The following is a 69885-nucleotide window of genomic DNA, read 5'->3' as shown; positions in this document are numbered from 1 at the left end:
CTGGGAAGACAGGTAGCCAGAGACAGTCTGGTTTTCTGCTCCAAAATCAATTAATGTTGAAAAGTGAAGTGAAAGTGTTAGTTGCTCAGTCATGTCTGACTCTTTGCAACCCCAAGGACTATAGCCCACCAGGCTCCTCAGTCCATGGAATTCTCCAGGTAAGAATACTGGAGTGGGTAAGCCATTCCCTTCCTCAGGGGATCTTCCCAACCCAGGGATTGAACCAGGTCTCCTGCATTGCAGGCAGATTCTTTACCGTCTAAGCCACTAGGGGAAAGTCATATGCAAATTAGCTTCATTAGATTAAACCCATAACTAGTTATAAACTAGTTATAGATTTCAAAGTGCTGAGAGTACAGCTGGAGATAATGAGAACCTGGATAAAAAGTAAAAAATCATCAGAATCCAAGGTGTTTCCTTCTTTTTGCCTCTCTATTTCTGTCCCTCTCCCACCACCTGCTTCCTCATCTATTTCTCCCCACCCCTCAGCCTTGCTATAATATCAGCTTCATTCTTTTCATTCTAACCGACTTTCTCTACTATCCCTACACATGACACAAATGTGACCATCTCCAGCTCTGCACAACCCCCTCAACCTGAAATGGTCCTTGGGGGCAATTCCACATTCCCAAGATTGGAAAGTTCTAGGCCCAGTTGGGGTCCCTTGTCCACCCCCAGGCCATCACCTGTGGCCAGGTCAGGGGAGAGGATGGAGAGATCACATCCAATCACTCAGATACTTAAGGCAGGCAGAGTAAAACATTGACCTCAGGATTCTAAACAAAGCCACTGCCTCAACTGTAAATAAGGGTCTACAGGGATAAGGAGCCCCAGGTAACCTAGTCTTGCAAATCCAAACCCAATTAAAAAAAAAACAAAGACAAAACCTGACATGTCCCAAAGAACACAGACCACAAGGAAGGGAAGATCTTTCTGTATAATATCATGCTAGATGATTTTTATGTTCTTATTTTTGGTGATTTTTATTTTAATGAAGATGAAGCTAAAGATAAGGATGGGGTCAGATGCGGCACATATTAATTTTCTCAGAGGAGGGAAAATGCACCTTCTTACCTGTTTTGCAGCACTTGAGCATCATGACGGAGCAGGGAGTTGGAGCCAATGCTGTGCCTGGTGTTACGGCACCAGGAAATGTGTACCTGATCCAGGCCAGGAATCCTGTGGCTCCTGGGAGCAAGGCGCAGCCTGTGGGCATGGCCACTTACTTAACATCCAGAGTGACCGAGAGTGATGCAGGAAGAGCGAACTTACAGACGCCACGCATGGTGATCCAGAATCCAGCGGGAGTGAACGCCACACAGGGTCCGCCCACTGCGCTTCAGCATCCGGCAGCAGTGGCCAGTTTCCAGACCCTACCTGGGGAAATCCAGACCACAGACCTCCAGACCCTGCCTGGGGGCCCTCAGAATCCCCCCACATTTACTCCTGGGCTGATGTATACCTCCAACCAGTCCCAATGGAACATGCCATTTGAATCGTTTTTTACGTTCGATCCCAAGAAATTCATAAAGGAGGAGGTCAGGACGCTAGGGGTGAGTGTGATGTCTCTTTCTCTCCAGTTTGGGTCCCTTCATGAGCCCGGCTGTAGTGAGTGCACTTGGATAAGGAAGGGAATGGATTTAGAGGGCAGAGGACAGAAAGGTAGGTGGCAGCTTCTGGAGGTTGGGTCAGGATGGCTCCACAGAGGCCAGCCTCTCCCTTGTCTTTGTCCAGAAACCATCCTTGAAGACCTAGGAGGGGCTGTTGTAACTACAGTACCTTCTGGTAATTGCCACAGGACATGCATAAATTGTCCTGGTGCTTGAAGAGTACAAACTCACCAGCTCACCTGAGCTGGGGGCAGGAGGATAGGACAGGCTCGCACACACCCCAGCCCACCCCTCCTTGTCAATCCTTCAGGGACAGACAAACCAGTGGACTGTACCAAGACCAAGGGATTGTTTGCCTCCTCCTGCTGCTGCTGATGCTAAGTCGATTCAGTCGTGTCCGACTCTGTGCGACCCCATAGACGGCAGCCCACCAGGCTCCCCTGTCCCTGGGATTCTCCAGGCAAGAACACTGGAGTGGGCTGCCATTTCCTTCTCCAATGCATTAAAGTGAAAAGTGAAAGTGAAGTCGCTCAGTCGTGTCTGACTCTCCTAAACTTACCCAAATCAAATCTTGGATTAACTTCTATAAAACACTGCCAGCAAAAATAACCAGTCTATAATAGGAATAGAAAAAGGTTTTATTTGAGCCAAACTGAGGTGTGTAGCCCAGAAGACAGCCTCTCAGATAACTCTGAGAAACTGCTCTGGAGAAGTAGGGTTGTCAGCCGTTTTATATCTTGTTGGATCAAGTGTACATTTCTTTAAGGTTTAAAAAAAAAAAAAAAGATCAACATGTACACAGGGAGTCAGTGTGGCCTTCGAACCTGGGAGTAAGTGTTAGCCTCTCAGTCATGTCTGACTCTTTACAACCTTACGGACTGTAGACAGCCAGGCTCCTCTGTCCATGGAATCCTCCAGGCAAGAATACTGGTGTGGGTTGTCATTCCTGTCTCTAGCAGATCTTCTGGACCCAGGGATCTAACCCACGTGTCCTGCGTTGACAGGCACATTCTTTACCATCTGAGCCAAACGCACCTGGGAAGGGAGGCTTATCATTGAAGGAGCACCAGCATTGGCATCCCAGGAAGGGAGGCATTTCATCTCTCTTTGTCTTTTTTTTTTTTTTGGCTGTGCCAGGTCACAGTCCATGGGGTCGCTAAGAGTCGGACACCACTGAGCAACTTCACTTTCACTTTTCACTTTCATGCATTGGAGAAGGAAATGGCAACCCACTCCAGTGTTCTTGCCTGGAGAATCCTGGGGATGGGGGAGCCTGGTGGGCTGCTGTCTATGGGGTCGCACAGAGTTGGACACAACTGAAGTGACTTAGCAGCAGCAGGTCTTAGTTGCAGCTTGTGGAATCTTTTTCTTAGTTGTGGCATGTGGTATCTAGTTCCCTGACCAGGGATCAGAGCCTGGGCCCCTTGCATTGGGAGCACAGAGTCTTAGCCACTAGACCACAGTGGAAGTCCAAAAATTTCCCAGGTGAATTTTTTTTAGGGGGGGATCAAGCTGCATAGCTTTCAGGGTCTTAGTCCCTGGCCAGGGATTGAACTCACACCCTCATCAATGAAAGCATAGAGCCCTAACCACTGGACCAGCAGAGAAATTCCTAATAGTTATTTAACATAGACATTCTTTACTTCTGGTCAATATGCCCTTTTCTTTAATGACTAAAGCAAATGTACAATAGAGGTTTGATAGGCCACAAACAGGCTGTTTTAGTTAGCATAACGTGTACAAGCCGGAATGACTTCCCCAAACCTCAGTATGGGAAATTTTCTTTTATCAACAGTATCAGGAATAGAAATCCTGGTCACAGGCAGGAAGTGAGATTATAAACGAGTGTGGAAAACCTTCAATAGGTGAAGCTATTATATGATATTACATAGTAGTTATAATTTCATGTTATTATTACTTTCCTTATTAATTAATACTGGACAAATGCTTGTTAACTTTGGGTTCCAATTACTTTAAAGTCTTTTGAAAGAATTATTTTAAGTTAGAGCAAATGCCTGGGGAACCTGATCAAACACAGAGAATGGCCAAAAACATGGACTCTCTTTAGTGAACTACAGCCCATTTGGGAGAAGCGACGCCTTTATTTTAAGATACAGATAAAGTGGGCACACAGACAAGATCAAGATCAGCTGTTATTTGATGAAGCAGCTGCCATGAAACCCAGATCTGTACCCTAAGCTCTAGACTCATTGAGTGTGAGAGCTGACACATCTGTTCAACCCTGATCACTTGACCCCTGAGCAACCTGAGGCCTGAAGAAGTCAAATGTCACCCCAAGTCCTCAGGTATAGCAAGTGCTGCAGGACCCCCAAATAGGAGGTGTTTTGTCCTGAATGTGGGGGTGTCAGTAAAAGGATGTAGTTGGTCGTTGAAAGAAAGATGGGATTTCAGTAGGATGAGGGTGAAGCCAGTACCTTTCAGACAGAAGAGGAAGAAAAGCAGGTGGGAAAGAGGAACAGCACAGGCTTGCAGGCACTGAGGATCCCACAGCAGGGAACACACAGGGGTGGGGCCTAGGAAAGGTGTGGGTGGAGGGCTTGCAAACACCTCCCAAGTGGCAGGACCTATCTATAAGTTTTATGGGCACTTTAAAAAAAAAAGAAAAAATATTTGGCCATGCCTTGTGACACATGGGATCTTAGTTCCCCAACCAGGGCTTGAACCCATGCCCCCTGCATTGAAAGGCAGAGTCTTAACCACTGTATTGCCAGGGAAGTCTTTACGGGGCCCTCTTTCTAATCTCTGCAACCAGTGGTTCCTAACCTTTTTTGGCACCAGGGACTGGTTTCCTGCAAGACAGTTTTTCCACAGACAGGGTGGGGGGGATGGTTTCAGGATGAGCACTATATTTCAAGAGCATTATGTTTATTGTACTCTTGATTTCTGTTACTGTTACGTCAGCTCCACCTCAAATCATTAGGCATTAGATCCTGGAGGTTGGGGACTCCTGTCTACAGCAACCCCGCAAGCCAGATACAGTCATCCCTATCTTACTGAGAGACACAGGGAGGGTGCTTGCCTGAGGCCACGCAGCTGGAGAGTGCCAGAGCCAGGATTCAAGCCCGTCTGGTTTGCTGCCAAAGCCCCCGCCCAGGCATCTTCTCTGCAAGCCTGCAGGTGCAGAGTCCAAAGTCCTGATCTGTTCTATCCCCCACCCCTCCGCCTTCCCTTTATGCCCATGGCTCCCAATTCTGTGTGTACATTGGCGTCATCTGGAGCTTCAAAACAACACCTTGACATGGACCCCACCCCAAGAGATTTTGGTCCCCACAGAAGTCATACTCAGGGGTTCTGGGGTACAGTCTGGGCTGCCAAGAGCAGGTACAATCCCATAGGCCCCCAGCTCTGCTCTTTCTCACGATGCCTTGTCCTCCCCACAGGCGATCCAGATCCTCATCGGCCTGACTCACATCTTCACTGCCATCAATCCTTCACTGTATGAGAAAAATTCCTATTCCGCGGTGTCAGGGTACCTGATCTGGGGAGGAATATTCGTGAGTACAAGGCCCTGTGGCCTTCTTCTGGGTTCTGAGTTACCAGACTGGGATGGGGAAGTGAAGGAAGAAAGAGCCTGGAATGCACTCCCAATAATAGGGCCCTGGGAGCCCAGAGCCAGCCACCTAAGACTGTAGGTGCAGGACAGGGTTAAGGACACAGCCCAGACCCAGTGCCCCAGCAACTCGCCCCCTGCCTCTAAGGAACTTTCAGCTACTCTCAAGCCAATCGCGTGCTTTAATTATTCCACCCTCTCGGAGATCTCGTTTGATGTAAATGTAAATATGTAAATCATTTATAACCCCACCCTTATTCGCCCCTGCCCTGTTGCTGGGAAAGATTGAAGACAGTTGGAGAAGGGGGCAGCAGAGGATGAGATGGTTAGATAGCATCATTGATTCAATGGATATGGAACTTGAGCAAACTCCAGGAGAGAGTGAAGGACAGGGGAGCCACGTTGCAGTCCATGGGGTCACAAAGAATCAGACACGACTCAGCAACCAAACAACAACTACAGAATCACATGACCCTCTTGTAGATAGAAAGAGCAGGGTTTGTTTGTTCATGCCCATTTGCCAGATGAGAAGACTGGGGCTCAGAGAGGTTAGGCAAGATGACTACAGTCTCACAGCCAGGAAGGGTTGGAAGAAAGTCCTGATGGAGCCCAGGCCCCCTCAGTTCAGGGCTCTCATAATTGGACCAAGTTCTTCCTGCCTCTGGGTTCACACATCTGTCACCTGTCTCGCAGCATCCAGGGCCAGTTAGGACCCCCAGGCTGGGGCAGCAACTTGCCTAGGGTCACAGCAAGGTGAGTTAGAAGCAAGAGTGGAGCAGAAGCCTAGGTCTCCCATCTCCCAGCCCCAAAGCTCTGCTCACCTTGCTACCCTGTCCCTGCTTTTCCAAGATCACAGTTGAGAATAGGGCGGCGTGAGGCCAGATGATCCATGAGTTTGGGTGATGCCTGTGCCCAGGCTGTGGGCCCAATGGGGATCAGACACAAAGATGAGATGTCTAACATCCTGAAACAAAATTTAGGCTTTTAGGGGAAAAGATTTTAACCTAGACACAGAAGAGTTTGGGTACTGTGGCATCTAACCATTGGGATAGTGAAAATGTTGAGAGGAGGTAAACAGACCTGCCCATCTTAAGAAACAAGGTATGTAGGCCTTAAAGACTGAGAGCTACACCTCTGAGTGGACTGTGGTCTTTTCAACACACTGTACAACAGCTCTTACTCCTTTTTGTCTGCGTAGTTTATCATCTCTGGCTCTCTCTCAGTGGAGGCTGAAAAGAACCGCAGTTCTTGCATGGTGAGTTGTAATTCCATCTTTCATCATCCTTCAATGTTAGAATGTGACTCTCCAGGGGGAAGGGGCCTCCCAGTAGCCTCCCAGAGCAGCCTGGTCCCAGCCGCAGGGTTCAGCGCTCTTACATACCTTATTTCATTCAGTCCCCACAGGTCTACAAAGTTCTGTGATCCTCATTCTACAGAAGAGGAAACTGAGTCACAGAAAGGTCGGGTGACTAGACTTAAGATCACACAGCAGGAAAGTGGCTGATCCGGGGTTTAAACCCAGAGCCCTCTGATCTCAGCACTGTACCTTCACCTATTGCATTTAACTACTCAGACACTTGGCATTTTGGCAAATGGCCAAGTAGTCACAGCACCATGACCTTGGGGTGCTCTAGAATTAAGCAGAAGGTCAGGTAGAGGCCAAGGGGAAATGTGTGTACTTTTCAGCCACCTCTTTAAGGCACTTACTGCTCTCCCCTTTGGCTAGACCTAGAAAAATGAGTGGAGTGTGTGCCTTGCACAGCTCAGAGTTCCAATCACAGGACGCAGGACCCAGAATCCCTTGCACCATCAGAATGTCATCCTCTGTCTCGACAGCCAGCGATACACCTGTGCATGTTTTGATTTTTGTTGTGGCCTCTAAGAAGCTTAGGGATAAATGTAGAACTTCTAAGGGCCCTCCTCTTATCCCTGGCTCCAAGTCCTTCCTCCCCCTCTCCATGCTCTCCAAAGGGCTTCTTGTCTCTTCTACCTGTTCAATGGGGAAGCCATGGGTTAGTTAGGGGGCTGGGTTGTCCCACGGAGGGTTTCCAATGACCAGTCCTTTGTCTGCAAGGCAAATGTCTGCTGCCCCTCAGTCTGCCTTACTCCATCACCTTCAATGGGATTAAGACCCCCTTCCCCACGCCCCCCAACATGAGCTGAGCTCACAGTGCTCCTTAATCACCTAACAAAAGTGGATCGAACTCTTGTCCCACATCTTCTGCGAAATCCAATAACCTCTCCAAGATGCCTACCAATTCCTGGGGGGCTCCCAGTCCCCCCGGTTCTGATGATTGACTTCCAGCTGAAGTGTCTACTTCTATCTCTACTCTGCTTGCCAGCCTTCCCAGCCTCAGCCCACAGGTGGACACAGTACTTCCCTCCCCATCTCCAACCCCATGAACCACCCCCCAGGGGAGGCAGTTGAGCAGGGGACATCGTGAGTGATTGGAGGATTTCAGCATCCCGATACTAGACAGCAGATCCTTTAAAATGGAGTACTAGACCTTCTGGTTCTGAAAACTTTCCCCAGCCAATCCTGCCAGCCCAGACTCCAGCTCCCTCCAGCAGGACCAGAACTTTCCTCTCCCTTCTCTCAAGGCAATCCTCGAATCCCAACTCATGCCCCCTGCCACCATCACCCGCATCCCTGCTCATTTCTTCCAAAGAGCAGTTCAGCATCCTTGCCGCCTCTCCTCCCAATCTGGCTTTTGAATCTCATTTCCTGCACCATCAGCTGCTTATGGAGTTATTTTCCCAAACAAAGACAGCCCCTGCCCTAGGTGGACTCTGCCTATTGAATAAAGAATAATCTTCTCACCTCAGTGAGCTTAGGATAAGCTGGCCTCTCCACACCCACCTCCTTCCTGCCCAGGCTCCCCTTTCCTCCTGCTCCCCACAGGCCTGGCTTCAGACTCACCTGTGCCTCTCTCCCTGCCCCTTCCAGGTTCACGGCAGCATCGGCATGAACGTGGTCAGTGCTATCATTTCCCTGGCTGGGGTCTTGCTTCTCATCATGGATTTGTGCTTTACCCCGCCGGTGAGCATCCAGACTACCAGCACCCCAGGCTTCCGAAAGACTGGGGAGGCTTGTTTATGAGGTTGTTCCAGAGCAGGAAGGAATCACAGCCAAATTCCATCCTAGTATGACAGCCCTAGGTCCTAAAATGTGTTATTTGTTGTTGTTCAGTCGCTCAGACATGTCTGACTCTTTGCAAACCCATGGACTGCAGCACGCCAGGCTTTCCCATCCTTCACTATCTCCTGGAGCTTGCTTAAACTCATGTCCATGGAGTTGGTGATGCCATCCAACCATCTCACCCTCTGTCGTCCCCTACTCCTCCTGCCCTCAATCCTTTGAAACATCATGGTCTTTTCCAATGAGTCAGCTCTTTGCATCAGGTGGCTAAAGTATTGGAGCTTCAGCTTCAGCATCAGTCCTTCCAATGAATATTCAAGGTTGACTTCCTTTAGGATTAACAGGTTTGATCTCCATGCTGCCCAAGGGACTCTCAAGAGTCTTCTCTAGCACCACAGTTCAAAAGCATCCTAAAATGTATAACCCTCACCAAAACCCCTGACTTCTGAGGCAGGTGAGATAGACCCCATTTTATAGATGAGGACACTGAGACTCAGAGAGCTGGAGCCAGGTGGCCGCTCCTTGTTCCTGTTCTGATCCTGCTTGGAGGCAGCAAACGCCAAGGCAAGCAGATGGGGCAGTAGCCACACTCAGACCTCAAGGCCACCCGCCCCCAGGAAGCTGTTGAGGGAGGGACAGCTGGTGGCAAGAACAGGAGGTGCTGACCCCAGGGTCTCATCTTATCTGGGGCCCCCAGAAGCAGATGCTGGAACAGGGATTCAGGAGCAAGTCATTTATTTTAGAGGTTTCCCCTAGGAAATACCAGTGGGGGAGAGAATAAGATGAACAAGGAAAGCAAGGCACGGATAAAGGGTGTCACCAAGCAAGTCACTGCCGGAGCTTAGTCCTGCTGGGACTCTAGCCCACAGAGAGGACACTGCCTCAGAGTTACATTCTGTCGTGGGTGAGGGGCCTGGGGTACTCACCCACCAATTCCCACCATCGCTCATTGAAAACTACTCCTGGGGGCATCGAATGCCATGGACTCCAGTCTGCCACACATGTGCCAGTGTGCCTGTGAGGTGGGTCTCGTTTTGGGTTCCTCCCATAGCTGACTTTTTTCTTTTTCGGCTGCACTGGGTCTCATTGCTATGTACAGGTTTTCTCTAATTGCAGCCAGCAGGGGCTACTCTCTAGTTGCAGAGCTTGGACTTCTCATTGCAGTGGCTTCTCTTGCTGCAGAGCCCAGGTTCTAGGGCTTGAGGGCTTCGATAGTGGTGGCGTGTGGGCTCTAGAGGGCAAGCTCAGTAGTTGTGGCACATGGGCTTCGTTACCCCAAAGCACGTGGAATTTTCCCAGACCAGGGATCAAACCCATGTCCCCCTGCATTGGCAGGCAGATTCTTCACCACTGGAACACCAGGGAAGTCCCAAAACTGACTTTGAGACAAGTAGCTTATTTGGGAGAGGAAGCCAGCAGGGTGATGAGAAATGAGGTGGGGAAGAGAAGGGACCAGTAAAGATGTGATGTAATCCAGCCACCTATCCTGAGTGTTGGTTCCTAAACCAGTCCCCACACCTGGAGGGCAGGGGGAGGCAGCCATGCCAGACTGGCAGGTGGCAGGTCTAATAAGCCAAGGAACTGATGTATGAGGCTTGTCTTGGGCCTCTGCAAGATGAGTTGACCTCTGCACTGCCCATCAGAATCCTACAAACTTAATTGCATCCAGTTCAGGTGGTCTCAACACCTCCTACTCTCAAGGCTGCATCCTCGAAAATGACTCCCACTGCAGAAGTGCATTCCAAGGACAGGGGAGGGGTGAAGACCTCCAATTGCCTGGGTCCAGCTATCAGAGGACTTCCCCTAGGTGACCTTATCCAGCACTGAGAACTCACCTGGGAAGGCAGTGCAGACCCATGCTTCAGTCACGCCCTCCCAGCCCAGGGTTGAGAACCGAGGGTATTTATCCACTAGCCCCTGTCAGTCACTGATAGACTGCTGATTTGAAATCTCCCTGGAATTTTGGACCTGTTGTATGAAGAGCAAAGTGGGCTCCAAGGGCCAGAGAAAGCTCCAAGGCAAAGAAACGCAGGTGCCAGCAGTTGGAAGTCTGGCTGTCATGCCCTCAAAGGTGCCATGGGGGCATGTGAGAGGGGCACCCACAGCAACTGCTCACGGAGCACGTGCCAGACGGTCTGGGGCTCTCCAGCTGAGGCATGTGGTGCTTGCCTAAGATGAGCCCTACAGGTGTGGACGGTCACAGGACAGTCACCTCTGTGACAAAACCCTTCCCATTCCTCTCTGCCCCTAGATTAACGTGAAGACAATTTCCGGTGGTCTCCTCCCCTTCGCCCTGCTGGAGTTCTGCCTCACCTGTGTGGTCTCGCATTTTGGGTGCCAGGCTACGTGCTGGAACCAGTTTGTGGTGAGTGTTGGGCCTTGCTCCAGAAATCAGAGAGTGCTCCGGGGGTAGCAGAGGTGACAAGACATTGGGAGAAGTGGGGCCTGAGAGGACGTCTTAGTTGGTTCAGGATGTTATAACAAATATACCACAGGCTGCATGGCTTGTAATCATTTCTCAGAGTCTAGGAGTCTCAGATCGGGGTGCCCGGATGGTCCGGTTGTGGTGAGAACTCTCTTCCTGGTTTTCGGATGGCTGTCTTCGTATTATAGTTTCCCTATCTTACAGAAAGATAGGGAGAGCTCTCTGGCATCTCTCTCTCTAAGGTCACTAAACCCATTCATGAGCGCTCACCCCTCATGACCTGCGAGCATGCTAAGTCACTTCAGTTGTGTCCGACTCTTTGCAATCCCATGGACAGTAACTCGCCAAGCTCCTCTGTCCATGGGATTCTCCAGGCAAGAAAACTGAAGTGGGTTGCCATGCCCTCCTCCAGGGGATCTTCCAGACCCAGGGATTGAACCCATGTCTCCTGTGTCTACTGCCTTGGCTGGTGGGTTCTTTACCACCAGTTCCACCTGGGAAGCCCCCTCATGACCTAATTACCTCCCAAAGGCCCCACCTTCTGATACCATCAGATTGGGGGTTAAGATTCCAACATACAAATATTCAGTCCATCACAAAGAGGGTGTATCTGTGTGTTTCTTTTGCTGCAAAAGAAACTGCTGGAAAACTCAGAAGCTTAAAACAGCAAACATTTCTTTAGCTCATAATTCTGAGTCTCAGGGTAACCAGTGGGTCTTCTGTTGGCCTCAGATGGACCCACTTGATACCAAAAGCTTAGCTTCTCTATACACTGGTGCTGAATTGAATCTCAGAGACAGAGTTGTGGGTGAAGTAGAAAAGAATAGCTTTATTACTCTGCCAGACAAAGGTGGTGGGGTGGAGGAAGTGTCACAGTGGCCTAATGCCCTCATCAAAACTGTTGTGTCTCAACTTGGGGAAGATAGTGGGAAGTTTTATTGTAATTGTTCAAAGAGGGTGTGATCAGCTTGTGGATGTTCTTCTTGTGGATGGGTTGGTGGTAAGGTAGGTAGAAGCCAGCATCATCAACTTTCAGGTCCAACTGGTCTGGGGTCTACATACTTGTGGACAGTACATTATTATTAATCATTAACTTCTCTCACCTGGTGGGGGTTTCAGTATCTGAGAAATAGCTCAAAGATATTGTGTGTATTCACTGATAGGGAAATAGGACCCTGCCCAAGACTGGTCTTGACTGTTTTATTTCTCCCTTGTCTCACATCCCCTCCCATCCCTAATTAACAACCGCTTGAACCTGCCCATTGGAACTCAGGAAAGGTCAGGGGACCTGTATGAAGGATGATTCCTATAATCAAAGAGATGAGGGATACAGAAAGGCCTCATGCTCAGGAGCCCCATAGAGCCCTGCACAGTATCACATTCAGACAGGTGTAGCAGCTGCCAGCTTGGCACCAGCTGACCAACCAGAATCTTCAAGGAAAAGTTCATTTCTGCTCCAAGTGGTATCACTTCCTCCAGGAGGCTGGCCTGAGCTTCTTCAAAGGTAGCTGGATTCCAAGAGCAGTGAGTCACAGCCAGCCCCACAGGCACAGACTTTAAGTCCCTGCTCATGCCACATTCTTTAATGCCTCTTTGGCCAAAGTAAGTCACCTGGCCAACCCCGGATTCAAGGGGATGGAAACTGCAATGTGCCCTCCTGTTTGATAAGAGGAAGACAGGGCAGTCAAGGCTTATGTCAAGTTTATGATTCTCTGGGTCTGCTGGGTAGTTCTGGTTTGGGCGAGCTCAGTTGACCTCTGCTGGATTCGCCATGAATCTACAGTCGGTTGGTGAGTTGCCTGCTAACTGGATCGTCTCGGATGCTCTCAATTGTATGTCTGGCAGTTCGCATGCCACCTACCAATAGGGCCAACTGGCCTACTTTTCTCTCATCACCCAGTGGACCAGCCCAGTCTTCTTTACATGGCAGCCTCAGCATTTAGAAAAGCAGTGAGAGAGCAAGCGTGGATTTGCAGACATTTCTCAGATCTCTGATGCTTTCACATTTTCACTGTTGGTCCATTGACCCAGGGAAGTTCCATGACTAAGACCAGCATCAGTGAGGGAGGGTCTACCCAAAGGCATGGCAGCAGGAAGGGGAAGAATTTGTAGCCGTTTTTTTTCAGTTGACCACAGGGGAAGTTGATGGCCTCATATCCTTTGTCTTTCAGAACAGGACAGAGGTTCCGACCGTAGTCATTGCCAACCCAGCCAACACTCCCACCAGCTCTTTCAACACTACCGACGATACCACTGGCCATGCCAACGTTACCACCAGCCCTACCAACCCCACCTCCCCCACTAACGCTGCAGTGATGGTGCCCCCTGTACCCTCCTATGAAGATGTAGCTGGTTTTGCCCAGAAATAGTCTGTTTCAGTGACAAGGAGGAGCCATTTCAGTTAAATCTTTCCTTCTCCCAGAAACTTATGCTGGTCCAAAATGAACAATCACTTTCTCCCCTCTTTACTCCTCGGTTTCATTTATTGATGTCTTGTTTTTTTTAATTCATAAATCATTTCCTGGGACACGGCATCCTTTAACCTTGTTGAAGTGCAGGGTGCACTTTTACTGTCGCTCCTGGTGGAGGCGCACTGTTCAGGGTTAGCCACTCAGTCGTGTCCGACTCTGTGACCCCACGGACTGTAGCCCACCAGGTTCCTCTGTCCATGGGATTCTCCAGGCAAGAATATTGCAGTGGGTTGCGATTTCTTCTCCAGGGGATCTTCCCGACCCAGGGATTGATCCCTGGTCTCCCATTCCAAATTGGTGCCTCAGTCATGGAACTCTTGGAGGTCCAGCTCTGGCCCCTTCCCCAAAGCTCTGACCCTGACACAGTTGCCCCAAGCAGCAAGAGGAGCAGTGGAGAGTGTGGACGCTGCAGTTGCAGTGTAGACACCTCAGCACTCATGGGTGAATGAGCAGAAGAGTGTATGGAGCCACATGTTGCTGTCTGGGGTTCTGGAAACGTGCCTCACCCCATCCCAGAGAGAGAACTAGTCAGGCGGCTCAGTGGGATATACACACTAACTTAAAACACCTTATCTTGATGAAGAGGTACCTTCCCCATTTGCACAAAGTGCTCTATGGACTAGTAGTATCCTAGCACGTGCCTCCAGCCCACGGAGAGTCAGCTATGGGCAGTCCCCTCATCTCGTTCCCCCCTCCAGAGTCCTGACTTCAGCTTGACAGCAGACCCCAAAGTGGGACTTCCCTGAGGGTCCAATGGCTAGGACTCTGAGCTCCTGATACATGGGGCCCAGGTTCAATCCTTAGTCTGGATCCCACACGCCACAGCTAAAAGACCCAGAGTGCTGCAATGAAAAGATCCTGCATGCCATGACAAAGACCCGGCACAGCCAAATCAATACATAAAACATTTAATTAATTAAGTTTTAAAAAATGATGGAAACCACATTCCTGGTGCCATGCAAGAAGGTGGCAGAGGCCCCTTACAGACCTCCACGTTGCTTCCACTTGAAGTGTTGACAAGGCACCGACCAACCTCTTTCGTGCTAATGTGACAGCTGCCCCTAGCATCACTGCAGTAAGTGATTCTGCTCAAGCATCTCCTTTTCTACCAGGAGGAAGGAAGAGGGGGCAAAAAAAAAAAAAAATGAGTGAAGGCTGCGAAACCCCCATCTCATCATACCTGATGGCCTGAATCATCCCAGTCACAAGCCCTGGGTGACACATTTATGTCACTGATCATCAGAAGGGCCCTGTGACCACTGTGTAGCCCTTAAAGGGTGGTTCCGGAGGCCATTCTAATATAAAAAGTCAGAGGGTGGGAGGGGGAGCTGGGAGGGTAAGGGGCAGGGCCATCGGTAACATGTATACAGCAGCTGTGTTTCACGAAACACAAATATTTCATCTTCAACAATAATACAGGTAGATATGTGAAGCCCATTTTACAGATGAGGAAACTGAGACTCAGAAACTGTCCCACAAGGCGCATCTCAGAAGGACACAGAGCCAGTTTGAAGGTGATCCCACTGGCTTAAAAAGGAACAATTTGAACTTCAAGAATAATAACAATTGCAAAAATAGTAATAACAACAATGACAATGCCTGTGATGGGTTGGACCATGAGCCTTCATAGGGATACTAAAAATATATCTTTTATCACCTGTGGAGGCAGTTAGGGCACTCCCATTATTCTGAAAATGGTAAATGACAGGAAAGAATCAAGCATTTCCAGGAGGAAAGAACAAGGAGTCACTCAGCTAGAGAGGATGGCTGCCCACAGTGCCCAAATCATGAAGGAAAACGGGTCACCAACTGTGGGAATTGACTGGATGGGGCTTAGTGCTGGGCTTAGAGTCTGGACAGTTCCATTTTTCCGGCTGCTCCCGGTTCTTGAAGGGTCAGCAGCGATTCTTTGGTCCCTGGCCTACGGAGTTGCTGATGTAAGAGATGAGGAGGCCGCCACGGGAGAACAGACTTCTTCATTCACCTATCGCCAGAGAAGGACCACAAGACAACCATGGAACCTCCATGGCATTCCTCCATAAGCGTTTATTCTTGCTCACCAGTCACTGGGTTGTCTGGGCAGGCCTCCTGCTCTGATCTAGGCTCACCCATGTGTTTGTTTTCAGCTCAGGGTCAGCCAGAGGGCCCTGCTGACCTTGGCCATGCTCTCCCACACTCTGGGGCCTCTGCGGGCACAGCTGGGCTGGCTTGGCTCTCGTCCTCCAGCAGGCTGGCCGGGACATGCTGCATGGCAGGTGCTGGTTTCCTGAAGAGGACAGAAGCAGGTGACACCTCCTGAGGCCTCAGGTCAGAGCTGGCACCGGCCACTTCTGCTGCACCCAAGGCAGCCTGGATCCAAGGGTTTGGGGAACTAGACTCCTACTGTAGCTGCAGGAGGTGTGGATATGGAGGGAAAGAGAACCAGGCCCATTTCTGCAATCAGACTGTTCTATACCTGGTTGAGCTGAGAGCCAGCCGGGGCCATGCCCTTCCAGTCCACCCCCAAACCATCTCCCTGACTGTGCCCAGAGATCACAGGGGCTATTTTGATGAGAACTTGAATCTAGAAACTGGTGCACAAATTCTCTATGCCTGTACCACTCAAACACCACTCTGTGGGCATGCACACTCACAGTCACACATGCTAACACATTCCAATACCCTCACATAAGTTCACACCCCCACATACTCGCACACCACAGTCACACCTGCACACATGGTCACATGCTCACAGACACTCACATACACCCACACTTACACACCTACACTCATGCATGCCTACACATGTTCACATGCATGCACTCCACACACACACACGCTTTCACAAGCTCAGGTACACTCACACACATGTTCTCTCACACGCATGTCCACACCCTCACACACATGTACTCACACCTGCTCACACTCACTCCTACAATCACACACTCTGTGCTCTGCCATGGGAAAGCGGGGGACTGACTACCCGATGTCAGACAGGTTCAGCTGGAAGAAGTCAGGCCGCTTCCTCCGGGTGACTCTCAGGCTTCCCCCATCCTGAGCAGCAAGAGGGTGGAGGCTGACGGGGACCCCTGTGGACCAGGTCCCGGCTCTGACACTCACAGTGGGACCCCAGAAGGCCACTAGCTCCTCCAGGCCTAGTCTCCCCTCTGAATGTCGAGGGAAGGAGCTGATGCCCGCAGGGGCCCTGCTCCCAGGAGCCCATGGTCCCAGCAGCAGCTTTCTGGGCCCCTGGGTGGGTCAGGCCGGATGGGTGAGGCCGCAGAGCCGGGAGGGACTTGAGAACTTCCCAGAGGCGGCAGCTCACAGCAGAGAATTTCCAAGCCCCACACGAATAGCAAGGCTTTCACAGGAGCATGTGTGAACTCAGGAGGGGCAGCCGAAGAGCAGTGGCAGCGGGGAACAGGCGGCAGTGGGCACGGCAGCGGTGACAGCTGGGTGAGTACGCCTGGCCTTCCAGAAGCAGGGCCCAGGCCTGGGGCGGGATGGGGGGGCGTGGGGCACAGGGGGCATGAGGCGAGACAGGGGATGTAGGACAAGACAGGGGACCAGGAAGGAGACAGGGGACCTGGGACAAGACAGGGACCTGGGGCAAGACAGGGGACCTGGAAGAAGACAGGGGACCTGGGGGAGACAGGAGACATGAGGTGTGACAGAGGATCCGGGGCAGAGGCACGTCAGATGCCAGGCAAGTAGAGACGAGGAGACCACTGGGCAGAGACGGTGATGACCCCGGGTCCTTCCCCACCCAGCACTAAGTGGGCAGGACAGCTCCCCGGTCTCTGAATTCCTGGCCTCCCTCTGATGGGGACCCTCAGCTCAGGACCACGGCCAGGTGTTGGCCTAGAGAAAGGGCATGGGTCTTCTCTCCTCAAAGCCAGTCACTGAGAAGCCTCGGGTATCCCCTGAGACCCTGGGCCACCAACCGTCCTCTCAGGGAAACTGAATCCTCCTCTCAGCTTCCCCGACCCTCCCCCTCCTTACCCTACACCCCACCCCTCCCCTCAGGCAGGCCGAAAGGTGATTCCAATCCTGTCCCTCCCTTCTCCAAGGAAAGAAAAGGACCTGGCAGATTCTAAGCTGGCGAGGGGCTTAGGGACAAATATTATCTCACCTCTCTTTTCTCTCCCATGGACGGAGAAGCCTGGTAGGCTGCAATCCATGGGGTCGCAACGAGTCGGACACAACTGACCGACTTCACTTTTCACTTTTCTCTTTTATAGATGAGGAATCAGAGGCCCAGCAAGGGGAAGCGACTGTCCCCCAGGCCCTCAATGCAGAGTGGGCAGCAGAGCATAGTGGAAACCTTCAGAGGGGCCAGGCAGTAGGGGTGGGGGGAGGCCTGTCCTCCTCCAACATGTGTGTGCATCTGACAGCATCATTTCCAGGACAGCAAAGCAGGTCTGACCCGTCCTGAACGGGCTGGGATTGGAGAAGCCTAGTAGCTTTCTGCCAGCCTGACACCGCAGGCTCAGACTTAGAGAGAAGGGACCAATTCCTGCCCATCGACACAGAGGTGGGGCCGGGAGGCGGGGGGGGGGGGGGGGGGGAGGGGAGTAGATGGGGCATCCTCAGAAGACTCGAGCACCTCACCTCCCACCAACATCATAGTCGCCCACTTGACTGATGGGGACACTGAGACTCAAGGAGGTTAGGCAACTTGCCCCAGGGCCTGCAGCTGATAGAGCAGAGGGGTAGGCTGGATTCTTCCCAGGCTAACCCCTGGGGCCTGAGATCTCAGCCACTCGGCAAAGCTGCCCCCTCCAAGATGTGCAGCGCCCACCCCACCCCCCCAGATGTGCTCTTTGCCTTTCATCAAGAGCCTCTCTCCTCCAGCTGGTAACACCTCCCCCTTCCCAGCTGCTGTGACTGTGAATGAACAAAACTGCTTCTGGTGCCTCGTGAGTAAAGTTGATGCTTAGAGATGCTCACAAGACAAGTCCAGGCAGCTGAGAGGTGCAGTTGGCCCAGCCAGAGGCGGTGGGTCCATGAATCAGTGTAGGACCAGGGCACCTTGGCTCCGGGGAGGGCAGCCAGTGGACTCAGTGTCCTGGGGCTCTCTGTGCAGCTCTGTGTCCCGACAGTGTGGCCCCCACATCAGAGGGGCCTCAGAGAACTGGGAAAGAGCCGAAGGTGGAGTGAGAAGACCTAGGTTTGCATCCCAGCTCCATCCCTTACCCTGACCATGTGACCCTGGGCAGGTCACCTTGCTTATGTTCAAAACAACAGGTAATAAGCCCTCTCTCCTGAGCCACCCGTGTCTCTGCCTGCCCATGAAGGTCCTGGAGAGAAGCCCCCAGGGAAAGGACAGTTCACCTCACCCCAGGTTCCACAGGAGCAGGGCTTGAGCGCCAGAAGGGATTTTTAGGACCCATTTTACAGATGGGGAAACTGAGGCTCACAAAGAATCGAATAAGTCACTGGACAGAGACCATACACATCACTTAATGTCTCTGAGCTCAATTTCTTCATCAGCAAAACGGAGATAGCACTTACTTCATAAGGATGTCACTAGCAACAGAGGCTAGAAGCATTGGTTGCTCCCTACTTGCCAGGCACTGTGCTGGACTCGAGGCGGGCAGTTTCTTTTAAAACTCACAGCGACTATGTGAGATCGAAACTGGGATGGTCACTACACTCTTCTGGCTGCTCTCACATGAGGCAAACACCCCCGATTTGGTCACAGGAGGGTCCGATATCCTGTTAGGTCACAAGGAGTTTAGCGCACAGGCTCCTCAGCCCAGCATACGGCAGGTAAGAAGAGGACCTGGAGGACCTCTCCCCGGCTTTCCCAACTTCCCCTCCCCCTAGCTGGTTGACTGCAGTTTCTCCAGGGCTGCAGAAGGAGGAGAGATGGAAGAGATGAAGGGACAGGGGAACTAACTGCTGCTCTTGCAAGCACCCACCACCCTCCTTTGAGGCTGGCAGTGTTCAAGCCAGTTTCTCTGCAGAGGTGTTTTACCAGGTCTCTGGATGCGCCCCCTCATCACTGGGAGGGGTCTCTCTCCCATGTACCTTCCCCCAAAACCCCTCCCTCAACTCAGAATCATGGGAGGCCCAAAATGCAGGAGTGCATGTCAATTTCTCCAACTGTCCTTAAAGCCAGCCCCTCCCTTTTGCCTCAAGGTGAACAGGAAACCTTTCCTTCCCCTGTATTTAAATTCAGATCACGCTAAATAGTCTCTCCAAAATCCGCTCTCAGTTTCCACTCCCAGCCATGTGGGTGAAGGTGGCAAAGTCACCTAATAGGTTCACAACCGCCTGCTTTTGGCAAGTTCTACCAGGTAGTCTGTGGCAAAGTTCATTCCAGTATCTGAAGTCAGCTGAAACTTTTGTTTTAACATCTCTGACAATTATGTCCAATTTCAGGGCCTATGGCCTGGGCCACTCGACCACACTACAATATCTGACCCTCAGTTTGGTGGTGGTTTAGTCACTAAGTTGTGTCTGACTCTTGTGACCCCATAGACTGTAGCCCACCAGGCTCCTCTGTCCATGGGATTCTTCAGGCAAGAATACTGGAGTGAGTTGCCATGCTCTCCTCCAGGGGATCTTCCAAATAAAGGAATCAGACCTGGGTCTCCTGCATTGCAGGTGGATTCTTTACTGACTGAGCCACCAGAGAAGCCCTGACCCTCAGTTTACTGGTCTGCAAAATGGACTGATTAACCCTGACCTCAGGGGCTGTTATAAGGTTCCATGGTTCCCATACACATAAGGACTCCACAAACTGCAGAAGGCTGTGCAGCTCTCATATCACACCTTGTTGATGTCTGGGTACCCGTTCCCCTGGTGGGTATCTGGTAAGCTCCTGGATGCAGGGGATCATGACTTTGCCCCTTTTCCACCTGCCTGTCCCTGACACACGTCGATCAGGGCTTACAGTGAGCTGGCTGATTCATTCGCAAGGAAAACAGAGTCTCTTTCTGGGTGGCACATAGCTAGGGGCATGGGCCACGTGGCCTCTGGAACCCGACAGAATGGTGGTCCCTGGCCTGATGGTGTGGCGATGCTGATGGGAGCTTCAGAGGGGTGAGTAGAGAATTTCAAGTCTCAGGAGCTCTGTGACACTTTCATTGCCTCTTAACCCGCGACATCAGCTGAGAGCCTATTTTTGTAGGTGTTTTCTTTTCATCTAAAGGGGAGTGAGGTCTCAGTTTTAGCAAGTTTCTCACCACCCACCTGGGAGAGATGCTGTTAATTATGCCTGTGCTCCCTTCTGAGGCCCCTCTGGCCCCCTCAGAGAGCCCAGGAACGGTGTAGGTCATGGTGCTGCTTCTTGGGCCCCCAGAGAGTGTTCACAGATGCGCTCCAAATCACCATGGGTCCAGACATAGTTTTCACCTGTGTTGAAAGTGTTAGTCACTCAGTTGTGTCTGACTCTTTGCAACCCCATGGACTGTAGCCCGCCAGGCTCCTCTGTCCATGGAATTCTCCAGGCAAGAATACTTGAGTGGGTTGCCCATCCCTTCTCCAGGGGATCTTCCTGAGTCAGGGGCCAAACCCAGGTCTCCCGTGTTGCAGGCAGGTTCTTTACCATCTGAGCCACCAGTGAACCTTGTCCCTGATGAAATGACAACTCTACAGGCAAAGCAGCACCAAGTTAAATGTGTTCCACCTAAAGATTTTGTCCTTTTTTTCTAAAATTATGCCCTTCCTCCCTCTCTGGTGCTAAATATCCTTTTCAGGTGATGGTGAGAATGTGGGTGGTTTCTTTAAATGAACTTGCATGAGGAAGTCGTGTCCAACTCTTTGAGACCCATTGGACTGTAGCCCACCAGGATCCCCTGGCCATGGGATTTTTCAAGCAAGGATACTGGAGTAGTTGCCATTTCCTTCTCCAGGAGATCTTCCCCACACAGGATTGAACCCATGTCCCCTGTGTTTCCTGTATTGCAGGCAGATTCTTTATCTGCTGAGCCATCAGGGAAGCATCTCTAAGCAGAGCTAACAATCCATGCCTTCTCTCCCTTAGAATGAGATGAGGACTTAAACGCTCATTATTCACACCTCAAGAAGCGAGGACTCCTGGGGCAGGAGGGGTTCTCCTCAATCCAGACCCTCCGTCTCCCAGCATCTCACTCTGGTCCCATGTGCTTGGACTACCAGACCAGGGACTCTTTCACAACATCCTCAGCTGTCGCCTACTCTTCTCAAATACGTCTGGTGAAGAAAGAAAAGGGCAATAGGCTGGGAAAGAAAAAGATGGACGACGAGAGAAAGAGAAAAGGGAAGGAACGTGGGTGGGGAGGTGAGAGCAGAGAATAGCCGCCTCTGAGGACCCGAGTTTCAGGTCTGCGTCCTCCCTGAAGACGCGACTGAGCTCACAACCAATGAGGTGGAATCAGTTCCCACCTCCACCAGCACCCTGGCCTAGCAGAGCCCTGCTCTACCTTGCCAGAGTCTGAGGACAGGACATTCTTTCTTTTTTTTTTTAACTTTCTATTCTGTATTGGGGTATAGGTGATTAATTAGCAATATTGTGATAGTTTCGGGTGCACGGCAAAGGGACTCAGCCATACATATACATGTATCCATCTCCCCCAAACTCCCTTCCCATCCGAGCTGCCACACAATGCTGAGCAGAGTTCTCTGTGCTATATAGTAGGTCCTTGTTGGTTATCCATTTTAAATATAGCCGTGTGCACCTGTCCATCCCAAGGGATATGCCTTGTTAATTCTTCTTCCTACTCCCAACCCCGAGCTTGGTGCTCAGTCAATGCTGTCATCATCTGCTGGGCTGAATTACAAGCTTCTCTTGCTCCTCCCACCAGACACGAGGCTCCTTGAGGGCATGGACCCTGTGCCTGACTCCTAGTTGTGGCTAGACTCTGAAGGATGGCTTTTCTCAAGGTTGTGTGTTATTTTAGTTCACACCAAACCCTATGAGATTATCTCTCAGTGTTCTTATCCCCACTGAACAGATAAGGAAACTGAGGCTGGGGCAGGTGGCCACCTTGCCCCCAGGTCTCCTGATACCCAGAGGGGCCAGGATTCAAGTCCCAGCTTCTATCTGCAGAGTCGTGTGCTGAACCAATTAACGTCAATGAGAAAGATGCCTGTTCTTCATTTCATTGTGTAATCTGGCAGGTTCATCCCTCTGCTGGTCCTCGTAAGCCCATCTCCTGACAGTTGGGTGGTTTTCCCCAAAGCATTTGCTTAGGCCACCTACGCATAAAGTTTCCATACTCCATGCATGGCTTGTCTACTATAATGGTGATTGCTTGGGTGGCCAAGAGGAAGGCTCCCACGGGAGGAAATCGCCCAGGGGGATTATTTATTCAAGCTCATTAGCCCTGGGCTAAGGGACAGGAAGTGGTGGGTGAGCTCCAGTCCCCTGTGAAGCTATGCTCAGCTCTGGCTCATACTAGCTGTGTGTCCTTGAGTAAGTCACTTGTCCTCTCTGGGCAAAGGAGGCAATTTAAATGCATGTTCCTCCTAAAGGGCCTTTCCATGTGATAATAACAGAGATGGAGAATGTGATTTCTAGGGTCAGAAAGACTGGACTCAAGTCTTGGCCTTGCCTCACCTTGACCTCTGACGTCCCTTTACTTCCCTGAGGGAAGCTTCCCTTCTTCACTTGAGCAGAGATTTTGGTGCCAGCCTCTGGGGACCGCAGTGAACAGGGGTAGGTAGGCAGGCAGGTTGTTGATAAACTGACAGTCTCTTGTGCAGATGCGTAACCATCATCACTGTCATTATTACTTCCGGAGCCTCTGTCTCCCAGGCTTTCTGAGCACGATGTCCACGGCTCCCTCCAGCAACGGCGTGTTTGTCGTCATCCCACCCAGCAACGCCAGCGGCCTCCGCCCGCCCCCAGCCATCCTGCCCACCTCCCTGTGCCCGCCTCCAGGGATCATGCAGTACGAGGAGCCGCCGCTGGGGGTGCAGACACCACGGGTCACCCAGCCGCCAGACCTGCGGCCCGGGGAGACATTCCTGACGGGAGAGCCCAAGGCTTTGGGGGTAAGAACAGTCTCTCCAGCCACCTGGGGCATAGGTGCTGGGCAAGGAGGGGGCACTCATGCACCTTGGAGATATGTGCTATGCTTAGTTGCGCAGCCGTATCTTTGCAACCCTATTGCCTGCAGCTCGCCAGGCTCCTCTGTCCATGGCGATTCTCCAGTCAAGAAGACTGGAGTGGGTTGCCATGCCCTCCTCCAGGGGATCCTCCCAATCCAGGGATCAAACTCAGGTCTCCTGCACTGCAGGTGGATTCTTTACTATCTGAGCCACCAGGGTAGCAATTGGTAGGTGCTTAGTGAGGACTTGAGGAGAAGGCAATGGCACCCCACTCCAGTACTCTTGCCTGGAAAATCCCATGGACGGAGGAGCCTGGTAGGCTGCAGTCCGTGGGGTCGCGAAGAGTCAGACATGACTGAGCGACTTCACTTTCACTTTTCACTTTTATGCATTGGAGAAGGAAATGGCAACCCACTCCAGTGTTCTTGCCTGGATGGCAGGCAAGAACACTCCAGTGTTCTCCCAGGGATGGAGTCGCACAGAGTCAGACACGACTGAAGTGACTTAGCAGTAGCAGCAGCAGTGAGGACTTGGGGATGCAGCCATGCACCAGGCAGACAAGGACCATTCTGCAGAGCTCACAGAGAGTAAACCAATGAAAAAATGACTGAGACAACTCCAAATGAGGCAGTGAGGTAAAAAATGATCATGGGGGAGGGGCAACACTAGCAAAGATGGACAGAGAGGTCTGTCTGGGGAGATGACATTGTAGCTAATAATCTAAATGCTGGGCTGAAGCCAGCCAAGTGAGGGGACAGAGACTGGCTCATCAGGTAGAGGAAACAGCAAGTGCAGAGGCCCTGAGGTGGCTTGTTCAAGGACAAAATAGAAGGTGGACATGGCTAGAAGGCGATGAGCAGAGGAAGGAGGGAGATGAGATGAAGCTGAAGTGGTAGCAAGGCCAGCTCTTGGCTCCTGAAGGGCTGACAGTCCAACCTCAGATAGCCTTGAGATATTGATCTCTTGGAGGGAGATCAGTAGATAGACAGACAGATAGATACACATATTTATCTATATATTACATGCGGAGTGTCTTCAGCTTGTCCCTCAGCCTCAGTTTGTCCTAGTGGAAGATGAAAACATAGTTTAATTGATGATGATGGTGGTGATGACCACAGTGATGACAACTCTCATTTACTGAGAGCCCCCCGAGAGGTGCGCACGCTGGGCCAAGGAATTTGCACGCATAGTCTCCTTAGAGTCTCAACACCACTTGTGAGACAGGGGTTATAGTTCCCACTGGACAGATTAGGGAGCTTAGGTTCATCAAAGCCAGTCGCTGGCCCAAGGCTCGGGCTTGAATATGCTGGAACTTAGGAGCCTAAAGGCTGCACCAACTCCACTGGGGCAGGAATGAACTAGAAGCAATGGACAAAGATAGTGGATCCATTGCTGGAGACTGGAAATCTCAGATCAGACTCTGGGAAACAATGACCCCCAAAGGGCTTTGCTGAGACAAATGAAAATTGCTGAAAAATGTAAAAAGGAGAAACTATAGATAGGTTCTAGGGAGTGTCAGCCAGGGAGAATACTGGCTTTAGATTAGTTGGCCTGCCACTTCCTAGCTGGGAGACCTCGCACAAATTACTGAATATCTCTGAACCTCATTTTCCTCAATTTCCTCATTTCTGAAATCAAGATAATAATTTTAGGATACCTACCTCATCACATTAGGGTTAAAAGAGATAATGTCTTTAAAACACCCAGCACATCACTTAGTGTAGACAGGCATTTGGTAAGTGGCAGCCAGTGTCTTACGAGGAGTAACTGGAATAGCAGTGTTGATCCAGTAGCAGGGGAAGGACCCGAGGAGGAGAGTGGCCTTGGCAGCTGGGACGTGATGCCCCATAAGGGCACAGAAAAGATGGAAGACATGTGACCGAAGAGAGAAGGAAAGAGAGGATTCAAAGGGTCATGCCTTTAAATGTACAAATGCTTGGCTGTCATGTTAGGAAGACATATATATAGCACATGATCCTAAGATATGATTCTACAGCCTGAACTGCCCATAAATGGACCACAGTGAGCACCTCATCACTAAGGGAGTCCATTTAGAAGTCAGGAGATGGACAGGGCTCCTGGATTAGGATCTTCCCTAGTAGCTCCGTCAGTAAAGAATCGGCCTGCAATGCAGGAGACCCAGGTTCGATTCCAGGGTCGGAAAGATCCCCTGGAGGAGGAAATGGCAACCCACTCCAGTAGTCTTGCCTGGAGAATCCCATCGACAGAGGAGCCTGGCAGACTATAGTCCATGGGGTCGCAAGAGTTGGACACGACTTAGTGACTAAACCACCACCACCACCTGGATTAGACAGAGGATGAGTTCAGGGGCCATCAATGTCCCTTTCCATACAGTTCTAGATTCAGTTGTTACCAAAACCATTTGGAAAACAGGGAGTTCCCTGGTGGTCCAGTGGTTAAGAATCTGCCTTGCAAGGCAGGTGGATGAGGGATCAATTCCTGGTAGGGGAAGTAAGATCCCACAACCTGCCTGCTGCAACTACTGAGGCTTGGGCACTTTGCAGCCTGCATGTTCCAACTAGAGAATCCATGCTGCATGATGAAGGATCCTGTATGCCTCAACCAAGACCCAAAGCAGCCAAATAAATAGATACTTTAAAACAAACGAACAAAACAAAAAGAAAAAAAAAAACCCACTTAGAAAGAAATGTGGTATCATGAATCAGAAGCCAACATTGTTCTCATCCTTGGGAAAACCATCCCGCTTCTGAGAATGGATCAGTGAGGTGCTGGGAAACTACTCCTTTAATTAATTGATTAACTAATCAATATAAAACCTAAGTCCAGATTCCAGGTGGTAGGCGGCAGCTCCTGCACGTGACTGGGATGCATCAACGACACTCCAATGAGAAAAACACTCAAGGAGATATCTGTGCAGGCTGCAGGGGCACAAGGAAGGAAGCGGTGAGGCAGTCAGCGCAGGGAATGCTGAGCCATTGACATGAGGGCTAAGAAACCAAGCAGCAACACAGGATGCTTGAGACCTGGTCAGAGCAAAAGGCAAACCCGTGGAGACATGGAAACAGAAGGGTGGGTCCTGAAAGCTGTGGGGAACTGGCTTTCCATCTTAAAATACCGTGTCTTTTACAGTTGTTATAATGATGTCTCCTTAAAAGAAGGGAATCTGAGTTTATTTCGGAGTCGCTGAGGGTTCAAAGCGGGACTGCAGGGCCTTGCCACGCTCTCCTCTGCGGCCGGCAGGGGGCGGTGTGGAGCCCGCCGCGCCCGCCTGGCTGAGCCGCCGTCTGCTCCCCGCAGACCGTCCAGATTCTCATCGGCCTTATCCACCTGGGCTTCGGCGGCGTCCTGCTCATGGTCCGCCGCGGCCACTTGGGGATGCTCTTCATCGAAGGCGGCGTCCCCTTCTGGGGAGGAGCCTGCGTGAGTGCCGGGGCCATCTGGGCGGGGGGCTCACCCTCCACCTCATTCTCCTAGGCACAGCGGCTCCTGGGTGGGGGCCTGAGCCTAAATCTAACTCCCAGCCACAAACCCTAATCATTACCTGACCCAGACCCCACTCCTGTGTGTGAAAAGCTCCCAGCATAGAGCTTAGCCTGCTCCCCGCCTAAAGGATGGAATGAAGGGGATGAAGGCAAGGGATAAGGACGTGAAACACCTGTAGTTACCCAGCCTCCATCCTTCAAACTTCTAAGCATTCTTCATTGTTTATTTGCTAAGTGTCCATCTTCCCAAATTAGAATAGAAGCCTCATAAGGGCAGAGATCTTGTCTGTCTTATTCAACTCTGCTAGGATCTTGCCACATGCCTGCTGCTCAGGAAATGTCTGATGAGTGAATGTCTGAAGGAGCAATGCCTTCCCTACCAATGATACAATGTCAGCGAAAACATTCATCTTTCAAGCCATGGCCCTAGTTCCCTGGACAGGGGCCCATAGTAACCATGGGATACCCTCACAGAGCGATCTCAACTGCCTGGCCGGGAGGCCAAGAAGGTGGCATCCAGGAGGCTGCTGGCCTTTCCCTGATACCCATGGCCTTGATAGTGCCAGGAATGGTGTGCCCTGCCCAGTGTCCCTGCTGAAGCCTCACTAGGATACCTGCTTCCCCACACAGTTCATCATCTCGGGGTCCCTCTCAGTGGCAGCTGAGAAGAACCACACCAGTTGCCTGGTAAGTCTGAGTGGGAGACCCAGGGGTGAGAGTGGGGCTGCAGCCAGCTCCACTCTGCCCTGCCTCCAAAGACTCCCTCACCAAGCACTCCATAGGGAGCTGCTGGAGGCCAGGCATGGGGTAACACCCAGACAGCCAGACACAGTCCCTGCCCTGCCTGTCTTGGTTTCTTCTCACCTAGAAGAAACCAAGACGCACTTTCAAAATACCATAAGAGGCAGAAAGCGAGGGCCTGTAGATGAAGTGCTCATGGCCCAGAGAAAAGGACAAGGCAAAAAGCCCTCCTTAACAGGATATGGCTGATCTGGGCCTTGGTGGACATGTAGGAATCCTGAAGGAAGATCATGAGGATGCAAGGAGGGAGTATGGGCAGGGTCACCGTGGAAACTATGTGTGACTCCATTTGACTGGGGCAAAAGTCTTGGAAGGGAAGTGCAGAGAAGTTAGAGATGCACTGGGTCGACATCTCAGACAGCTCCATGCCTTCTGCAGGTGATTGGGGGGGAGGGCAGGGGGCAATGGAAGCTTTGGATGGGAGAGTGTTGAGCATCGCACCAGAGTCAAGTCCCTGTCCTCATGGAGCTTATTCTAATGTCTGGTAAGACACCCCCAACCCCCGCCTAAAAATGCACACACACACACACACACACACAGATAAGGTCTTTACAGAGTGAAAAGTGCTGAACAAAGCCCCAGGATAATGTGAGGGGTTCTGCTCAGCTGGGAGAGTCTGCAGTCCTTGAGCAGGTGTTGCTGAGCTCATTGTTCAGAGGGCAGCAGCCATACAGGAGCCTGGAGACCAGTATCCCAGGCTAGAGGGTGGACAAGGGGCCAGGTCTTTGGATTACAGCAAACCAGGGGCTGAGTGAGAGGAACTAAACTGAGAGGGAAAGGTGGGGAGACACTCGTGGGTGGAGTCAAGTTTAAGGGCAGTGGGAGGCCACAGAGGTTGGAGCTGAGGGTGGAGGGGGGGAGAAGTGAAAGTGTTAGTCACTCAGTTGGACTGTAGGCCACAAGGCTCCTCCGTCCATTGAATTCTCCAGGCAAGAATACTGGAGTGGGTTTGCCATTCCCTTCTCCAGCAGATCTACCCCACTTAGGAATTAAACGTGGGTCTCCTGCATTGCAGGCAGATCTTTTACTGTCTGAGCCACCAGGGGGCAGGAGAATCGGTGCTCTATTTACACTCCTGAGAGCTGCTGGGTGGAGAATGGATTGTAATGGGACAGGACTGGACACAGGGAACCCTCAGAATCAAACTTATATCCCACCCACTCCCCGCCCCCCCCAGCTCAGGCTGTAAAGTCTGGATGGGGGCGGGGAGAGAGAGCTGAATTACTCTGCCCCATGCTCACAGCATCCTGGACAGTGCCTGGCAGGCACCAGGTGCTCAACAGAAGTTTGCTGGATTCATTCATCAGTTAATTGGTTACGTGTGAGGCTGCTCTGATCTCAACGACCTCCCCCCTGTCATCCAGAAAAAGAGGAGTCGGGGTCTTTGAACCTGAGCAAATCCTGCAATCCCCAGCCCACCCGTGAGTGGTCCCCACTTTAAGGCTAGGGCTGTTTAACCAGAAGGCTTCAGCTAGTGGGTCAAAAGAGCATCAGGTTCCAGCAGCATGGGGAGGGTGACCCCTGAGCCATCGCCTGGACCACCCAGGGGTCCACTTGTCCCAAGTCCGGAGCCTCCGGATGAGGGCGAGGCCCGGACCTCCAACCCCCGTTTCTCAGGCTCACAGCCCCTGCATCTGTCTCCCCTGCCTGGTGCCTGGCAGGCGTCTGCAGTGCTTGCTCTGCCAGCCACTGCCTGGAACCACGTGGAACTGACCCCAACACCTCTCCCAACCTCAGTGTCCACAGCAGAGGGCTTCCCCCGACCCCTGCCCGTGGGGTAGCTGCACCGTCAGGATGCTCGGCCTGAGAGGTGGAGCATACTAATGGGTGGGCAAGGAGCCTCTGCAGACCCCACCTAGGGAGGCCATGAAGGAGGTCAGGCCCCTTTCCCAGCAGCTTCTAAGAAGACGATTCAAGGTAAGGGCGGGGGGAGTGGTCAGCAGGGCCATTCGCCTGAGGTCCCCGGGGAAGGACAGGAGGAAAGGAGGTCAAGGAGGACGCAGGTACGGGCATGGGTGTGAGGACCCAGGGGGCCGCGGGAGGCCTGTTGTGGGAGGCTCCTGTCCCTCCTCCTCCTCCCGCCTCCCCTCTCCTCTCCTTCCCCTCCATCTCTACCCCTGCAGGTGAGGAGCAGTCTGGGGACCAACATTCTCAGCGCCATGGCGGCCTTTGCAGGGACGGCCATTCTGCTCATGGATTTTGGTGTCACTAACTGGGTGTGTTGTCTGAACGTCCCCAGCAGTGGGAAAACTTGAAGAGTAACAGCCACATCCAGGAGGAGGCGGGGGTGGGGGGGAAGGAGGTTGTAGGGCCCTGGGCGTCAGCAGAGCCTGCCAATCCCAAGAGCCCCCCAAGTGTATATGGACCCCAGGACCCTACCTTAAGGGTGGGCATAGTGGAGGGTGGGGGGCGGGTCGCAGAGAAGCAATCTGGAGTTCAAGGGAGAGTAGGCATCACGCAGCAGGGAGACCTGCTCCAGCTCTGCCACCGGCTGGCTGTGTGACCTGGGGCACGTCATTCTGGCTCGCTCTGGGCCCTCTTTCCTCCTCTGTTCTAGAATTCTTGGCTGGCCTTGACTGTGGGTTTTGGTCACCAGGATGTAGGCAGGGGCTATCTGGCCGTGCTTACCATCTTCACCATACTGGAGTTCTTCATTGCGGTCATTGCCACCCACTTCGGGTGCCAAGCCACTCGCGCCCAAGCCCTCGCGGTGAGTGCCTCACCCCCGCTCCCCCGGCCCTTCAAAGAGCGCCCCACTCGTACATCCGGTACATTTGGGAACTCAAAGGAGTTTCTGCGGGAAGGTTTTCCTCGTGGCCACAGGGGCATGCCAGCATCAAGGGACCCGCTGCTCTGTGCGACTGCTCGCGGAGCCCTGGAGGGTGGGCGCTGGGGACGAGGAGGATCGCTGTCGGGGATGAGTGGGGCCCTCCAGAAGTTCACGGGTCAAGAGACGTGGGCATCAGGAAGGGCAGCACGACTCGGGTGGGCATTGACCTCCGTTTTCCCCAAATTGGAGGACAGTGCAGACAGAGAGGGGATGGAGGAAGGGCCTTCGTGGCAAGGGAACCAGTTGAAAGTCAGCCTTCACGGAAACAAACATGCAGGCCATAGTGTGGGCGGGGACGGGGTGGGGGTCCCGCTTGGGAGGTGGATTTGTGCAAAATGGGGTGTGGAGCTGTTGAAAGTCTGAGCAGAGGCCTGTATGCTCAGAGGAGAGGGTGAGTAGAGTGGGGCTCAGGGAAATCAATCTGGAGGGTTTGCCCACTGCGGGGGCGGGGAGCAGGGCGGAGCGGTAGGGGTTGGAGGCAGGGAAGCCGCCGCGAAGAGGCTACAAGGATGCCGGCGCTGTATCCGGCCTTGAACCAGTGTAGGGCTGTCCAGAGACAAAGAAATCCAGAACCTTAGTTCCTAGAGAAATGAGACTCCTGTCGGTTTCGTTGCTGTACCTCCAATGCCCAGATCATAGGTGACCTCAACAAATACTTCTTGGAAATTTAGTTGAACTGATTCCTGGGGCCAATTCATCCTCGGAGCGTTCACTACTAGGGCGCTGTTCTCACAATACCCACCAGAGGGCACTATTGCAACAGCTCCCCGAAGGCGCCGGAGCCACCAGGATTGCCTGGGTTTGTTTTCTTTTCCTTTGCAGCCTGTGATTTTCCTGCCGAACGCCTTCGGCACAGACTTCAGCATCCCCAGCCCCGCAGCTTCTCCTCCCCCCGCCTACGATAATGTGGCGTATATACCCAAGGAGCCTTCAGAGTAGACGGTCGCTCTGGCGGTTGGAGCCCAGCCTCCCTCACTTTCCCCAGTCCCCCTTCCCGCCTCCCCACGTTCCTCCACCCGCCCCACCCCGCCATCCCGGGCCCAGCCTCTCCCCAGCCTCGCCTTGGTTATCTGGTGGCTGCCCACCGCCCCAGTCCTCTCATGTTGTGGTACCGAGTGGAGTCCCTGGGGATGTCTGTCCCACACATTTCCCGCAGTGGTTTATTTCCTAAAAGAGCTAGTTGATGTCAAGAGTATGTGCCCCTCTGCTCCCTGGGCGCCGCCCTTCATCAGAAAATGCCTCCCGATGCCGCCCTGGATTTCTGTCTACTTATTTTGGAAACCCTGGCCTCACTGGGACACGGGTTCAGGGGCCGCCCTGGCCCTCAGGCCTTGGGACAGTCATTAAGCTCTGAGAACCCAGAATAGGGAGAACTGAGTCCAGCTGCCGAGGTCACAGAGCCAAACCGGTGGGGGGGGGGGTGGGGGGGGGTGTGGCTTGGCCTCGGGTCACCAGGCCCCAGGACCAGCTCTATAATCTGCTGCCATGTCATCAGGCCTCAGTTCTCCTGCCTGGAAAAGAAGGTGTTGAACCAGATGACATTTAAGACACTTCCAGCTCCCCTGGGCTTCCAGAAGTCTGAAGTCTTAAGTCAGGCATGACCCCTGCCCCCAGCTGCCTGCAGAACTGTTTGGAGGCCCTATTGCCTCAGCCCTGCACATCCTCCAGGGCTGGAGAGGTTGCAGGGGAGGCCTGAGGCCAGCCCGTGGCACCCTGGTCAGCATCCACGGGCCGCAGCTGTGGTGGCCGCCTCCCCTGGGAGGCTCGGGACCTCCCCTAGCCTCTGGGTACTCCACTCACCCCGCCCCCCCTCCCCAGCCTAGGGAGAAAGCCATCTCTGAAGGTCTGATGAGTTGGGCTGGGTGTCCAGGCCAAAGGGACAGTTACACCTGGTATTTAGAGGCCCTGGCAGGTGGCTTGTCTCTCATACCACAGAGGGAAATAAACTGTGCTTACAACTTGATCTGGTCTCATGGCAGTGACTGTTTTGTTTTGTTTTTAACTTTGGGGGCTTTAAAGGGTTGTCCCATATTGATCAGGAGACCTGGGGAACTGTTGCACCGTCACAGCAAAAGGGCACCTCTGGATGCTGGGCTCTGTGTGAGGTGATCCTCACCCTTGTTCTGTCCCCACCTGGGCCTAACTAAGCAGGCATTCATGTCCCCACTCTACCACTGAAGACAGGGAACCTTGAAGAGGTTAAGTCATGTGCACGGGGCCACCAAGCTGGTAAAAGGCAGTGCCGGGATCTGAACCCAGCTTCATCTGACCTCAGGGTCTGTGTGCTTACCATACAGCTCCCCACAGTCCAAACCCAAACCCAAGTGCATTCCACCAACTCCTTCCCCTCCCTCCTCCTGTCTCTTCATCCCAGAGACCGGGGTAGGACTGCATGTCTCAGCACCCCGCTTCTTCATTTAACAAACTTCTGCTCCATCTTCAAAACCCTATATTAATGTTGCTCCTTCCATGAGGTCTTCCCAAAGGAAGTAGTCAGCTAGATGGCTAAGTGCTAATCAGTCACAGAGTGGGGACGAAGTTGGGGTCAGAAGGGCCCCCTTTTAAGGAGTCCCTCCATCCTGGGATCATGCATGTGCAGATTTGGGTGGGGATCACAGCAGAATTTGGCTTCACAATCAAGAGCAGGGACTTGAGGACATAGAGCTGAGAGTTGAAGACCCCACACTATAAAGTTGGGAGAAATGTGTTGGTATATTTAAGAATGGTTTTCCTGCCACACATAGAGGAGATTAGAGACTTTTCTGAATTGAGGGGAGACGTTTGGGGAGAGGAAGAAGAGAAAGCTTAGCCCCAGACTGGGATTTTACCATCTCTGTGCCCTGTTAACTAAGTTCCACAGAGATGGGGCCAAAAACCACAGATCAATTAGGAGGAATTAAAGAACTGAAGCTTCTTCAAATCCCACGCTGTAACGTGAGGAGACAGCAAGGCCCCTGGAGATGACCGTGTCCAGACAGCATGGAGCCAGAATGTGGAGTTGAGATGGCCAGGGGCGTGCCTGATTACATGAGACAGAACCCTACACTCCCATGTGGGTATGAGTAAAAGCATCAGAAAGTTTCTGGTGTCCTCCGGGGGAAAGCGCAAGAGGCTAAGAGGGCTGACGTGCAATGTGGCTTGTATGAGACTGAAGCATAACAGTAAATAAGGGTGGAGACAGTGGCCACCATGCAAAACCAGCAAGGAAGATCATGCTTGTGGACTGGAAGTCAGGGGAAGTGACTGAGTTACCATAACTGGCAAAATTAAGTCCTGCCACTAAGAGGAAATGGGAGCTGGAGACATAATTACCAATGAAGCAGAAGAATTCTGAAAATTACTAAAGAGACATTAATGATGATCTAAATAAATGAAGAGCCATACTATGTTCATGGATTGGAAAACTCAAAATTTTTGAAAAACGCCATTTATCTCCAAATTTTCCTGTAGACTTAATACATTCCCATTCAAAATTTCAACAGTTTTGTCTGGGGAGAAATTGACAAGCTAATTCTAAAGTTCATATGGAAATTCTAAAATATTCATAAGGATCTAAAATATTCAAGAAAACCTTAAAGAAAAACAAAGGTGGAGGACTTAAACTGCCAGATTTCAAAACTTACTCTAATGCAATAATAACCAAGACAGCATAGTTTTTAGTGACTAGACAGTTAGATCAATGGAGTTCAGAAACAGATCTTCACCTATACAGTTCACTTGACTTATGACAAAGGCTCCACTGCAACTCAATGGACAAAGATATTCTTTTCAGTAAATTTTGCTGAAGCAATTGGATTTGGTTATAGGGAAAAAAATGAAACACAATTCCTACATCACATACCATACATAAACATTAAGTCAAGATGGGTCATAGACCTAAATTTTGCAACTTAAAAGGAGTTTCTTTAAAAAAAAAAAAGAAAGAAAGAAGAAAATATCTTCAGTACTTTGGGATAAGCAAGGATTTTTTCCTTTCTTTTTTTTTTGCAAGGATTTTTCAAATTGGACACACACACACACAAACTAATCATAAAAGAAAAGATTTAGAAATTAGAGTTTATTAAAATTAAGAAGTTCTATTTATTAAAAAAATAAGCATGAAAGTGCTCTACAGACTGAAAAGAGATTTGAAAACATAATATCTGACAGAGGACTTGAATACAAAATATATAAATAGCTCCTAAAAATAAATAAGAAAAAAGGAGGCAACTTAATTTAAAATGGACAAGGAACCTGCAGAGGCACTCTGCAGAAAAAGATCTCAAAATGACCAATAAGTGTGTTCAACATCTTTAGCCACTGGAATAATACAAAGTAAAAACCACAAAAAGCTACCCCCAACATGCCAAAATGGCTGAAATTTTAAAAGACTGACTACTCAGATGTTGACGAATTTGGGGAGCTCACCTTATAGATTGCTGGTGGGAGTATGTTTTGATACCACCACTTTGGAGGAAAAAAAATGTTTCACAGGATGTGTTAAAGCATGCAATATAACCTAACAATTCTGTTGTCGGATGTACACCCAACAGAAGTGAGTGAATATATCTACCAAACCAGACATGTACACAAGTTTGTTATGACAGCTCTACTCATAAAAGGCAAAAACTTGAAACATCTCAAATGTTCATCCACAACAGAATAGGTTAGCAAATCGTGGTATATTCATTAAAAATCTTCCCTGGATCGAGAAGAACCCCTGGAGAAGGGAATGGCTATCCACTCCAGTATTCTTGCCTGGAGAATTCCATGGATGGAGGGGCCTGGAGGGCTGTAGTCCATGGGGTCACTCCTCTATGCACTGGACTCACCTCTGTGAACTCTACACATCCCCTGGGTGATCTTATCCACTGCTCTCGCTTCATTTCATGGTTTATTCAGTAGGTGCTTATTGGCTGTGGATCCAGGCTCTGAGGATGACAGACATCAGCAAAATCCCTGATCTCATCTATCCCCATCCTGACCATTCTCAAATCCCTGTCTTCTACCCAGAGCTCTCCTCAGAGAGCTTCAGCATCTACTTTCACTGTTCCACTACAGCGAAACTCACGCCATTTATCAATCAATGTTGCTACAGACTTGGCGGCTTCCCAAGACAAAATTTGAGAATCATTCTTAGTTTCGCCTCTGCCTCAGCCCAGGTATAATCGTGCCCCACTGATTCTCTTTGTTCTAGCTTTCTCAACTCAGTCCCCATCCATCTTCCTTCCCAGCACCTGTGAACCACCGTCATCTTTCACCTGATATAATCGTGGCATCAGACTCCTGACCCCTAACCTCTGTCCTCAGACCCAAGCTAGGTCAGCCCATATCTGAACTAGATAACAGCCCGAGAGATTTTAAGTACAAAAGCGTTACTGCTCTGCCTAAAGTCAAGTTAGAGCTCTCCTCACCCTAAGGCTAAAGTCTAGATGCTCTTGGAAGGTTTATAGAACCCAGCCCACTCACTTCTGCAGCCTTGACTCTGCCTACCTTTTCTTACACTTCACGCAGCAGCCATGCTGAACCTCTGTGACACCCCTCTGTTCCCTGTCTGCCGCCCACTCTCCTATTTGTCCCACTTAGCTTCCAACCCTCCTTCAGACCTCAGTGTAGACACCACTTCCTCCAGGAAGCCTTATGGGCTCATCTTGGGCTCTCAGCACACCTGCATATCTAGGGTTCCATCCCCGCCCCTCCAAACTATCACCTGTCTCCCTGGTCATTACCACCACTGCATTATATCAGTTTCCTATCACTGCTGCGACCAATTACTATAGTGGACAGAAAACTGATAGAATGCAATGGTGAAGATGATCAGGGAGACAGATGATAGTCCGGAGGGGCAAGGACAAGACCCCAGATATGCAGGTGTGCTGAGAGCCCAGCACGGAGCCTGTAATGCAGAAGACTCGGGTTTGAATCCTGGGTCCGGAAGATCCTCTAGAGTAGGGAATGGCAACCCACTCCAGTATTCTTGCCTGGAGAATCCTATGGACAGAGGAGCCTGATGGGCTATAGTCCATGGGGTCACAAAGAGTCGGGCACGACTGAGCAACTAATACTTTCCCACTTCCTGGAGGTCAGGAAGTCTGCAGTCTACTGGCAGGGCTGAATTTCTTGGGGAGGCTCTGGAGAATTCATTTCCTCTCATTTTCTAGCCTCCAGGGGCTGACACATTCCTTGGCTTCTGACTCACTCCTCTATCTTCAAAGCCAGCAGTGTAACCCTGCCAATCTTTCTCACTGACCCTGATTCTCTTGCATCCCTCTTCTAAGGACCCTTGGGATTACAAGTTCTTCCCAGATGGTGTTATTGGTAAAGAACCTGCCTCCAGGGTAGGAGACATAAGAGATGCAATTTCGATCCCTGGGTTGGGAAAGATCCCCTTAAGGAGGAAATGGCAACCCATTCCAGTATTCTTGCCTGGATAATCCCCATGGACAGAGGAGCATGGTGGGCTACAGTCCAAAGGATTGCGAAGACTGACAATCAGACACCACTGAAGCGACTTAGCACACACACCTGTGATTACATGGGACCCACCTGACAAGCCAGGATAACCATCCCTTCTCAAGACCCTTAACTTAATCGCTCTGTAAATCCCTTTTCCTGTGGAAGGTGACATATTCACAGGTTCCAGCGATCGTGGTGTGGACATCTTTGGAGCCATTATTCTATGGACCACAACCTCCCAGCTCCTCAAAGTGTCTTGTTCAGCCCTGGCCCCCTAGCACATGGCACAGTGCCTGGCCGGTGGCAAGTGATTGTTAAATGTTTTATAAATGAGTGGGTCAGTTAATGAATAAGGGTGCGAGGTGGTTTGTGTGTGTAGGTATGTGTTATATGTTGTACGTAAGTAAAAGTGGTGAAGCAGAAGCCTCTAGCCCAGTGAAAAGCCACAGGTTCTGGAAAAACTTCAACCCATGAACTAAAGTTGTGCTTGTTGAGTGGGTGCATCTGATCTATAAAAGAACCTGGCATCCAGACCCCGATAAGATGGTTATTTTGAGTCGCTAGCCTGCCATCTTCTCAGACAGTTGGCTTTCCTAATAAAGTTTCTTCCTTGCCTCAACCCCTCATTTCTCAGATTCATTGGCCTGTCATGCGGTGAGCAGAGAGATCTTGGATTCGGTGACAGAAGAGCGATTTGAACTCAGGCAGTCTGGGGCCCAGAGTCAGCTCTGAAGTCAGCAAGTGTAGTGTAGGTGGCTATCCAGGGTGGCCACTTGGTTCTGCATCACTTCCCTGCCCCCACCCCCATTCCCACCTGGCATTAACAGCAGAGAGAGAGAAGTCAGAGGGGAAAAGAGGAGCCTAGTGTGGAAGCTGAGAGTGGTCAGCTAAGGCTTCCCTGGTGGTTCAGGCAGTAAAGAATCTGCCTGCAATAAAGAAGATCCAGGTTCTATCCCTGGCTTGGGAAGATCCTCTGGAGAAGGAAGTGGCAACCCACTCCAGTACCAGTATTCTTGCCTGGGAAATCCCATGGACAGAGGAGCGCAGCAGACTACAGTCCATGGGGTCACAAAGAGTCAGACATGACTGAAGCAACTAACACTAAAAGGTGGGAGCTGAGGGTGGTCAAAGCCCGCCCATACCTCCTTCACCAGAACCGCCTGGTTAAGGGTCTGCTCACCTCCCCGAATGTGGCCGCCGAGCTGGGGGCAGCATGGGGACGGGGTGCCAGGCAGAGTGAGACAGCCCCACCCTCCAGCCTAATGCAACTTATGGGTCTGGATCCTGAGTCAAGCAAATCAAAGGTCACAAGATGTTGATGAGACAGTCAGAGAACTTTGAACACTGAGTAGATATTCAATATGTAGTAAGTAGCAAGAACTGAGAGAAAAAGAGGTTTTCCTGCCTCCCAGTGTTGAACTTTTCCTCTAAGAAGGCTGCCACCCCAGAGCTCTGACTGGCTGCAGGGTAAGTGCATCACCCAGAAACAGGCCCCGTGGAGCAGCAGGTCTTCACCGGTTTTAACTTTTCAGTTGTGACATGTGGTCATACTTATTTTTAGAGTCCTTATCTTTTAAATGGGCTTCCCCAGTGGCTCAGCTGGTAAAGAATCTGCATGTAATGTGGGAGACCTAGGTTCGATCCCTGGATTGGGAAGATCCCCTGGAGAAGGGAACAGGTACCCGCTCCAGTATTCTGGCCTGGAGAATTCCATGGACTATACAGTCCATGGGATCACAAAGAGTCAGACACGATTGAGTGACTTTCACTATATTTTAAATACTAAAATGTTTAAGGTTTCTCAGTGGCTCAGTGGTAAAGAATCTGCCTGCAATACACAGAGATGGAGATTCAATCCCTGGGTCGGGAAGATCCCCTGGAGGAGGAAATGGCAACCCATTCCAGTATTCTTGCCTGGAGAATTCCCATGGACAGAGGAGCCTGGAGGGCTGTGGTCCTTGGGGTCACAAAGAGTCAGACATGATTGAAGTGACTCAATGATCCAGGATGGCCACTTGGCTCTGTATCACTTCTCTGTGTGACTTAGCACGCACACATGCCAAAAATATTTCCAAATAAAATAGTAGGATATCTGAGCTTTGTTTACCACTGGGAAGGAGTGGGAATAGAGAAACAAGATTCAGAGAGCTGACAATTGTCACTGGAAATTGACAGGGCCATTCTCTCTACTTTTGTGAATTATTTAAATTTTCCAGAATTAAAACCTTTTAGGGATGTCTCTGGTTGTCCAGTGACTAAGACTCCACACTCCCAATGCAGGGTCCCTGGGTTCCATCCCTGGTCAGAGAACTAGATCCCACATGCTGCAACTATAGATTCCGCATGTTGCAACTAAGACCCAGGGCAGCCAAATTAATCAATAAATACTTTTTTAAAGGTCTTTAAAAAGGTTCAACTTCTGATTATATGAAGATTACAACTGTCTTCACTCCATCTGACCTGCACAATTGTCAACATTTTACTTTCCAAAAGAAATTTGCAACTATAAGGAAAGACGTGCGGAAGTTGCTGAGAGCTTCACTTGCCTGGGTCTGCGAGATGGGAAGGACTTGACAGCTCACCTGTGCCACGAAGGAGGTGGGGCCAGGACAGAAAATATCCAAAGTCTAATGTTGTAAAGATGTTCTGATCTTCTGGTGCTGTCTCCGTGGGACTGAGGCAGATCCAGAGGGCACGACCTGGCTGGAGCTCAGAGCAGAGGTCCCGGGCCAGGTGAGTGGACTCCACAGTGTGAACAAGGAAAGAGGGTCTCCCATCAGGTTATCTAGAAGTGGAGCCTGAGACAAGGATTTGGCACAACTGGCTTATGAGGGAGCAGTCTTAGGAGTTCGAGTAAACTCCAGGGGTTGGTGATGGACAGGGAGGCCTGGCGTGCTGCAGTTCATGGGGTCGCAAAGAGTTGGACACAATTGAGCGACTGAACTGAACTGAGTCTCAGGAGAAGAGCAGGGGAAGCAGGACAGGGCAGGGGAAATAAGCCAAGGACAGAGGTGGTTTTGGCTGCCTGATGGTTTCAGTGGATCCCACTGGTGTCGATTCAGAAGCACAGACTGGGTCTCTCCATCAGGCCAGGGGGTAGGCTTTTTCTACCCCATGCCAGCCAGTCATTGGCTGCAGCATTGGGGGAGGGAATGTCTTTGTGTGTGTGATTAAGAATCTTTTATATGTATGGTTGTTGTTGTTGTCTACTGGTTCAGTCGTGTCTGACTGTTTGTGACCCCATGAACTAAAGCTCTGTCCATGGGATTCTCCAGGCAAGAACACTGGAGAGGAGGCTGCCATTTCTTCCTCCAGGGATTCTTCCTGACTCAGGAATCAAATCCAAGTCTCTTGTGTCTCCTGCATTGGCAGGCAGGTTCTTTACCAATGAGCCACTTGGGAAGCCCCTATGTGTGTGTGTGTGTGTGTGTATGCATATGTATATCTGTATTTACTTATTTGACTGCATTGGGTGTTAGTTGTGGCATGCAGGGTGTTCGTCATGTCATACGGGATTGTTCACTGTGGCGTGTGGACTCTATAGTTGTGGTAGATGAGCTCAGTAGTTAGAGCACATGGACTCCAGAGCATGCAGGCTTATTTGCTGCAAAATATGTGGGACCCTAGTTCCCCAACCAAGGACTGAACCTGCATCCCCTGCATTACAAGATGGATTCTAAACCACTAGACCACCGGGGAAGTCCCTGGAGTGTCATTTAAACTTAAAATTTAAAGGGGGCAGCTGTGAGCCCTTAGCAGTCAACAATTATGGTAGCTGGAAATGGGCACCCCCACCCCAGTAAAGAGCATCTGGGAAGGAGGGAGAACCAACAGGATCTCTCCCTGGGGAGGAATTTACCACCTAGAGCCCCATCCTGCTGCCAGTCACAGACCACAGGAACTGGGAGGAGCCTTGGTCGTGTCCATTCCAACCCCAGTAACTCACACACAGAGACAATGCTGAGGACACAGAGCCCCAGAGAGGGAAGGGAGGTGCCCCAGACCCCTCGGGGCCAGAGCTGGAATCCAGGTCTGACTCCATCTCAGAACAGAGGCGCTGTCTCCTTCAGGGACCCTGGCTCCTGACAGTGAACCCCTCTGCACCAGCACCTTGTTCTGATACCCTGGGGGGAGGCTGGCTTTGGTGAGTTTGTGGCCGATTTCTAACTGGTATCCACTGAACCCTGATCCTCTGCATGTGTCCCCTCATCATCCCCTCGGTCACATGGTGTGTCTCTGTGTTGTGTCTCTCAGCCCTGCCTGTCTCTGCTTGGCATGCATGCAAACACACACACACACACACACACACACACACACACACACACACACATCCTGAGAAGCCTGCCTCCACAGTACAGGTTTTCTCTGCCTGCTTGATCACAGACTCCCATGGCCAGATCTTACTCACTGCTGCCTGGGTCCCCGTGGTCTTGAACTCAGCACTCTGGAGATAAATCTCTGAGCACTAGCTCTATATCCGTGTTGCTCTCCTGCCCTCCCCATATCCCTCTCCCCCCACCCCGAGAGCCCAGAGGCTCTCACGCTGTCTCCCCCCATGATCACCCCTCCCGATGATGAGACCAGGGTGTCTCAGATCTTAACAGAGAACCAGTCAGGACAAAGTGGAACCCGATGGCAGTACTCTAGGCACGCAGCAGGCAGGAGGTGATGCCGGCCAGCGTCAGGCCCCGCATGTTACACGTTACCCTGCTTAGGCCTCACAGCCCCGCCCCACCCCTACCCCCAGGATAGGCACCAGCCCTCCTTACGTAACAGGTGAGGAAACTAAGATGTTGAGATGTTATCATCTCGTTTGACCTGCCCAAGGTCAAAGTTCATGGGAACAGAGCCAGAATCCTGCCCGGGTTTGTCTGGCACTCGTGATCTGGAGCATTCTTCGGGAAGGGGGTGGTGCTGGAGGGTCCTACCTCCTACTGTCCTTGCCTGCCCTGTCCCTGGGAGCTGAAGGAACAAAGGGGATACATGGGCCCTGGTTGGTTCCCTGGGGTGTCAGGCTGGCTGGACCTGGGAGTCCTAAGCTGGCTGAGGGGGCTGGAGAGGGGACAAGGCTAAAAATGTTCCTCCCACTGCCCACGACAGTCTCTTGCCATCTCCCCTCCCAGCCACCTCCACCCCTGAGCAGCCTATGCCAGGTTCTGGCCATGCAGCGGACAGAACAACAGGGCATCTGCCTCCTGAGGACCCAGAGTCCACGTCCTTCTTAGAGAGCAGGATCTCAGCTTCACAAACAAGAGACTTCGGTTATCTATACCTGCTCTCTGCACCTCTCTCCCCTCCTGCTGTTTAAAGTTGCTCTGTCTCATGAGAAAATTACTGAGTTGGAACTGACCCTAGAGACCACAGTCCAATCCCTGCCTCCACCATGATATGCACATGAGAAAATCAAGAAGAGGGCAAGTGTAAGCGTTAGTCACTCAGTCACGTCCAACTCTTTGCAACCCTGTGGACTATAACCCACCAGGCTCCTCTGTCCATGGAATTCTCCAGACAAGAATACTGGAATGGATGGCCATTTCCTTCTCCAGGGGGTCTTTCCCACCCAGGGACCAAACCTGGTTCTCCTACACTGCATGTAGATTCTTTACCATCTGAGCCACAAAGAAGACCAGAATTTAAAGTTTATAAGTTTAGAGCCACTTGCCATAAATATTCCCCACAGAGTACCAAGTGTGTAGATTCATTGGACTATGAGAAAAAAAAAAAATGTTCATTTATCATGGCCTTTTAAGTTTGGGAAATGCCCTAAATATTATTAAAGTTATTCCATTGCAGGAATTCTCAGAGCCTTTAACATGCTAAAGAGGGGAATGAAGATAGATATCCAGGGTTTCCCAAACTTATTTGATCATGGAACACTTTTGCTACTGATCCATTAGGACCACTGTTCCATGGAACATACTTTGAGAAAGGTTACTTTGGCTTCCTGAAAAGTGAAAGCCAAGTAGAAGCACCCTTCCAGTGATGGGACATTCACTTTATCTCCCTGGACAACCTGTCTCATCCAAGATGCCTCCACCAAGAAGCCTTCCTTCTTTTGTGCTTCCCAGAGGCACTGAGGCTCAGGTCTAGGTTCGGCCTGTCCAGGTACAGGGGAGAAGCCTGGTTACAGTCAGTGGATGATGATACTGGCCTCTGCCAAAACCGCAGCCCTGGGTCCAGTTCACTGTGTCAGAGGGGCTCTGGGGATTGGCATAGAGATGGATTCCCTTGCAGAGCTGGCCCAAGTCCCAGAGCAGAGTCATGCCACCATGCGTCTCTGGGCTCTGCTTCTGGAGCCCAGCCAGGAGGGGGGCCCAGCCAGGAGGGGGGCCCAGCCTCCTCAACCATCCCTGCTAAACCAGGGGGTGTCACCACAGGCCGGCGGAGATACTGATCACACATCCCAGCAGCCTGGGCACAGAGCTGGAGTCGGACCAACACACACAGTCCTAATTCCAGGCACTGCTTTGCTGTGTGACTTTGGCCAAAGCACTCAACCTCTCTAAGCCTCTTTCCTTTTCTGTGGAATAGAGTTAGTCAGCTTCCAGAGAATCGAGAGGTCAGCATGCAAAAATGCCTTCCCGGGTAGTGCCTACAGGGAGCCGGTGCTCACCAACCCTGGGGCCCCGTCCGGCCCTTTGGCTCTGAAGGACTCGCAGCCCAGGATCTAGTCACCTGGGCTACTTGTGCCTCCCAGCTTCTTTCCCTCTTCCCGAATCTCTTCCTCCTTGATAGGAAAACAGCAAAATGTGGATGCTCAAGCAGGATCTCCTGAATTCACACAGAATTAAGATCAAGAGGACTATGACCTCCCCCCCCACTTTTTTTTTTACTAGAAATAATGGGAACAGCCCAAAGCCAGCCCCCCACCAACTCTTTTCTCACTGAGTCACCAGGAAGCCCCCAGGCCCTGAAGTGCCCCAGCATCAACCCACAATAGAGTCATCCAGCCCCTCAGCAAGTGGCACTTTCAGCCTTCTGCAAAGTTTCTCCCCAACCCCTTTCTCATGCCTGTTAAAACATCCAGAGCATTCACGTTTATTCAATAAGGCAACTATGCATAAAAGATGGAGGCCCCCAAGCTCTGGAGCCAGTCTGCTGAGCTTTGAGTCCCAGTCCAGTCATTTACTGGCTGTGTGACCTTTGTCAGGCAGCTTAACCTCTCTGAGCCCTATCTGCAAAATGGAAGGAAGAACAACCCATAGGGTTGAGATGAGGATACAATCAGGTAATGCATCTAAAATGCTCATCCTGGTGCTTACAACAGAGAAAACTCTAGTAAATGTTGATTTATTGTCATTGCTAAATGGCTTCCTGGCTCCCTGCTGGCTCCTTGTAAGCCCTCAGCAGAAGTTTCCTTCCCTTCTATTCCCTAATGCCCCACACCCAAGAGCCACCACCATCACCCCGGGTGGTAGGACAATTATTTGATTCCCATCTGCCTTCTTTTGGCTCATCCTAAGTCAATGGAAATTAAAAGACACTTTTTCCTTGGAAGGAAAGTTATGACCAATCTAGACAGCATAATAAAAAGCAGAGGCATTACTTTGCTAACAAAGGTCCATCTAGTCAAAGCTATGGTTTTTCCAGTAGTCATGTATGGATGTGAGAGTTGGACTATAAGGAAAGCTGAGCGCCGAAGAACTGATGCTTTTGACCTGTGGTGTTGGAGATTCTTGACAGTCCCTTGGACTGCAAGGAGATCAAACCAGTCCATCCTAAAGGAAATCAGTCCTGAATATTCATTGGAAGGACTGATGCTGAAGCTGAAACTCCAATACTCTGGCCACCTGATGCAAAAAGCCAACTCATTGGGAAAGACTCAGATGCTGGGAAAGATTGAAGGCAGGAGGAGAAGGGAACGATAGAAGATGAGATGGTTGGATGGCATCACCAGCTCAATGGACATGAGTTTGAGTAAGCTCTGGGAGTTGGTGAAGGACAGGGAAGCCTGGCGTGCTGCAGTCTGTGGGGTCACAAAGAGTTGGACACGATTGAGCAACTGAACTGAACTGAACTGAACTGAACTGAACTGAAGCCAATGGATGGGGGCTGGTTACAAAGATTCCCCCACTTGCCCAAGCCTCCTGCACCCTGGGCTCTTGGCCAAACTGCAGTCAGCCAGTTTGGGTGGGGATCAATCTGTCTTGCAATGATGGGGAAGTATGTATGGTCCTTGTCTTTCTGCCCTAGAAGGGGCAGAGGCTGTGAGTCAGCTTCTCCCCATTCCCAGACCCAGCGGATTCCAGGTCAAAGCAAGTTCAGGCCAGCTGCTGTTCTGGAAAGTCCTGGTCCAGAGGGCAGACGGGACAGGCACCCAGGCACGAGCCTGAGAAATGAGACAGTTTTGACCCAGCCTTTCTCCTTGGCCAGCAGCCAGGTCCTCAGCTGGAGTCATGGCAGCAGAAGCCAATGAAGCATCCACAGTTACTCCCAGGTCGGAAGCTGAAGGACCCCCATCAAAGGAGGCCCTCAGCCCTACCCCGCCTGGCCTGACAGATCTACCTCAGAAGGTGACCCAGCCTGACCTCCCACCTCCAAACTGGCACCGAGAGAAGCCCAGGAAGAGTAGTCGCGTTCTCAAGGAGCTGGGTGTGAGTGTCCATTTCCTACAGTGCGGTGCTGGGGTCGGGGGGAGGGAATGGAGTAGAGGTGGCACGTGGTGCAGGGGTGGGGGTGGTAATGCAGGGAGACCTGAGGATGGAGGGGGATTGAGACCGTACTTAACACTCTTTTCAAGATTTAAAAATCCATGGAGGGATGGGAGAGGCAGTCTACATCCACAAGACACTGGCTCCGTGTGGCTCATAGAAGCCTCAGTAGAAGAAGCTTCCTCCCCTTCCCCTCTCTTTTCCATCCCCCCAGCTCCCAGAGACACTGCCATGGCCACAGGTGGTAGGACAGGTACGTGACTCCCACCTGCCTTCCCGAGAAGCGGTCCTTCCTTGCAGGCCCACCAGGATCCCTTCGAAGGCAGGAAGTGAGCTCTTTGCAGCTTGCTGGGGCAGGAGCTCAACGACCTCCATCAGGGCCAGTTCCCTGACAGCGCCTCTCTGTCCCCTGCCCCTGTCTCACCCAGGCCGTCCACGTGGTCATCGCTCTGGTGTACTTGTTCATTGGAGGTTACCTGGTGGCTGCCGTCCAGAACCTTCACCTGGTGGTCCAGAAGTGTTGGTATCCGTTCTGGGGGGCTGCCTCTGTGAGTAGATGTCAAAATATGGGCCGGTTTTGGGGATGCGCAGGCAGGCCCCGAGGACCTGGCTTTCGGGAGGGGGTGCAGGGTGGGGTGGAGTGAGTGAATAGCAGCGAGGCCGCCTCGGCCCCTGCCCAGCCTCCTCGCTCCACGTCCACTATCTCAGTTACACTGGAAGCAGCTTCTTCCCAGGGGCTCCTGCGGGCCTGCAGCCCAAGGGAGCAGCCCCTGGGCTCTCAGTGGTGCATGCGTGCTAAGTTGTGTCAGTCGTGTCTGACTCTTTGCTACACCGTGGACTGTTAGAATACTGGAGTGGGTTGCCATTTCCTCCTCCAGGGGATCTTCCTGACCCAGGATTGAACCCAGGTCCCCTGCATTGCAGGTGGATGCTTTACTGCTGAGCCACCAGGGAAGATCTTGGCATCTTCCTCTAATTACCAAGTGCATCCAGCGCAGAGGAGGGTGAATGTGAGCTGGGGCAGCCGCACCTTCCCCAGGCTTCCTCGGAGGCCTTTGGATACGGGCACACATCCCTGATGCCCGGAGTCTCTGTCAGGGCCAGTCTGCAGGGCACAAAGCTCTCAGTCAGGGTGGGAGGAGAGAGGAGACCACTGCCCACACCTTCCCTGGAGGATCCCCAGGGCATCCTCTTCTATCCCGGGTCACAGTGGAGTCCTGCTTCTACACCCATTACCAACTCCGAGACAACCTCCTAGACACGTGTCCTGGCCCCTCGCCTGCTGCCACTTCAGTCTTCTGTCCCCACGGCTCCCATCTGAGCTTTCTGCGCACAGCGGGGAAACTACTGTCCCCACATGGGTGCCTACCCATCCCTGTGCTCCCAGTGATGGGCACATAGTAGGTGCTCAGCACACATATGAAAGAATAATTGAAGAAAAATACCAGAGACCCTGGAACCAAGAGCTAATATCCTCCAAACTGTAGGATCCAAGAAAGGAGCGAGGCTTGGCGTGGGAGCCATAGTTCAGTTGCTTGCAGAGGGGTGGTCTGGGTTGCTACACTAGTGAAGCAGGAGAGAACAGTAGCCTGGCTGGAGCGGGGCCTGGGATGGACCGTGTGGGGGCAGGTGAGCTCCCTTTGTTGGAGGAATGATGTTCCCTATCCCACCAGCCCTCACAGGTTGTCTTTTTTAAGACCTTAGTGGGAAGGGAATTTGTGGGTTTCAAGGAACCCCAGCCTCTCTCTTAAGACTATTTCAAATCTGTTCCACAGTTCCTCATTTCCGGGATCTTGGCAATAACAATGGAGTCGTTTCAGAAAAATTATCTGGTGAGTTGGAGGGTTAGGACCATTCTCTCCCATCCCAAGGATGGGCTAACGTTGCAAAGGGCATCGTGTATAGTGGGGATTCCAGAGGCAGTTTGCCAGGATTTGCCAGAAATGGGTACAAGCCTTCTGGATGGCACAGAGGGTCCAAGCAGAAAAGCCCCTGTCGTGGAGGTCTGCCTCTCACCCCGACTCCCTGCCGTTCTCTCCACCTGCTGCTCTTCCATCACCCCAGCTCTGGCCACTGTCCCATCAGGCCAGGCCTGGAGGTGCCACCCAGCCTGTTCATCCAGCAGCCTGGGTGACTATTCTGGCAATCACCCCTCGGCTCCCCTGTGCCCTCGGCTTACCTCCCATGTCAGCAAGTCTGCGGGTCCCGAAAGCCAGGTCACAGGTGTAGGTCCACCAACATCTCACCCCTAAGGCCCAGCCAGACACAATTCTTTCTTGCCTGCTCTGCGCTATTTTCTGCCAGAGTACCTTACCCTCTCCCCATTGGGCATTCTCTCCCGGCTTTGACTTTCCTTCTGATCATTCTTCAAAGCTTAGCTTACATGTCTCCTCTTCCAAGTAGTCTTCCCTGATCTGCCATGGCTGGCTTCTGTGTCCCCACAGCTGCTTGGACCTCCTGTCTCCCTTGCCCATGCACTAAGCTTGGGCAGCAGGTGTCTGGGCATCTTTCTAGCCTGGGGTGGCCGAGGGAGGCAGAGTGGGCACCCTCACAAGCCTGGGTGGATGGAGGTGGATGGGGGGTGGAAGGACCAGCCCACCAGCCCTGTGTCATGGCCTTAGCCCACCCTCCACCCCCAAGCCCTGTCTGGGTCCACACTCATGGCCCCCCAGCCTGGGCTGGGTGGTGGCTGCCCTCTGCCCTCTCATGGATCACATCAGAAGGGCATATATTTACCTAGAGCAGAAGCAGGAGATACTTGGCAAAGCCCTGGCTCTTCCTCCTGGGCTGGGCCCCTTGCAGAACCAAAAGTGTCCCCACTTCCTACACCTGAGCCTAGGGAAACACCTACTGCAGAGAAATCCACTCTAGCACAAGGGCTTGGAGGAGCCTTATGTTCATACTCTTCCCCTGTTACAGGGGTTTGCACTTGGCAAGAGGCTCATGGAATAATGCACAAATAACCCAAGATAAGGACAAACAGAGGCATTTCAGGGGCCACGGTAGGTGGCGGAGGAGGCAGATCTGAGTGAGAGAGGATAGGGGACCATCAGGGCTCGTCCTGGCCTTTCCTGTGGAGGAGGGGGGCATTTGGATGCCTGAGAAAGTGAAAGCGAAAGTCACTCAGACATGTCATGTCCAACTCATGGCGACCCCATGGACTATACAGTTCAAGGAATTCTCTGGGCCAGAATACTGGAGTGTGTAGCTGTTCCCTTTTCTAGGGGATCTTCCCAACCCAGGGATAGAACCCAGGTCTCCCGCATTGCAAGCATCAGTTGGCATATCTGATGCCAAGATGACTGGGGACAGCTTTGAGAGGGAGATGGTGGTGGGAACATCCTTCTTTGTTACAAAACCTAGGGACCCAGCAGCAGTCCTTTGATTCTCCTGATCCCATCCAATAGAACAGGTTTTTTTTCCACAGATTGGGGGGGGGGGGTGGCAGGAAGTTTCACAATGACTCAAACACATTACATTTATTGCACACTTTATTGCTATGACTATGTCAGCTCCACCTCAGATCATCAGGCATCAGAACCCAGAGCTTGGGGACGCCACCATGGAAGATAAGGGCTGGTGGGGGCTTCCTTGGTGGTCAGCTGGCTCAGAAAGCCATGTTAGCGTGAGGAGCCTCAGGCCTGGAGATGGGCAACATTTTCCTGAGGTCCCAGGGTGAGCTACTGGCTGGCCGGGGAAGAGGACTTAGACTCCGTCTGTAGCCTTTGGACAATGATTGTTATTTCTTCTTTGCTTATAGAAGATGTGCCTCATAGCAAACTCCATCAGCTTCATCTGCGTGCTGGCTGGCCTCTTTGTCATTGCCAAGGACCTCTTTCTGGAGACTCCGTTTGAGTTCCCTATCTGGAAACCGTACCCCAATGATACTGTGAGTGTCCAGCCCCCAAGGGTCCTCTGATTTCCAGGAAAGCCTGCCTTGGGCTTGGCTCAGAGGAAGTTTCTAGCTCTCAGAAAACCTCATCTGGAGCCCAGCATGGGTGGCCAGCCCATCCCCCCACCCCAAGGTACAGAGATGATATTGGCCTTCTCGCTGGTCGGCATCAAGGAGCTGGACAGGGCCTGGACTCACAGCTCCCACTTTAATCATTGAGGAAACTGAAGCCCAGAGAGGGGGAGGGGCCTGCCTGAGGTCAAGTAGCAAGTTGGCAGCAAATTCAGGACCATAATCTAGGACTGCTGATTCTTTGTTCAAGGCTCTATAAATAGTATAGCCCCAGGGACCCCAATAACTGTGAACCTTACAGTAGCCTTGCAGAGCTAGCCGACTTCACCTTGTTACCCCCATTTTATGGAAGTGAACACTGAGGTCCAGAGAAGCTAAACTAGTGGATCAAGGCCACACTGCAAGGCAGAGGTGCAGCAAGGACTCAGCAGGGTCTAGACTTCAAGCTCAGTGCTCTCTTAGCCACAGCCTCCCCTGAACCAGGAGGAGGGCATGGCCACCCGCTCCAGTATTCTTGCCTGGAGAATCCCATGGACAGAGGAGCCTGGTGGGCTACAGTCCACGGGGTTGCAAAGAGTCGGACATGATTGAAGCAGCTTAGCACGCATGCACTCACTCCTGAAGCAGGTGGGCCAGCCGTTCCATGAGGGTGGCTGCTGGCCTCAAGGTCAGTTTCCAAGTGTTCTGACCACGGTGGTTCACTATTCCTTATCGCCCTCCAGCATGCTCACACAGGTTGAGCACACACATGGACACACATGCACAGACACACACATGCACACATTCCCGACCGGATGCTCGCGGCCCCAAGAGGTATCCCAGCTGTATGGTGATCCTCAACCCAGTTCTTCCCCTCCCCTGCTGTAAGCGATGCTGCTTCTTCCTGAGCTTAGATATCCCCGTTTAAGTGGGATTGGATGAGATGATGCTGAAGGCCACCTGCCATTCTACCAGGGGCCCACGAGAAAACCCCAGTCCTCAGACACTATGCCCCGGGGACCCATGGGTGCCAGTGCTGGGCATAGAGCTGAGCCACACCCTGCCTCCTGGGCACACCTGGGAGCTGAAATCCCACTGTCCTTGCCGGCAGGTCTGACTGCTGCCCATGCCCAGGTGATGGGTGGACACCCAGTGAAGGCTCACTCACCTCTCCCTCCCCTTTCCCTCCCAGGTCCACATCCAGAGGCTAGTGCTGGCCCTCCTCTGTGTCACCTGTGTGGAGGTCTTCCTTCCAGGGCTCATGGCCGTCATGGCATACAAGGATGCCCGCCTGTCTGCAGAGGTGAGGGCCTCCAGGAGATGGGGAACGAGGCTATGGAGGGCACAGAAAGGGGAGCAGCAGGCAGAGGGGTGTTGCCCAGTAAGTTGGACCACACACAGAGGCAGCCCACAGTCTAGTAGGGGAGACAAGGCACGGGATGGGGGAGGGTGCCAATTCAAGGTGAAAAGTGTGGGGCCACTGAGGAGGAAAGGCCACGGATGCTCAGACCAACAGGCCACTGTGCTCCCAGCCCTCAAGCCCTTGGAGACCTTATGGGGGAGATCCGTGGAGACGGGCAGGCTCTGGGCCTGCAGGTGGGATGGGAGAGGGACCTGTAGCAGAGGGAACAGCAGGGGCAATGGCTCGGAGACCTGCCAGGGAAGGCTGGTGGAGCCACAGTACATTGTGGGGTGTGGCTGTGGTGGGAGCCAGCGAATGGGGGATCACAGGGACTGAGGACTTCAGGGATACCAAGTACCCTGTCTGTTAAGCATGTGAGAGAAGCATGACTTATTTAACATAATCTTGTCAACTGCCCTTTGAAGTGGGCACTGACCTGTTATGCCAGATGTCCAAATCCCCGAGCAGGAAGAGAGAAGGCCTCCAAGACAATGCAACTCGCAGGAAGGGAAGTTTATTACTGACTCGAGCCAGGACTCTCCGCCCACAACCAACGCAGTGGTGTGGGTCAGAGAGCCCCGAGCCCAAGCTGTTACACAAATTTATAGGGTGAGAAGCGGATTGGTTACATGTTTGCAAAGCAATTTCATTGGTCAATACTTTCCCGCGCGGGACTTTCCTGGGGGTTTCCGCCCCGTTCCTAATTTCCCAACTGGCAACCAGCGGTCAGTATTAAGTGAAAGCTAATTGGTCCTAATTGGCTAATTGGTTGTATCCAGGTGGCCTGATAATCTTACCAAGTAGGAAGGCCTACTCCTAATCTAAGCTTCCTTACTTCTGCTCGCCTCACAACCTTCCCCCCATTCTACAGATAAGTAAACCATTCTACAGATAAGTAAAGAGGCCACGTCACTTTCCAAGGTCAAACACCTGTAAGGAAATCCAGGACTCAGGCCGAGGCATGTTTCACCCAGAGCCAAGCCCTCGAGTACCTGTAAGGCTGGCAGAATGGCAGGCTGGGACCAAAAAGATTTAGAAATAAAAGACTAGTCTCTCCCCACCCCAAAAGTGATATCCTAGGCTCATTTCTTTGAAGGGGAAAAAAAAAAATCACACTATAATCTTAACTGTAGAACACTGTAAAAAAAAAAAAAAAAATATATATATATATATATATATATATATATATATTTGGTCTAGATTCCCCGTAATTCTGCAAGGTTAGCACTTCAATTGTTTTCATGTTAGGGCCATGATGTTCTGAGTTTTTACATAGCACTGACATGACTTTGCATTTGAGTTTTACTCACACCAAGCAAATAAGTTGTCTCAGTCACTGCCTGGCTGTCTGGCAGGAAGTCTTCTTGATAAGGCATCAGAGAGCGAGAAGGGGCCTTGCTTGTGTCAGTTTCCCCACCTTCATGGGGACTTGAGGCTCCAGCAAGTGAACCATCGGGAAGGGCTTTGTTGATCACCACGTGCTCCTCACATCGGAGCATCAGGGACAGTGTCTTCTCTCTTTGGCAGGAGGATGACCTGTCCCTTGTCCCTGACTCACCATTGGAGCTCAAGGAGCAGTCAGTGATGCCTCCACCATCCTACGAGGACGTCACTCAAGGCGACCTGCAGGACGAGCAGGAGAGGAGGTGAAGAGGCCCTGGGATCCCCACACTGTCCAAATTCACCCCATCTCCCTGGCTGATATGAACTGGTTCCAAGGGGCAGTTACGAGGAAGGGGCAAACAGTGTCATTGCTAGAAATGTCTGCCCCATGCTGGTAGCCGAGCCAAGGACCCAGCCCAGCCCCTCATCCCAGAAGGAATCTCCAGGCCCCCACCCGCTGTAACATTTCTGCTGGACCAGAGCACAGCCGGGTGCTGCCCACCCACCTGGCCAGCCCCAGGAGTGGACCTCTGGGCCAGCAAACCCTGGCACCCTCTTCACCAGTCTGCTTACCCCAGTCAGTGATGGCTGCTCTGGGAGCCTGTCCACATGGGGCTGTGAGTGGAGCCACAGAAGGTCCCTGAGAACCCAGGGAGGCACCGTTTCCCCTCAACTCATCCTACCGAGAGGTCTCTGCAAGAACTTGGGTACCTGAATCCCTGGATTCCGGGGCAGGGGTAGGGGTGGGATGGGTGGCAGCAGAGGCACTGAGTCAGACAGAAACTGACCAGCTCTTCCCACCAAACCGTCAATGTTTCTCCCTGCCCCTCCCTCTCCCCACCCAGGCCTCAGTGTCTCCATCTGTACAGTAAGGTGGTGGGCAGGTGAGGTGATCCAGCTGGAAAGCTCTGAAATCAGAGACAAGTTCAGAATCTCAGCTGTGACAGGTTATCGTGAAGTTTCAGCCTCAAAATTCTGCACCTACTTGGGCTGAGTGAATGAGGTGGGGGGTGGGAAGAGACCCACCTTTCTCATTTCCCAAATTTCAGTCATCCAGGAACAGTCTTCATGAGTTTGCTTTACTGTACTGTATTCCATTTGTTTCCTTAAATTGCCTTTTTTTCTCACATACAATAAAGTTAGCCAGGTACTTTGTATCTGCAATAAACAGGAAGTCAGTATCTTTCCATAAAAAGAAGCCAACCACAAAAATCACGTAAGCATGTTAAAAAAATAAATAAATAAACAAATAAAACAGCAACTTGCTGCCCCCACCTGTGTGATCTCACCTGCTTCCCTCTGCCTCTTGCCCACTCTGTACCGCCACCTGGCTTCCTGGTGATCCCACACATATCCCTGGCACACCCCTGCCTCTGAGCCATCCCCTTGCCCTTCCTCCACCTGGACGCTCTCCACATGGATTTGCAGAGCTCGCTCTTTGAATCCTTACTGGGCTATGACTCTGGGCCATTGATGATGTAGTCTAATCCTCCCATCAATCTGCGATGTAGGTTCTGTTGCCATCCCCATTTCACGCAGGATTGGAGAAGTAAAGCAGGTTGTCCCAAGGCAGCCAGCTATACGTTTGCAGCAACACAGATGAACCTAGAGATTATTCTGTTAAGTGAAGTAAGTCAAAAAGAGAAAGACGAATACCATATGCTATCACTTATAGGTAGAATCTAAAATACTACACAAATTAACCTATCTATGAACGAGAAACAGACTCAAAGACATAGAGAACAGATTTGGGGTTTCCAAGGGAGAGGTGAGTGGGGAAAGGATGGAGTGGGAGTTTGGGATTAGAGATGTAAACTGTTACCTAGAGAATGGGTAAACAACAATACTCTGTAGCATAGGGACTGTATTCAATATCCCATGAAAAACCACAATGGAAAAGCATATAAAAGAATGTATGTATAACGGAGTCACTTTGCTATACAGCAGAAATTAGCACCGCATTAAGACAGTAGGTGTTGCAAGAGGGCATCAAAGGGCAGTCGCACTGAAACCATAATCACAGAAAACTAGCCAATCTGATCACACGGACAACAGCCTTGTCTAACTCAGTGAAACTAAGCCATGCCGTGTGGGGCCACCCAAGACGGACAGGTCATGGTGGAGAGGTCTGACAGAACGTGGTCCACTGGAGAAGGGAATGGCAAACCACTTCGGTATTCTTGCCTTGAGAACCCCATGGACAGTATGAAAAGGCAAAATGACAGGATACTGAAAGAGGAACTGGGTAGATGCCCAATATGTTACTCGAGATCAGTGGAGAAATAACTCCAGAAAGAATGGAGGGATGGAGCCAAAGCAAAAGCAATACCCAGTTGTGGATATGACTGGTGATAGAAGCAAGGTCCGATGCTATAAAGAGCAATATTGCATAGGAACCTGGAATTTTAGGTCCATGAATCAAGGCAAATTGGAAGTGGTCAAACAGGAGATGGCAAGGGTGAATGTTGACATACTAGGAATCAGCGAACTAAAATGGACTGGAATGGGTGAATTTAACTCAGATGACCATTATATTTACTACTGTGGGCAGGAATCCCTTAGAAGAAATGGAGTAGCCATCATGGTCAACAAAAGAGTCCAAAATGCAGTACTTGGATGCAATCTCAAAAACGACAGAATGATCTCTGTTCATTTCCAAGGCAAACCATTCAATATCATGGTAATCCAAGCCTATGCCCCAACCAGTAATGCTGAATAAGCTGAAGTTGAAAGGTTCTATGAAGACCTAAAAGACCTTTTAGAACTAACACCCAAAAAAGATGTCCTTTTCATTATAGGGGACTGGAATGCAAAAGTAGGAAGTCACCTGGAGTAACTGGCAAATTTGGCCTTGGAGTACAGAATGAAGCAGGGCAAAGGCTAATAGAGTTTTGCCAAGAGAATGCACTGGTCGTAGCAAACACCCTCTTCCAACAACACAAGAGAAGACTCTACACATGGACATCACCAGATGGTCAACACCAAAATCAGATTGATTATATATTCTTTGCAGCCAAAGATGGAGAAGCTCTATAGAGTCAGCAAAAACAAGACTAGGAGCTGACTGTGGCTCAGATCATGAACTCCTTATTGCCAAATTCAGACTTAAACTGAAGAAAGTAGGGGAAACCACTAGACCATTCAGGTATGACTAAATCAAATCCCTTATGACTATACAGTGGAAGTGAGAAATAGATTCAAGGGACTAGATCTGATAGACAGAGTGCCTGATGAACTATGGCCGGAGGTTCATGACATTGTACAGGAGACAGGGATCAAGACCATCCCCATGAAAAGAAATGCAAAAAGGCAAAATGGTTGTCTGAGGAGGCCTTACAAATAGCTGTGAAAAGAAAAGAAGAGAAAAGCAAAGGAGAAAAGGAAAGATATACCCATTTGAATGCAGAGTTCCAAAGAATAGCCAGGAGAGATAAGAAAGCCTTCCTCAGCGATCAATGCAAAGAAATAGAGGAAAACAATAGAATGGGAAAGACTAGAGATCTCTTCAAGAAAATTAGACATACCAAGGGAACATTTCATGCAAAGATGTGTTCAATAAAGGACAGAAATGGTATGGACCTAACAGAAGCAGAAGATATTAAGAGGTGGCAAGAATACACAGAAGAACTATACAAAAAAGATCTTCATGACCCAGATAATCACAATGGCGTGATCACTCACCTAGAGCCAGACATCCTGGAATGTGAAGTCAAGTGGGCCTTAGAAAGCATCACTACGAACAAAGCTAGTGGAGGTGATGGAATTCCAGTTGAGCTATTTCAAATCCTGAAAGATGATGCTGTGAAAGTGCTGCACTCAATATGTCAGCAAATTTGGAAAACTCAGCAGTGGCCACAGGACTGGAAAAGGTCAGTTTTCATTCCAATCCCTAAGAAAGGCAATGCCAAAGAATGCTTGAACTACTGCACAATTGCACTCATCTCACATGCTAGTAAAGTAATGCTCCAAATTCTCCAAGCCAGGCTTCAGCAATACATGAACTGTGAACTTCCAGATGTTCAAGTTGGTTTTAGAAAAGGCAGAGGAACCAGAGATCAAACTGCCAACATCCGCTGGATCATCGAAAAAGCAAGAGAGTTCCAGAAAAACATATATTTCTGCTTTCTTGACCATGCCAAAGCCTTTGGCTGTGTGGATCACAATAAACTGTGGGAAATTCTGAAAGAGATGGGAATACCAGACCACCTGTCCTGACTCTTGAGAAACCTATATGCAGGTCAGGAAGCAACAGTTAGAACTGGACATGGAACAACAGACTGGTTCCAAATAGAAAAACGAGTACATCAAGGCTGTATGTTGTCACCCTGCTTATTTAACTTATATGCAGAGTACATCATGAGAAACGCTGGACTGGAAGAAGCACAAGCTGGAATCAAGGTTGCCCGGAGAAATATCAATAACCTCAGATATGCAGATGACACCACCCTTATGGCAGAAAGTGAAGAGGAACTAAAAAGCCTCTTGATGAAAGTGAAAGAGGAGAGTGAAAAAGTTGGCTTAAAGCTCAACATTCGAAAACTAAGATCATAGCATCTGGTCCCATCACTTCATGGGAAATAGATGGGGAAACAGTGTCAGACTTTATTTTTTTGGGCTCCAAAATCACTGCAGATGGTGATTGCAGCCATGAAATTAAAAGACACTTACTCCTTGGAAGGAAAGTTATGACCAACTTAGATAACATATTAAAAAGCAGAGACATTACTTTGCCAACAAATGTCTGTCTGGTCAAGGCTATGGTTTTTCCAGTGGTCATGTATGGATGTGAGAGTTGGACTCTGAAGCAAAGTTGAGTGCCGAAAAATTGATGCTTTTGAACTGTGGTGTTGGAGAAGACTCTTGAGAGTCCCTTGGACAGCAAGGAGATCCAACCAGTCCATCCTAAAGGATATCAGTCCTGGGTGTTCATTGGAAGGACTGATGCTGAAGCTGAAACTCCAATACTTTGGCCACCTCATGCGTAGACTTGCCTCATTGGAAAAGACCCTGATGCTGGGAGGGATTGGGGGCAGGAGGAGAAGGGAACGACAGAGGATGAGATGGCTGGATGGCATCACTGACTTGATGGACATGGGTTTGAGTAAACTCTGGGAGTTGGTGATGGACAGGGAGGCCTGGTGTGCTGTGATTCACGGGGTCGCAAAGAGTCGGACACGACTGAGAAACTGAACTGAACAGAACTGAACTGTAAATCATCTATACTTCAATTAAATTAAAAAAAAAAAAATAAACCAAGTAGCAGAGATGGGATTTGGACACAGACAATCTGGCTCCAAACTGAAGGGCTACCTCTTGACATTGCCCTAACGCAGCTCTAGCATGGCCCGTGCTCCCGGGGACCTGCCCTTTCACTGGTCAGATGAGACCTGCAGGTATGGGCAGCTACAATTTCTGGCTACATGGCAAAGTCAGCCTTCGCAGGTCATGGGAGCCCTGCCCTCCCAAACAGACCATTTCCCAAGTGGTTGTAGCTCAGGTTTTCGGTTTCCTGGAACAGGATCCTCTGTGCAGTCTTATAAAATTCCTTTGTACATGGATGCAGTCAAGATCACTTGCCCTTGCACCAAATATTCCTGGGGTTTGAAGTCCTTCAAATTCCCCTATCTGCTTTGTCACCTCCCCTGTTGCTGCTTCTGGTTGTCACCTCTGGTTTCAGTCACTGACTTACCTTTTTTCTCCTCTTCTAACCTGCAGCTTCGGCAGGTTGAAGTTCGCTTTAGGACAGAAAATGAAGTATTGATAAAAGTCACTGGACTCCATGGAAGCACCACAGACAGCCAAGAGCCATGCAAATGTTTGAGACAAATGTGGTCTTTGAGGCGCATGCCAAAAAGGCCCTGGTGGCTCAGACAGTAAAGAATCTTTCTACAGTGAGGGAGACTGGGAGTTTGTTCCCTGGATCGGGAAGATCCCCTGGAGAAGAGAGTGGCTACCCACCGCAGTATTCTTGCCTGAAAAATTCCATGGACAGAGGAGCCTGGCAGGCTATAGTCCACAGGGTTGCAAAGAGTTGAACATGACTGAGCAACTAACAACGAAAAGATGAAAGAAAGGGTGTGATGGGCAGCGTGGCTGTCTGGAGACGTGGGAGCAAATTCCAGCCCTGCCCACCATGCGGTGCTCCACAGCCTTGCCCACCCTCTTTCCTGGGAGCCTGAGAGCAGGAAGAAGGCCGATCACTAACTGCAGACAATCCCCACCCTAATCTTTCCCCAAACCTATGGCCTCTTGTCTATAGGGTAATCCTGCAAACACTAACCCCACCCCTACTGGATAACTGGAGAAACCACAGAGTCATGCCCCTCCTCCTTCCCCACACTGCCATCCTGCACCCCTGTCCTCAAGGCAGGTGATGGAGGCAGAGCAGCCTTGCATTCATTCATTCCCTTCTTCCACAGGTAAAGACTGCACTTCACCTGTTCCACCTCCGGAGAGGGGAGAGGACCACCCCCAGCAAACCCTTACATAGTCCTCAAGCTCTTTGAGATTAGATTCTGGTGGGGGAGACAGGCAGTAATCAAACAATCGCACCAATAGACATGAAACTGCTGAAAGGGAAACCAAGAGGGGTTAGGAAAAATGTAAGGAGGACCTGATGTGGAACACAGGGCGGGCAGGGTCAGGGTGCGGCTCAGCCTTTTCTCTGGAGGTTGTGTTAATGGAGGACTGAAGACTGCCCAGTGCTGACCAGGGGTAGGGCATTCCCGGGCATAGGGTCCAGGCTGCCTCAGCCTTCAGCCCACGCCCTCGCCCTCGCATCCCCACCACCTCCAGAGGGCCGCCATCACTCCCTCCCGCCTCCCCGCTCCCTTCCTAGCATCCTGCTGCCCTGAATTCATCCAGTAGCAAACTGCCTGCTCAGTGCCAGGTCCCTGCTAGGAGAAACAGAGCCGGTGGGAGATACACATTGAGATTTGTTGCAGAGAATCGGCTCCTGGGGTTGTGGGGCTGGACGGACAGTCAGGAAGGACGTATTGGATTTTCCCGGCATGGACCTGCCATGCACAGAGGAGTTTCTTCTTCACCAGGGAATCCTCAGTTCCACTCTAATCCTTTCAACTGATGGAATCAGATCCCACCCAGGTTATCCAGGAAAATCTCCTTTACCTAACAGTCAACTGACTGTGGATTCAATCACAGCTACACACTACCTTCACAGCCACACCCAGATTAGTGTTTGATTGAATAACAACAGGCAACAGTAGCCTCACCAAACTGACACCTTCTAAGTCTATCCCAGACACACAGACACAAAGAAGTTGCAGAGATGGGTAGACATTGTAGAATTATCTTTGGCTGGTGTGAAGACGGATCACCTGAGAACAACCATTAAGGAATTTTATTCCACTCCAGTAACTAACCTTGATTGAGTGTTTTCACAGCGCCAGCCACCATCCTAGGTCTTTTATAAGAAATCCTCACAAAAACAAGTTTACAGTTGAGGAAACTCAAACACAGAGAGGTTACCTAATTTACTGAAGTCACACAGCAAGGGAGTGGTAGAACCAGGAATTATCCTCAGTCAGATGCCAGACCCTGAACTGATGACCACTCTGCGGTGCTCCCTCTGTTTGTTGGTTTATTTATGTCAGAGGTGACTGACCAATTTGTTAGCACCATCTCTTAGTCCTCCAGGATCTTATAAGGAAAGGTCTGGGGTTGCCCCAATTTTACAGATCACTGCAGCCTAAAGAGGTTGTGTAACGCAACTCCTTGGTGGCAGAAGTGGGACTCAAGCCTTTGTTTGATTGACTGCCAAGTCCAGCCCCTTCACCTCCTTGAAACAGAGATGGAAAAGCCCTTCTTGACTGGCTCTGGGGAGTGAGAAATAAACATAGGACAACATAGTGAAATTAGGACACGCAGGACAGGGTGTGGTGGGAACACAGAGGGGACAGGGCAGCCAGGGCCATGCTGCAGGAGGACTGGAGAACTTGCTGAGCCCCAGAGGGGGGAATGGTGTCCTGGCAGAGGAAAATGGTGTGGGCAAAGGCACCAGAGGGAGGGGAGAGGGAATTCTGGTCTCCACATGTAGGAAGCCCCCTTTACAAAGAGGTTAGCGCCAAAAGCCAGTGAGGGTCAGATAAAAGCTTTGTGGGTAGCTCAAACGGTAAAGAATATGCCTGCAATGCGGGAGACCTGGGTTCAATTCCTGAGTCAGGAAGATCCCCTGGAGAAGGGCTTGGCAACCCACTCGAGTATTCTTGCCTGAAGAATTCCATGGACAAAGGAAGCCTGGCGGGCTACAGTCCATGGGGTCAGAAAGAGTCAGACACAGCTGAGCAAGTAACATGCACAGGGACTGAATGTTTGTGTCCCCACCCAAATTCACATTTGGGTGTGTGATTCACACTCTAATCCCCCAAGTGATGGTGTTGGAGATGGGGTTTCTGGGGGGTCCTTAGGTCATGAGGGTGCTGTCTTCATGATGGAATTAGTGCCCTTAGAAGAGAGAGGAAAGACCTTGCAACTCTCTCTGTTCCTTTTTGGGCAGTCTGCACTGAGTCTTTGTTGGCACACACGGATTCTTTAGTTGTGGCAAGCAGGCTTATTTTCCTTGAGCCACGTGGAATCTTAGTTCCCAGACTAGAGATTGAACTTGCATCCCCTGCATTGGAAGGCAGATTCTTAACCACTGGACCATCAGGGAAGTCCCATTCTTTCTCTGTTCTTGACTATGTGAAGATACATCGAGAAGGCAGCTGGCTGTAGATCAGGAGGGGGGCCCTCACCAGAACCTGACTTGTTAACACCCTGAAGTCAGATTTCCAGGCTGCAGGAACTGGAGAAATAAACATATGCCGGTTGAGTCACCCAGTCTATGGTCCTCTATTATAGCAGCCTGAGCAGGCTAAGGCAATCATGTAGGGTCCAAGTCAAGTAGGGACTTGTCCTCAAATGCCATCAATTACCCTGAAGTCCAGGTAAGACAAACCAGACCAACCAGGGAGCAGCACCTCACTTCCATCAGGGCTCATCTGGGGCATCAGCTTGTGGACGAGGCGATGGGGAAATGGAGCAGGACCCTGTGGTCCTTGTCCCATGTGTCCTCAGGCTGCTTTTGGTCTGTGGACAGCCTTTGTTGTTGGTGTTCAGTCGCCGTGTCATGTTCAACTCTTGGCATCCCCACAAACTGCAGCATGCCAGCCTTCCCTGTCCTTCACTGTCTCTCGGAGTTTGCTCAAATTCATGTCCATCATGACTCACTGCCTTGTCATGGCGAAGGGGCTTGTGTAACTCAATGAAGCTACAAGCCATGCTGTGCACGGCCACCCAGGATGGACTGGTCATAGTGAAGCATTCTGACAAAACATAGTCCACTGGAGGAGGGAATAGCAAACCACTCCAGGGCCCTTGCCTTGAGAGCCCCCTTGAACAGTATGAATGGAATTAAAAGGAAAACCTTTAGCCAGAGAATAATTTTAGTCTGAGAAGTGAGAATATGCAGAAACAAAGGAAGACAGTCCAATAAGACTAAATAATAATAGTTGAGTCATTAAGCATAGTCAAGGAGCTTTAGTTCCTTCTTAAGGGCTATAGATAATATTCTGAGCCATATCCTTTGACCTGTCTTGTAAATACTGAAACCCCCACCAGATGGAAGACATTAACTACATGATAACCAGGCTGCGGCCATGACAGAAGCTGCCACAAATCCAAGAGCTGGGTTCAAGGAAGTGGGAACAAACAGACCCTGAAAGTGAAGATTAACTGTCCTTCTACCCCAAATCCCTGAGAAATCCCTCTGGAGGAGTTCCCAGGCGCCAGACCTTCCCTCTTGTCTGGGAGAACTTGGCTTAGGAGGCTCTGAGGAAGGGGAAGGAAGGAAGAAAGAAGGGAGCAGGGGTCCCCAGGCAGCCTGACTCACTGGGGGCCCATTTACCTGTGATTCCAGAGAGCACGCCCCTGGCCCTAGGGGTGCAGCTGGTTTCTGGGGGCGAGAAGGAAGCCTGGGGAAATGTCTGTTACACACACATCCCTCCAGGATGGTCTTTGCAGCCACTAGAGAACCCCACCATTCTTCTCCTCTCCTTTCCAGAATTTCCTCACTGCAACTACAGGACATTTGGTGTCCCCCTCCCAACACACAGTATCCTGTGTCTCCATTCCACTGTCTGTCTGGTTCTTCTGCCTGGAAAGCCCCTAGCTCCAGAGCACACCCCTTCATACACCTCCGTGGAGCCCCATTACCCACACTACTCTCCCCCATAGCACACTGGCTCTCAGGGTGTGCCCCTCTTTTTAATTAACTGATATAAATACATGTGTTTTTTTATGTTATTTTATTTTTATTTATTTTTTTCCTCACTTCACAGGATCTTAGTTGCCCAACCAGGGATCAAACCTGTGCCCTCTGCAGCTGAAGCATGGATTCTTAACCCCTGAAGCACCAGGGAAATTCCTGCTCTTCATTTTAAGGATCTCAAACTCAGAGCCTTTCAGGGGTCAGATACACTGTATAAATGAGTGAAGAAAGTGGGTATAAGTCAACATAAATGGCTGCAACTGGAGAGGGCTTCTCCCTTCCAAAGTCATGTAATTTCCAAAAAATTGAAATGAGTACCCTGCTGGTCAGACAAGGCCCGTGAAACAGGAAGGTACTTCCAAGGGTCACAGATGCTTGTCCTCTCATCTCTGTGCATCTTCCCCCCTAGACCACATGCTCCTTCAGCCTGCTGGTATCTTTTATTGCTCTGTTTGTAAAATAAACCAGACAGTAAGGACAACAGGGTTCAACCAGCAATGGCAACACAACTCTCACCAAATCTCATCTGGATATGAATCGGGAGCCCCAGAGGGGAGATCTCCTGGTTGTCCAGTGGCTAAGACTCCATGTTCCCAATGCAGGGGGCCCGGGTGTGATTCCTGGTCAGGGAACTAGATTCCACATGACACAACTAACAGTTCACGTGCCACAAGGAAGATCAATGATCCTAATAAATAAATAAGTACACCTGATGCGAAGAGTCAACTCATTGGAAAAGACCCTAATGCTTGGGAAAGATTGAAGGCAAAAGGAGAAGAGGGTGGCAGAGGATGAGATGGTTAGATAGCATCACCAACTCAATGGACATGAATCTGAGCCAACTCCAGGAGATGGTCAGGGACAGGGAAGCCTGGAGTGCTGTAGTCCATGGGGTCTCAAAGAGTCGTCGTACATGACTTAGTGACTGAACGACAACTTTTTAAATTCTTATTAAAAAATTAAAAAAGTGTGCCTTAGAGGGTGCAAGGTATTGTTGGGAGCATTATTGAATTTGTAGAATGATGTCTTCACTCTCCTGGAAATTGTTTTCCCTGGTCATTCTCTGTACTAGTCCCTTCAGAACATTCCAGTCATCTTGCTGGCATCTCTGTTTGCTGGGCAACTCCATCTGAATGTGCACAAGGCACTCAAATTGGACATGGAGTAGAATTTTCATTCTTCTCTGCTTCCACTGTAGCGTGAGCCAGAGGGGTGCCCCAATCTATAAAATGTGCACAGAATTTACAGAAATTAAGACAGCAGGGGACACAGTAAAATAAATACATAAATTCAATAAAAGTAAGATTTGGCGAGCAATGAATGAGGCTGGGAGAGAGGAAATCCAAGAAGTGAGGCTGCTGAACAGCCTGCATCAGTGGGCCCCAACAGGAACAGAAGGCACACTCAACATGGGTAATGGGAACAGGGTTTAAAGAAAGGACTGTTACAAAGACAAGGGCAGGGTTTAGGAAAAGGGATAGAGGTGATATCCTAGGCCATAAATGCTAGGGGGCTGTTGTCCTTAACAGAGGATGTAGCCAATCCTTGGTGACCTGGGAGGGAAGGGGGGAGGGAGGGAATAAATACCCCAGCTTCACTCTCCCCTCTCCCTGAGATTTCCTTCCAGCATCTCTCATTGGCTGAAACCAACAGGAAGCTCGCCGATAGGGGGCCTCCTGTTACAGTCATCCTCCACCTGGGATCCTGGGTGTAGAACAGGAGGGAGATGATGGGAGAGTGATCCCGGAGAGGCACACGTGGAGACTCTAACACAGCGCTGGGATGTTCGCACACTGGTGCCCCAAATCATCTGCAAGTTCTTCCCTTTGCCTCCCAGCTCCTGCTCCGTTTGGTTCTCTCTTGCCATCAGCTGCCTGAACAGATCTAACATCAGCCCCTGCCTTAATCCTCCAGCTTCAGCTCAAAGAATCTCAATGTCCTCAGTAGCAGGGACCTCAGACATCAAATGGTCTACTTCCCCCCTCCCCTTTAAGCAGCAGAGGAAACTGAGGCTGAGGGAAATGACCAGTCCGAGGATGAGAAGGTGACTAGAGGAAGAACAGGGGCTAGCCTTCAGGCAGCGCACATGCCACTACAGACCTCTGTGGGTGCACATTGAATGAGAAGCTGCAGCCACGTCAGTGCCCGGAGAGGCAGGAAAACATAGGCAAGAATCTTAAATGTGTTAGCAGCGGAACTTTTTGAAAGTCTTCTCTAGATGAGAAAGATAAAGGACAAAACAGATAAAAGTACGTTTATGGTAATAAAACACCACCTGTATCTGTTTTGTCCTTTATGTGTCTTGTCTACAGAAGACTTTGCTTTTAAAGGGTTCTGCTGCTAAAACACTGATGATTCTTGCCTGTGTTCCTGCCTCCCCAGGCACCGACGTGGCTACAGCGCTTTTCGTTTACTGGGCACCCACAGATGTCTGTGGTGAAGTGTGTGCAGCCTGAGGGCTAGTCCCAGTTCTTTCACAGGGGCTTCCTTGGCGGCTTAGAGGATAAAGAGTCTGCCTGAATGCAGGAGACTGGGGTTTGACCCCTGGGTTGGGAAGATCCCCTGGAGAAGGGAATGGCTACCTACTCCAGTATCCTGGCCTGGAGAATTCCATGGACAGAGGAGCCTAGCAGGCTACAGTCCACGGGGTCACAAAGAGTCAGATACAACCGAGTGACTAACAGTGAAAAGAGATGGCTTAAAGCTAAATATTAAAAAAACTAAGATCATGGCATCCAGTCCCTTTACCAAATGGCAAATAGAGGGGGGAGAGGTGGAAGTAGTGACAGATTTCCTCTTCTTGAGCTCTAAAATCACTGCAGATAATGACTGCAGTCATGAAATCAGAAGATGTTTGCTTCTTGGCAGGAAAGCAATGACAAACCTAGACAGCGTGTTGAAAAGCAGAGACATTGCTCGGCCAAACAAAGTCCATACAGTCAAGGCTGTGAGGAACTGACTTAAGACCCTGATGCTGCGAAAGACTGAAGGCAGGAGGAGAAGATCAAACCAGTTAATCTTAAGGGAAATCAACCCTGAATACTCATTGGAAGGACTGATGCTGAAGATGAAACTCCAGATATTTTGGTCATCTAATATGAACAGCTGACTCATTGAAAAAGTCCCTGATGCTGGGAAAGATGGACAGCAGAAGGAGAAGAGAGTGACAGAGGGTGAGATGGCTGGATGGCGTTACTGACGTAATGGACATGAACGTGGGCAAACTTTAGGAGATGGTGAGGGACAGAGAGCCTGGTATACTGCAGTCCATGGGGTTGCAAATAGTTGGACACGACTAGGCAACTGAACAACAACAACAATGTCTTCTAGAATGTGTTAAGCACTTTACACATATTAAATCATTTAGTGATCACAATAACCCTATGTTGAACACTTTCAGTGTCCTCTTCACTGAGGACACAGAGAATCAGAGAAATTAAATGTCCCAAGAACACACAGCTACTAAAGGGCAGACCTGGGTTTCAAGCCCAGTCTGCCTAATTCCAAAGGCCAGGCTCCTGGCCACTTAGGGAAGACACATTGGGAGACCCTTGCACACCCAGGGATGACATGGGAGGCATCCAGGACACAGGGTCCCCCTACCTCTAACCAGACCCCCAAGGGAAGTTGCAGACACCCCTAAAGCCCTATCTCTGCCAAAGAGGTAGAGGCTAGTTCTTGTTTTAAATATCCACACACCAAATCGTCCAACAAAACAGACCCAAAGTTCTTTCACCATCTCTGGGAGATGATGAGGGACGGGAAGGCCTGGTATGCTGCAGTCCCTGGGGTCACAAAGAGTCAGATACCACTTAGTGACCGAACAACAACAGCAGCAAAAGTTCTTTCAGTTCTCCTGTTCTGTGTCTAAAAAGCACACCTGAGTGAGTGAATGAGTGTGTGTTCGATGTCAGGAACTTCTGATGGGCCCAAGGATTTGATGATGTCATTGATAAAGCCAGGGGCACATGTGCCACTGCCGACTGTGTGCCCGGCCCCATCACAGGTCTTTACACCCGTATCTTAGTCCATCCTTTAAATACACAGAATTTGCTGACATAGGTGCTGACTTTTCCCCACTTCACATGAGAATGAACTAAGGCTTGGAGAGGTAAAGTGACTGCCCTCAGCCCCCACACCAACACACAGCTGAGGAATGAGACTGCCAGACTTCAGAGCCAGCTCATCTAATGCTCAAGTCTATACCAGCTCTGGTACTTGCAAGCTGTGTGGCCTTCAGTGGTTCCCTTAGCCTCTCTGTTCCCCTAAACTTGAGAAGTAGTTCATTTCACAGGATTATCAAGAAAACTACATAAAAACTGCTGAAAGAATGAATAGTATCCGTGATTGAAAGAATGAACTGAGAGGGAAAAAAACTAAAATTATTTTGTAATTTACAAGGAGCTATGTGAACGTTAGCTACGAGTAGACAGCTGGCTGTATCGCTGGGTGCATACTCGGGTGCCAGGTGTGACAAGCTCAAAAGACATCATTCACTTCACACACTCAATGAGCATCCATCTAACCCCTCACTAGTTCACTGTTGATCTGTTGATTATCTCCTATGTGCCCAATACTATGATAAACTGAGAGGAGAAACAGATATGTCTTTAAGTCAGTGGTTTTCAAAGTTGAATGCGCATCAGAATCACCTAGAGGGGTTGTTAAAACACGGACTATCTGGCCCCATTTCCAAAATGTTCTAATTTAGCAGGGCGGGGGTGAGACCTGAAAATGTACATTTTTAACAAATTCCCAGGTGATGCTGCTGTGGTCTCCAGAGACCACACTTGGAGAAACATTGCTTTAAATCAGCAAATATTAACTGAGTGTCTAAGGACTGAGCTTTACGTACTTTATATCTGTTGATCCAGCAGCTCTGTACAATTGTATCTGTGCAAACTAGCTGATGGAGGATTGATACCAAACCTCCTGATAACTCCCAGAATGGCCTGGAATGCAAGCCTCCTGGTGAACATTCTCCCACCACTCTTGGGATCTTTTTTACACCTGCTCCTGCAGAATGAAATCTGTAAGAGAAAGCACTCCATGGGAGCCCTCCATCCCACGACTGCCATGTGTGAACTGTACGCTGTACAATTCAGATGTCATCGTGCCCATAGACAAATAATGTAAATGGCACCCCCTGGAATCACCATTCCACCCCAACCCCAACCCCACGAACAAATATGAACCACCGGTGACTGCTGCAGGAAACTCTCCGGAAAGTATGAGTGGGAGGGAGTGGGAGGGTAGAAACTCGGAGAGGGGGTGGAGGAAGTGGTTTAGTGACGGTGGAGAGTGGGGGTTGCAGGGCCTTAATTCCTCAGGAGGTCATCCTCATGTCACCGCTGAGTCCCAATAGTCCCCTGGGGTGAGGCTAACCTCCTTTCCCTGCAAAGCCAAGCATCATCTCCCTGGGAAGGATAATAACATCAACAGCCCTGCCTCCCTGGGCTTTTGCTGTGCCTGGCATAGTGCTAAGTACATTTCAACATTTAACCTTCTCAGTAATCCTAGGATGTAAGTATTGTTTCTCCCATTTGACCCTTTTGGAAACTAAGGTTAAGTGATTTGCCCAAGGACTCCCAATTAGTAAACAGGGAGGTTTGAATTTACACCTGGCTGTTCCAGAGGCTGCCAGAGCCTTTCCCCAATCTTGCTTCCTCCTAGGTGACTGTTTTCTTTCTGATTTATCTGTGTGAACATACGATTGCCCAGGGCATTCATGTATTGGTTGTGGCGATAATGATGGTGATGATCATAACTTCCATTTACCAAACCATTCTGGTGTGCCAGGCACTCTGCAAGGCCCAGAATGAACATTACCTCAAATCCTTACCATGTCCCCACAAGTTCGTTTATTATTACATCAACAGCACAGATAAAGAAATTGACACCCAGGAGATAATGTACTGATAATATGGTGGTTCAGAGCACACATCCAGGGACCAAACTTTCCAGGTTTGACTCCAGCTAACTGTGTGACCTTTGGCAAGTTACTTAAAGTTAGTTAACCTCTCTGGCCCCCCATTTCCTCATCTACAAAATGGGATAATGATAGTTCCCACCTCATAGGGTGTGCTAAGGAATAAATAAGTCCATTATATATATATATGCATATATATATTTGTTGTTGTTTAGTCACTAAGTTGTGTCTGACTCTAGCAACCCCATGGACTGTAGCCCACCAGTCTCCTCTGTCCATGGGATTTCCCAGGCAATAATACTGGAGTGGGTTGCCATTTCCTTCTCCAGGGGATCTTCCCAACACAGAGATTGAACCCACGTCTCCTGCTTAGCAGGAGGATTCTTTACCACTGTACCACCTGGGAAGCCCTAATATATTTATTTGTAGCTGTACCTTAGAATAGTAATAGTTTCTGGAAAACCCAAGATTTCTCATTGGTAAATGGGCTTCCCAAATGGCTCAGCAGTAAAGAATCTGCTTTGTAAAGCAATTAGCCTCCAACTAATAAAATAAATGAAAAAAAAAAAAAAAAAAAAGAATCTGCTTGAAATGCAGGAGACATGGGTTCAATCCCTGGATTAGGAAGAACAGACCCAGGGTAGGTTAAAAGGTTGGTACCCTTTGAACTAATAACCTTCCAATATTTGTTTAAGATGAAGAAATCATTTTTCCATGAGCTAAAACCATAACCCTTCTTTCTTTATGTTCAAAATAGAGTTGTATTATGTGCACCAAATAGAACTCTAGTTATTTGGAATTATCTTTCTTCTGGTTCTTCCACCACTCAAACTGGAGAGCGTTCCTCACTCAATTCCAGACTGCAGAGGTGACTTGCTGGGGGATAATAACAAATCTTTTTCCAAATATAGCAGCCAGGTGTTTTCAGTTGTCCATGGTTTACTGTTCTGGAACTGTTATTCTCCCTGGAGTTTTCTTTTGCAACCAAACAGCTTTTTAGGAGTCATTTTAAAGGCTTGTAGATACGTTCTTGGTAAAAAGCCTGTTGCTTTGCGCTATTTAGTTTCAGAATCTGGGCTTCCCAGTAATGCCCACTCCAGAGGCAGGTCTCAGGCTCTAATAGGCCAATGGATACAGCATCTTGCTATGTGCATCATAAAATTACCCCCACAGAGGTGGGCTGGTGCTAGGGAGGAGAAGTTTTTCTTCTTATTTAAGGTATTATCTACTTAAGTACTTAATTATCTACCTAGGGATATTAGGGCAAAAGGGACACTAACTTCCTTTCTACCAGCTATGTGAGGATTTACAGGTGGAAATCTGAGTTAACTGGAAGCAGATCTCTGATGAATCCCTGTAATGTTTCAGTGTTCCTTGGAGTCAGCTGGGGAAGCTGCCCACCTGGACAGTCTCTCAATCCCCCCGGAACTGCCTCCCTCAGGAAGTCCTCCTAGATATCCCCTCACCCTCAGGAGCCTCAGTGGGTGAAACCCTACAGGTTTATCCCTGGGCCTCGCTTGCCTCTCCGGGCTGGTTGTCTCACC

The 69885-nt window shown here is 50.4% G+C and overlaps 3 protein-coding genes across 12 annotated transcripts in view; all 3 read left to right on the top strand.

The window, feature by feature from the left end:
* Positions 1-13213, top strand: part of MS4A18 (membrane spanning 4-domains A18) — a 19229-nt gene extending 6016 nt beyond the window's left edge. For both annotated transcript variants that reach the window (XM_061166537.1, XM_061166533.1), the window contains 6 exons: positions 1086-1553; positions 5012-5125; positions 6380-6436; positions 8129-8221; positions 10572-10685; positions 12917-13213. In XM_061166537.1, the coding sequence (XP_061022520.1) occupies positions 1098-1553; positions 5012-5125; positions 6380-6436; positions 8129-8221; positions 10572-10685; positions 12917-13114 (1032 nt within the window). In that variant the 5' untranslated portion in view covers positions 1086-1097 and the 3' untranslated portion in view covers positions 13115-13213. The remainder of the gene's footprint in view (positions 1-1085; positions 1554-5011; positions 5126-6379; positions 6437-8128; positions 8222-10571; positions 10686-12916) is intronic.
* A 2332-nt stretch (positions 13214-15545) lies between these two features.
* Positions 15546-31727, top strand: MS4A15 (membrane spanning 4-domains A15). Of its 3 annotated transcripts, none has more exons than XM_061157456.1 (7): positions 15546-16651; positions 22941-23179; positions 26516-26638; positions 27331-27387; positions 29625-29717; positions 30098-30211; positions 31154-31727. In XM_061157456.1, the coding sequence occupies exons 2-7, from the start codon at positions 22955-22957 to the stop codon at positions 31268-31270; spliced, it is 729 nt and encodes a 242-aa protein (XP_061013439.1). In that variant the 5' UTR covers positions 15546-16651; positions 22941-22954; the 3' UTR covers positions 31271-31727. The 3 variants fall into 3 exon arrangements, with proteins under 3 accessions (XP_061013439.1, XP_061013449.1, XP_061013430.1); XM_061157466.1 differs by having other exon boundaries at positions 22927-23179; XM_061157447.1 differs by lacking the exon at positions 15546-16651 and having other exon boundaries at positions 21478-23179.
* A 6364-nt stretch (positions 31728-38091) lies between these two features.
* On the top strand, positions 38092-57921 carry MS4A10 (membrane spanning 4-domains A10). Of its 7 annotated transcripts, none has more exons than XM_061166514.1 (10): positions 38093-38233; positions 39165-39499; positions 45143-45360; positions 45632-45670; positions 45846-45965; positions 47193-47249; positions 49181-49306; positions 50553-50663; positions 52290-52408; positions 57861-57921. In XM_061166514.1, the coding sequence occupies exons 3-10, from the start codon at positions 45163-45165 to the stop codon at positions 57904-57906; spliced, it is 816 nt and encodes a 271-aa protein (XP_061022497.1). In that variant the 5' UTR covers positions 38093-38233; positions 39165-39499; positions 45143-45162; the 3' UTR covers positions 57907-57921. The 7 variants fall into 7 exon arrangements, with proteins under 7 accessions (XP_061022509.1, XP_061022497.1, XP_061022493.1 ...); XM_061166510.1 differs by having other exon boundaries at positions 49178-49306; XM_061166511.1 differs by having other exon boundaries at positions 45140-45360; positions 49178-49306.
* Positions 57922-69885: the final 11964 nt, after the last annotated feature.

Source organism: Dama dama, chromosome 2 (genome assembly GCF_033118175.1).
Source record: "Dama dama isolate Ldn47 chromosome 2, ASM3311817v1, whole genome shotgun sequence".
Classification (NCBI taxonomy): domain Eukaryota; kingdom Metazoa; phylum Chordata; class Mammalia; order Artiodactyla; family Cervidae; genus Dama; species Dama dama.
The sequence above is the reverse complement of the archived record's forward strand: the minus strand, read 5'-3'. Positions and strand labels throughout refer to the sequence as shown.

What these genes read in the sequence shown, in the direction of transcription:
- MS4A10 (XM_061166510.1), top strand. Translation starts at nt 45,163, where the DNA reads ATGGCAGCAGAAGCCAATGAAGCATCCACAGTTACTCCCAGGTCGGAA. An exon ending in GGCCACAGGTGGTAGGACAG is followed by an intron (nt 45,671 to 45,845) that starts GTACGTGACTCC and finishes TGTCTCACCCAG; the next exon opens with GCCGTCCACGTGGTCATCGC. An exon ending in ATGCCCGCCTGTCTGCAGAG is followed by an intron (nt 50,664 to 52,289) that starts GTGAGGGCCTCC and finishes TCTCTTTGGCAG; the next exon opens with GAGGATGACCTGTCCCTTGT.
- MS4A15 (XM_061157447.1), top strand. Translation starts at nt 22,889, where the DNA reads ATGCGTAACCATCATCACTGTCATTATTACTTCCGGAGCCTCTGTCTC. An exon ending in AGAACCACACCAGTTGCCTG is followed by an intron (nt 27,388 to 29,624) that starts GTAAGTCTGAGT and finishes CTACCCCTGCAG; the next exon opens with GTGAGGAGCAGTCTGGGGAC. An exon ending in ATTTTGGTGTCACTAACTGG is followed by an intron (nt 29,718 to 30,097) that starts GTGTGTTGTCTG and finishes TTTGGTCACCAG; the next exon opens with GATGTAGGCAGGGGCTATCT.